At 38.1% G+C, this 65,367-nt stretch overlaps 5 protein-coding genes across 5 annotated transcripts; 2 read left to right on the forward strand and 3 right to left on the reverse strand.

The window, feature by feature from the left end:
- Nucleotides 1-381: 381 nt before the first annotated feature.
- On the reverse strand, nt 382-2,407 carry c1ql2 (complement component 1, q subcomponent-like 2). Its single transcript, XM_063005868.1, has 2 exons — nt 1,817-2,407; nt 382-644 (listed from the first exon to the last, which is right to left on the reverse strand). Exons 1-2 carry the CDS (start codon nt 2,405-2,407, stop codon nt 465-467), a joined length of 771 nt encoding a protein of 256 aa, XP_062861938.1. The 3' UTR covers nt 382-464.
- Nucleotides 2,408-10,829: 8,422 nt separating this feature from the next.
- steap3 (STEAP family member 3, metalloreductase) lies at nt 10,830-19,075 on the forward strand. The gene is made up of 5 exons (XM_063005949.1): nt 10,830-10,854; nt 12,403-12,903; nt 16,575-17,102; nt 17,836-18,000; nt 18,711-19,075. The coding sequence occupies exons 2-5, from the start codon at nt 12,418-12,420 to the stop codon at nt 18,987-18,989; spliced, it is 1,458 nt and encodes a 485-aa protein (XP_062862019.1). The 5' UTR covers nt 10,830-10,854; nt 12,403-12,417; the 3' UTR covers nt 18,990-19,075.
- A 2,647-nt stretch (nt 19,076-21,722) lies between these two features.
- Nucleotides 21,723-25,501, reverse strand: c12h2orf76 (chromosome 12 C2orf76 homolog). Its single transcript, XM_063006363.1, has 5 exons — nt 25,203-25,501; nt 22,840-22,890; nt 22,726-22,763; nt 22,382-22,463; nt 21,723-22,249 (listed from the first exon to the last, which is right to left on the reverse strand). Exons 1-5 carry the CDS (start codon nt 25,330-25,332, stop codon nt 22,173-22,175), a joined length of 378 nt encoding a protein of 125 aa, XP_062862433.1. The 5' UTR covers nt 25,333-25,501; the 3' UTR covers nt 21,723-22,172.
- A 3,344-nt stretch (nt 25,502-28,845) lies between these two features.
- On the forward strand, nt 28,846-36,422 carry dbi (diazepam binding inhibitor (GABA receptor modulator, acyl-CoA binding protein)). Its single transcript, XM_063005539.1, has 4 exons — nt 28,846-28,954; nt 33,120-33,237; nt 33,352-33,414; nt 36,112-36,422. The coding sequence occupies exons 1-4, from the start codon at nt 28,946-28,948 to the stop codon at nt 36,183-36,185; spliced, it is 264 nt and encodes an 87-aa protein (XP_062861609.1). The 5' UTR covers nt 28,846-28,945; the 3' UTR covers nt 36,186-36,422.
- Nucleotides 36,423-38,027: 1,605 nt separating this feature from the next.
- On the reverse strand, nt 38,028-54,377 carry sctr (secretin receptor). Its single transcript, XM_063006377.1, has 13 exons — nt 54,318-54,377; nt 50,355-50,463; nt 47,621-47,716; nt 46,754-46,863; nt 45,900-46,009; nt 45,683-45,815; nt 43,491-43,644; nt 42,086-42,146; nt 41,368-41,437; nt 40,060-40,151; nt 39,761-39,899; nt 39,319-39,360; nt 38,028-38,856 (listed from the first exon to the last, which is right to left on the reverse strand). Exons 1-13 carry the CDS (start codon nt 54,375-54,377, stop codon nt 38,713-38,715), a joined length of 1,320 nt encoding a protein of 439 aa, XP_062862447.1. The 3' UTR covers nt 38,028-38,712.
- Nucleotides 54,378-65,367: the final 10,990 nt, after the last annotated feature.

A 65,367-nucleotide genomic window follows, 5' to 3' on the forward strand; every position in this document is an offset into this window, starting at 1 on the left:
CTGTCCCATCATTTACCATGACATGAAATAAGAAAGCTTCACAAAACAAAACAAAAAACAAAAACTGACATGGTTACTAATGTGGGCACTAAAGAGTTTGGTGCAAATGTAAGATTAAAACCTTTAAAATAATAATTTTACATACACTTACATTTGCTCCTGCTAGATGTGACGGGAACCTGGCTTGTTTGCACCAAAAATGTCAAGAACTCACTATGGACTTTATCACAGACAAATAATGAAGAATTCCAATTATTTTTTGATAGTTTTAACTTTTAGTTTAATTTAATTAGCACAATTGTTATATAATCTACATTAGAGATTTATACAAACTTATAGTGTCTGGTCGTAGTAGATGGTCATCTGAGACACAGCCACAGAAATGAAGCACTATAATTATATATTGCATTGTATACCAAAACAAAAAGTAAAAGTCCATTCAGAGAAAAATTGTGTGTCCCATCTTAGTCAGGGTAAAGTATAAATCCAGAAAACGTGCTGTATTTGTTGTTGTTTCCGCCGTGTGCCTTACCACCATCAAGTTTAATGTATATCTCATCACCTGAATCCAAATGCAGCACCACACTATTGCTGGCATAGTCGTAGTTCTGGTCAGCATCCTGGGCAATGGCACTTGCACGTACCTGTTCACCAGCAAGGACAAAATCAAATCCAGATAGAGACAGAAAATTAAAACCAAGAAATTTAAATGTATTTTTACCTAATAGTTTGATCTGTCAAGACCAGCATTCAAAGTTTATGATGTAGAATTGAAAGGTAAAAGATACTTCTGGACTACTTGAGATTATTTATATATATTATTTTTACATTACTTATTATTTTATTTATAATATAATTTAATGTTTTAAAATAATTCATTTCTAATAACTACACTTGTAACATAGAATTTTCTAATGTGCCTAAGATTAAAAGTGAATGTCTCTCTAAAAAACAACATAATAATGATTTTTTTTTAAAAAGTCATGCTAAAGTTGTCATATACAGTATAATGATATAAATTAGTGCTGGGTCTGATTCACTGGACGGAAGGCAGGAAACACTCCAGACAGGTCGCCAGTCCATCACAGGTAATTCATTCCAATTGGCCTGACTGCATGTCTTTGGACTTGTGGGAGGAAACCGGAGCTCCCAGAGAAAACCCACACTGACACAGGGAGAACATTAAAACTGTAAATGTAAAAACTCCACACAGAAAAGACCCTGGCCACCCGGCCAGAGAATGAACCCAGACCCTTTCTTGCTGTGAGTTGACAGCACTAACCTCTACTCACTGCATTAAGTGTTTATAATAGTCTTTTTTGTTTGTTTGGATTTTAACGTCATGTTTTACACTTTGGTTACATTCATGACAGACACTGTAGTCACTCCTTAACAAGATTAATCAATTCACAAGGTTATATCAAACACAGTCATGGAAAATTTTGTATCTCCAATTCACCTCACTTGCAGGTCTTTGTGGGAGGAAAGCTCCCAAAGAAAACCCACACTCCACACAGAAAGGACCCAGACCGCCCCACCTGGGGATCGAACCCAGGACCTTCTTGCTGTGGGGCGACAGTGCTACCCACTAAAATATATGACATCAACAGTCATTCAATTTATATAATTTGACAACAAATCATTGTGTTGATGAATTATATTTTTAAATTCATGTTTAGATTCATCTGTAGCTTCGATTTTCGATTAGTCTATCAATTATGTGCGCATTAAAATAACTGTAGTAACTTTTTTATTTTAGTTGTAGTTAAAAAAAACCCATAAACTGTCCAGGCCACTAAAATAAAAAAGTATGTACCTGTCCGTTTTTGCAGAGGTCTGCCCACATGCTGGTACCATCTCCCCCTCGCATCAGTACATGATATGTGAAGAAGTAGATTCCAGACACTTGGCAGGTGAACTTGCCGGTGGAGGGATCATAGTGGTTCCCTAAATTTGTTACGACATCATCAAAGCGCAGAACTTCATAACCCTCATGAGGGTTCTTAAGCCCGACATAAAACGCAATCTTGACGCTCCCAAAAGCAGAGCCAAGTTCTCCAGTGTCAGTCCGAGCTGTTCCCTGTGGACCTCCGGTGAAGCCGATTTTGGCGGAGTCCCCGCGCTCTCCGGGCGGCCCCCTCGGTCCGGGTGGTCCCGGTTCTCCGGGAGGACCCCTCGGTCCGGGCTTTCCTGGGCGGCCCGGCTCCCCTTTGGTCCCGCGGGAAAAAGATGGGGGAGGCGGTGGAGGCAAAGCACCGATATCCTGAATGACTTCGAGAGCTGTGGCGCTCGTTTTGGGGCTGTACGGGTCGCAGATCATGCGGCAGGTTCCCATCATCTCGTAGTGCGCGGAGATCGTGGAGCTTTGGAGCAGCAGCGGGATCGCGACCAGCACTGCCACCACCATGATGATAAAAGCCAGAACAGCCCCGACCAGTCGCTTCCTCTGCAGCACCCGAGAAACTCGCGTAAAAACGCCGGCGTGGTTTTTGGGTGCAATGATGGACCTTCAAAGTGCGACTGAAAAAATAATAAAAGCAGAGACGCCCGAGCACCAGGAGGTACCACTCTCTTCTGAGATGTAAAAAAAATGGAAATGACCCTAGGCTTGGTGCACCGGAGGGGAATTTGTGCGATGCCACTCTTACTTATGGTTCACAGAGTTGACAGTGCGACTGTCTGTGTTGGCACTGCCGTGATGCCCTGCCAGCTCCAGACCCAGCTGAGGAGAGATCAAAGACGCGCTGACGTAACCAACTCGGGGCAAAGTGCCCGCTGCAATTTGGATTAGTGCTTCGGTGATCGCATTTACCAACCAAACGACAAATCCAAACAACAATACTCACTTATTCTGGAGATTATATGGATTAGAGAGAATTAGGAATGCATCCATTTGCTCATTGAGACACAGACAGTAATTATAAATCTGATCTTTTATTTTGACTTTGTCTCGCTATTTGGCCCCCCGTGGTGCCAGTTAAATGCCTCTGAATTTCCTGATACTGGAAAAATTCACATCAATTTTCAGTACGAACTGGAGCTGTTCTTTCAGCACGTGACCAGCCAATCAAGAGCACAACCTTTTTAATTCAAACTTCTGAACAGGCTTTCGAATAAAAAGAAATCATGCAATAAGCCATATAGTAAAAAATGAGGTAAAGGTAGTAGTAAGAGCTAGTAAAGAATGATACATTTGTATTCAATTTCCTATTAGTGTTTTAGTGCGTGTTTCTTTCCACCCACCCACTTGTACACAAAGATTATTGTTCAAAACATATCTCAAACACAGATCTGTGTGATCTGCACTACACACTATCAGCATGTCCTCTATTTTTTCTTCATAATTCATCATTTTACCTGAGAACGTCACTATATGTATTCAATTGCTAGAGCAGCTTGTTTGTTTACATTACTTTATCTTTTCAGTGCAAAATTATCTGTTTATAAATGTAGAAATCTGAATATTGTTGGTAAGATTGGAGCCACAATTTGGTGTCATTATTTGAACATTAAATTATTTTTTTCTCTTTTTTGTTCAGTTCAGTTACATTTTTTAAGTTATATAAGTTATTTAATTTGAATTACATTAAATGGCACTGACACTTCAGACAAAACTGATTATTAGAAAGTAGTAAAACAAAAATAATGATTTTGATCAAAGATAGTGCCAAAATAAACATATTGTAGGCTTTATAATATGTATTTATGTATTTGTAAATCATGTTAGTGGATTTTAGCAGTGACCAGTGGATTTTAATACCATATTTATAAGTTTATTTTTTGAAACAGTAAAATAATATTTAAAAAATGTAAAAAAATGTCATGCATTTTCTCCCTTTTTCTCCCAATCTTTAGCGCATCATGCTTCCTCTCTTCTGGTGCTGACCCCCACCCCAATTGAGGAGAGCAAACTGACACACACCCCCTCCGACACGTGAGCAGTAGCCGACTGCATCTTTTCACCTGCACGAGGTGAGTTCATATGTCGACCAGCCTTGCGCACAGAGAGCCACACCCTGATTAACATTATTTTTCTCTCTGTGCAGACGCCATCAGCCAACAGAGGTCGTAATTGCATCAGTTATGAGGTCCCTATCTGGCTCCCTTCCCTGGATGAACAACAGCCAAATGTTGTTCATATAGCCACAGAGCTGAGATTCAATACTATGTATTCGAAATCCCAGCTCTGGTGTGCTAGCGTATTTTACCGAAATGTAACATTAAACTACATCTATTCTATATAGAATAAAGCAGTACTTTACCTAAAATCTTTATGACATAAGAATCTCATAAACAAGTTTCCGTATATGCCATAATTACATCATAATTAAAGTAGGATGACAGCAATACATTACTAATAACTCCTACGTCAGCGTTCATAAACACATCTTTAGATGCTTTTATTACTGCTGGGGTAAAACATCAGACAGACAAGGACACACATGCTTTATCTTCACCCTTTCTGAACACAAATGCTCAGTACAGTACATCAGATAGTGACAGTAATATTCAGGGCATGTATGTGTAAATGTCAGCCTGCCCTAGGCACTACATGGCCCTACTCTAGTTCAGTATAAATTAACATTGCTGGAGGTCAGACAAGTCAGGAACTTATTATGTACAAAAGGAATAATATGTAGGTATTAATGTTTATTAATGAAATTTTAATTATTCATAAAGCTTGAATAAGTAAGATATTTCAGTTATCTTTGCCACATGGGTGGGTCACTGTAGGTAAAGTAGACCTGAATTTACTGTACACAAATGTGTGTTTTTGATTGTACACTGAACGTATTTATTGCTTTGTATCTGTGTGTGTGTGTGTGTGTGTGAGTGTGTGTGTGTGTGTGTGTGTGTGTGTGTGCTGAGAGGGTATGGATTTGTGAAAGGGTGATATGTAGCTCAGAGAGTGTAGGAACTACACACACACACACAAAAAAGAGAAAGAGAATATGTCTTCACAACACATACATTTACTGCAAATTACACACAAGATTTATTACATTTCGTAAAAAAATGCATTCATCAAAAAATGAAAACTGTAGCCTTTTGGATTTTTTGACATAAAAGCTTAAACTTGTGAGTCAATTATTTGCGTATTTAAAATAGTTCAAATTAAGTGTATTAGATTTACACTGTATTAAAATATGCTGATGTATAAGGATGCAATGTTATTGAAACTGGTCCAGGCTCTGGTATTTGTGTATAAAATAGGTCACATTGTAGTGCAGTGATGATTCTGGCATAGCTGGACTGTGTGTTTTTATACATGTGAACTTCTGTGGACTTGAGGCGATGTGTAGCTGGTCTGTTTTCCGACACACTCCAGATGACTTTGCCTTGGGAACTGTGGTGAGGACAGTGGGACTGAGGGAGCTGTGAGTACTGCAGCTTGAACTACTGGAACGCATTGATACTGACATTTTTTTCTTTACTGGATAAATAAAATAAATAAAAAGAAATAGAATGTCTTGGCATAATAGATTTAATGGCGCTAAAAGTGTTTTGTGTAGTTTTTAAGGATCTCTGCAATGCAAAATTTGGGGGCTGATTTCTAGTATCTATCTTATGTTTTTCAAGTTGATGATACATGTTTCACACCCCCAAAATTTCATATAAAGTTCATTTATTTAAATCGTCCTTTTTCTGGAGACATGTAATGATTTTTAAATAATGTTGACATCTCAGACAAATGTATTGACGAAATAAACTCTTTATTCATTTGTTTCTCTTCAAACAGCCTTAACAAACTACCAGCAGTTTCAAGATTTTAATACTGGTTGGTTTAAAATGTTAGTTTACACAAAAAATAAATTGGACAGCAGTTATATGTTCTTATTTATTTAAGACCACCAAAAACTGCAAAATAGAAGCTAAAATTAGTAATGGTCAGTTGCCACTAATGCTAGAATCAGGGCTTCCACAGAAAGATGTTTATTTGTCGGTTTGCTGATGGCCAAGACAGGTAAATTTAATAAAATGACCAGTATATACACACTGCAAAAGTTAAAACATTTATGGGATTTAAGTGATAGACGAGTTTATGGGTCCAGTTTCAGTCTAGTTGAGGAGTACTGTGTGCATACACGATCACTGCTGGACTCTGTAAAGCTGGGTGATGAAGACAGACCACTGCCTATAGAAGAAAAAACACACAGACAGGGCGTTCATTAGTCTGTTTTTTTTTTTTTCTTGATCTGAATAATATAACTGAATGGTGAGCAGCTACACAACATCGGGGCAATATCACAGGTGGATAAATAAATAAAATAAAGAAAAATAGAAAGAAAAATAGAAGAAATAAATACAAATATTGTCATTAAACTCCACCTGATGACTTCTCAATGCCCACATAAATAGGGCTAGTTGCACTCCACTCATTAAAAAGTACAAGAAAAAACTTACATTTTCACCCTGTCAGATAGTCAGATATAACCCATAATGGATGGCACTGTCCACAGTCAAGCATTTTATATCACCATGGAATCATGGAGGCTGCCATTTGTTTGTCCATGTGATCAGCAACAAACTTCAGTCAAGTTTTAAGATGCCAATTTAGGAACACAGGTTTCTGTGTTGCACGACAGCTTCTACAACTATGGCAATCGAAAGTTCATTTACAGAAAAAGTAAGGACATCAAACTCACCTCTCACAAGATTGTACAGAATTTTATAGTTGGTTCCTGAATCAAATATGGCATACCAGCTACGGGACTTAGAGTGACCCTGCAGCACATTTTAAAAGAGGAAAAGAGATGGAGAGCAGAGACAGGGAAGTAAGATCCATGAGCTTGTAATTTCTGAGTCATATTATACAAGCCAAAAAGGTAAAGATAGGTTAATGTCTATAAAAAGTCAAGAAAATGTATTCTTCTCAATGTCACTGATATAGTTACTATTTATATACTTCTTATAGAACGATTATACTAAATAGAAATCTACTTTTGAAAAATGCAATACCAATACACACCTTGATCTCACAGCCTTCTGTGTTTGTACTGCTGAAGTTAAAGGTGATGTCATCCACAAACCTCATAACAGGAGAAGTGTGAGTGGCAATAATATCATCCCCAATTACATCCACCAACTGTAGTAAACAATATTTTATGAATTAACACTATTAAACTTTATTAAGCTTTAATTGTCATATTCAAATGTATTGAAACATAATTTAAAGCTTTTATAATATCCTTATGGTGCTTTTCCTTTATTTAATACTCACAGAGTACAGACACTTTTGGCTATTTGGAGGACAGCTTTCAGTTGCCCATTCTTTCAACTGGTTTACCAAGAGGGAAGATGCATCAAAGCATGAAATGTTTATGTTCCTGTGAAGAAATAACATTAGGATTACATTACCCACAGCACCGTATTATGCTGGTATAACTATAAATCAGAGAACTGAATCTAATTACAAGGGATCTATTAAACAATGTTTGATAATAGACTCTCTACTTAGTTTAATGTTAGATCTGGCCATGTGCACCTGGTATTGGTAATAAAGTAAAAATAAACATGTATGCAATAATTACTAATCATTTTGTAAGCACAAATAATTATTATGTTATTATTATTATGACTATTGTAACACTATAGTGTTAGTGCTTGGCCTCTTGTTCTTAGGAACCCCCTTTCTTGCAAGTAAGAAACAGTGCCTTCTAGTTGACTTTGGAGTTTTTGGGAATTATTTTATTAAATTAAACTGTTTAAAACCATCATTTTAACTCCATCATCCCACATTTGTTGCTTCCTGGTCTTCCACTTACTCACTTTCTAAACCGCTAACTTTAATCAGGGTTGTGGGGTGTTCTAGAGCCGGTCCCAGCTCTCAATGGGCGCAAGACACACAGAAACACCCTGGACAGGGCACCAGTCCATCGCAGGGCATCATTGGTCTTTATGCATAGTAATAAATTTAATACATTTGGTGACTTTGACAGGAAAAGGTTAAAGAATACCTGGTCTACATGACAAAATTAAATACTTCAGTGCTGGACAACACGTACTAAAAGTTACATCAACCTTTTTGTACTTTTTATTGGTGTTTTGGTTCCCTTTCACCTACCAGAAACTTGCAGGTTAATTGGCTGTTCAAAATTGCTACTATGTCTGAGTGAGACAGTAATGACACACATCATGACCCTGATCAGTCCGCATTTTCCAGTGAATAGAATTTTTTTCCGCAATACTATGAATGTTTACAAACTACATTAACATATATCAAAAAATAATGGATTAAACTAAAAAAAGTTGAATAGATTTTAGACAGCTGTACAAACAGGCCTTAATAAACCCGTAGCCTTGTGGTTAAGGTACTGGACTAGTAATCAGAAGATCACTGGTTCCAGGGGCACACAGAAACACCCTGGACAGGGCACCATCACAGGGCATCATTGGTCTTTATGCACAGTAATAAATGTAATACTTTTTGTGGCTTTGATAGGAAAAGGTTAAAAGATACCTGGTCTACATGATAAAATTAAATACTTCAGTGCTGGACAACACATACTAAAAGCTACATCAGCCCCAGGGAGCTGGGTTTCATCCTGACTTCTGACAACTGTCTGAAAATGTTGCATGTTCTCCTTTTGTACTTTTTTATGGGTGTTTTGGTTCCCTTCCACCTCCCACAACTTGCAGGTTGATTGGCTGCGGTAAATTGCTACTATGTCTGAGTGAGACAGTAAAGACATACCCACCACGACCCTGACCAGTCTGAATTTTCCAGTGAAAATGATTTTTTTTCTTAATACTATGTATGTTTACAAAATAAATTACCATGTATTAAAAAATAATGGATTAAACTAAAAAAGCTGAATAGACTTTAGACAGCTGTGCAGGCTTTGATAAAGATGTAGCCTAGTGGTTAAGGTACTGGACTAGTAATCAGAAGGTTCAAGTCCCACCACTGCCAGGTTGCTGCTGTTGGGCCCTTGAGCAAGGCTCTTACCCTCAGTTACTCAGACTGTATACTGTAATGTAAGTCGCTTTGGATAAAAGCGTCTCCTAAACACAAAAGTATATTTTGACGGAAATTCGTTAAAAGCATTATTATTAATAACTCCACCGCCCCACCTGGTGGTAGAAATACGCAACGACACCAATTACATTTCATATACACAGTTTATCTCCATAGAAAACAGTACAATACCCTGTGTTGATGTGTATTATATCACATTATATTTAATCGCATTGTAGTAATGTTATACTGTAAAATTATTAAGAAGATTACTTCAGTGATTTGCGCCGCTGTACTGTAATGATAATAATGATGCGGCTGTGTGAAGCAGATTTGATCTGGTACCCACCATGTTACACAGCAATGCGCATGTCCCGAAATCAGAGCTGACAACACCACACCGATGCCGAGCACTAACACCACCAACACGGATAAATAGTCTGATTTAGGATTAGACTCCCGGACTGGTTCAGCATCGTCGTTTAACAGGTCTTTAGATTCACTCTTCATCCCTAAAAGCCTCGTAGCGTTCCAGCGCAGGCAGTCTCACAGCTTCCTCCGTCCTTATGGAACACCAAGCGTGTCACACTCCAGACAACTGGGACACGCATGTTCACCACTGTGTTCCATCACCGTCCCTATCAAGTACACCATTTATTGTTTGGGAACTAAACTACTAACTGATACTAACTGTTGCAGTTTTCCAAGTGGCATTCATGTTTGATACAAGACTTCAGCTGGCCATTAGTCCATGGTCGGACTGTCTGATTCTCCTTTTCATGATGAACCACACATTTTCATTAGGAGACAAATCTGGACAGTAGGCAGGCCAGTCAAGCACAAGCACTCTGTGTCTATGAAGTCAGGCTGTTGTGGTGCATACAGTACAAGGTCTGGCATTGTCTTGCTGAAATATCTATTGACTTTCTGAGAAAATACGTTACCTTTATACAAATAGAAGTGTGTCAAAAATATGGCTCCACATAAGTGATGTTATTGTATTTAAGACAAAAAAATACTAAATTAATTTAAAAAATAACAATAAATATAAATTAATAATAATAGTAGTAATAATGCAGTCTAATATGTTAGCTAATGACTAGAAAGAGCTTGAGCTCTAGAGTTCTAATCTCAGCAGTGCTACTGACCTGGTCAGGTGTCCAACAAATACAGTTAGCTTTGTCTGAGGAAGTGATTGTCAGATGGGTTAAGGTCTCCTGGTTAAGATGCTGTCAGGTGTTGTAGAAAAATTACATGAAGCATCTCACTTAATTCTACCAAAGACCGAATTAGAGGATTATGAAATTATAAACTTTGTAAAAACTACATTTTTAACATCTTTTTAGCATCTGTTCATTTAATCTGTCTAAGCCATTCAAATGGGATGGAGGTCCCTGTTGAGTCTGGTTCCTCACAAGGATTCCCCATTTAACATTTAGAATGTTTTTGCCAATGTTGTCCCCGACTTGCTTATTAGGAGTTTTTGGACCTCTGAACTGTAAAGTTGCTTTGATGTCCATTGTAAAAAAAATGCTATACAGATAAATTTGAGACTGGAGACAGACATAGTCCATATGCTATGGTATTTGAAATACCCTATCACTGCTTATTTCTTAATTTGCCTAATGTACTGTATTATTGATCATTTTATTGATTTAGTTTTGTATTATTAGACCTAATATTATTATTGTTGTTGTTGTATTTCTTTTTTAAATTTTTTCTGCTTCTCTTGCTGAACAAGTAAAACCTTTTGTCTCTGTAGGGCTCTTGATAGAATTTAATCTGATAAAAAGGCCAATATCTGCATCCCACAGACTGCTAATGGGCGGTACTTATGTCACACACACACATACACACAGGCAGTGCAGCTCTACGACAGAAGGTAAACTGACGGAGTGAGTTAAATATTACAAACTTTTTTTACACCAACAGTCACATTAACTATAAGCATGATGGTTTAGGAACGTGTGTTTATGTGTTAGTGTTGTGTGTAATATGATCACATCAGTGATGTCAGTGCTTTCTGTTTCCCGTTAGAGCTGAAATGAAACTTAACTGTGATTCTGGATTTTAGTAGATGACTTAAATCCAAACTAAATTAATAAACTAAATAAATGACTGTAATATAGAATATTCTTTATTGTTTTTTCTTTTTTCTTATCCTTCCTTTATAATAAAAGAAAACACATTCAATCTAAGAACCCAGGCTCAAAGTACAGTGTTGGCACTATCTCATTCCAGAGGTTAGGCATGTACAGAAGGAAAGTTATGTTATAAAAATGTTATTATAAGGAGAGGTGACTTAACACATTGTAAACATGCCTAATGGAATATGTTACAGTCATTTAGAATAAATGTATACACTGATCAGCCACCTCCGTGTTTCTACAATCACTGTCATTTTATCAGCTCCACTTACCATATAGAAGCACTTTATAGTTCTTCAATTACTGACTGTAGTCCATCTGTTTCTCTGCATGCTTTGTTAGCCCCCTTTCATGCTGTTCTTCAATGGTCAGGACCCCCACAGGACCACCACAGAGCAGGTATTATTTAGGTGGTGGATTATTCTCAGCACTGCAGTGACACTGACATTATGGTGGTGTGTTAGTGTGTGTTGTGCTGGTATGAGTGGATCAGACACAGCGCTGATGGAGTTTTTAAATACCGTGTCCACTCACTGTCCACTCTATTAGACACTCCTACCTAGTTGGTCCATCTTGTTGATGTAAAGTCAGAGACGGTCGCTCATCTATTGCTGCTGTTTGAGTTGGTCATCTTCTAGACCTTCATCAGTGGTCACAGGGCGCTGCCCACGGGGCATTGTTGGCTGGATATTTTTGGTTGGTGGACTATTCTCAGTCCAGCAGTGACAGTGAGGTGTTTAAAAACGTCATCGGCGCTGCAGCACAACACACACTAACCCACCACCACCATGTCAGTGTCACTGCAGTGCTGAGAATGATCCACCACCTAAATAATATCTGCTCTGTGGTGGTCCTGTGGTGGTCCTGACCATTGAAGTACAGCATGAAAGGGGGCTAACAAAGCATGTAGAGAAACAGATGGACTACAGTCAGTAATTGTAGAACTACAAAATGCTTCTATATGGTAAGTGGAGCTGATAAAATGACAGTGATTGTAGAAACAAGGAGGTGGTTTTAATGTTATTGCTGATCGGTGTAAATGTAGGTTGCTTTGGATAAAAGCGTCTGCTAAATGCGGTAAATGTAAATATCCGTTTTGTGTGTGTGTGTGTGTGTGTGGGGGGGGGGGGGACTAAGACTTTCTTAGTCTGTACCCAAAACAGTTTGTTATTATAGTGCAGTATTGCATTGAGCTCTGAAGACATCTACAAGCCACTTTGTATTTATATGATGATTTATATTAAATAGATGATTAAATAGGTGCATCAATTATATTTGAAAATATTTTTTCTCCAGCTAGGAGCAGTGGCGATGTCAGATGAAACGAGAGCCCCTTTGCTCTCAAACACAGACTGCACAGATGATGCTTTACTTGTAGCTCCTGACAGGACCACAGTGGCCATAGTGGGTTCTGGTGACTTCTCACGCTCCCTGGCTGTCCGGTTGGTGGCGTGTGGTTTCAATGTGGTTGTAGGAAGTCGCTGTGTGAAGCGCATTTCTCCTGGTCTGTTTCCTGACACGGTGGAGCTGCACAACCAAGAGGGGGCGGTAAAAAGGGCCAAGAGAATTGTCTTCCTGGCCCTTTATCCTGAGTACTACTCATCTCTGCTGGGTCTCAGGGCAGCATTGACTGGGAAAATCCTTGTGGATGTGAGTAATGGAGTAGAAATGAACAGCGAGAGGCAGTCTAATGCGGAGCAGCTAGCCGTAATGTTCCCAGAAAGCACGATAGTTAAGGGGTTCAACACAATCTCAGCATGGACACTGCAGACTGGCTCACAAGATGGCACCAGACAGGTCAGTAAGGCTCTTGCAGGTCTGGCTTGTGTAAGGGCCAGGCCTTTTAGATGAAAGAATAAGCAAACTAATATGCTGAATGGTGACTTTAGTTTACACTATATGGACAAATGTATGAGAAGTATCGACAGCTCTTTTAATTATTGAGTGTGTATACAATCAATTATGTAAAATAAATCATATAGTTTTAACTTTTTTTGTATGACTGCACCATGTGTACAAATTGCAAATATCCATAATAACATGGTTTCACAAATTTGGTGAAATGGAACTCCAGTGGTATGCACAGAGCCCTAACTCAAGTCAAGTCAAGTCAAGTTTATTTATATAGCGCTTTTTACAATAGGCATTGTCTGTATCTTTAACACCCAGTTAACACCCTTGGAATTAATTGTAATGCTGATTGTAAGGCCAGGCCTCCTCCTTCAATATCTGTGCTCAACTACAATTCAGAATTTTGTAATGAGCCTTCCCAGTTTGTGTTAGGACCTTCAAAACCTCTGTAAGCAAAACTGGCTCATGCACACTGAGGGTGAGACTGTAGAGATCTGTAGTAGAGATGGAACGATCGATCGGCTATGAATCGGTATCGGCCGATTTTTAATCAAAATATGCTATCGGTGATCGGCCGATATTTCCTAAATGTAGCCGATCCGATCGTGTGATATATAAAAGATCACGTTAAGTTAACAGCTCAGTGGATTGATCCAGACTTTGAGCTACAAAGCGCCAACCATAACATCAAAATTCGTCAACAATCGTACAGAAACCATCGTGAAAGCTCTTCATGACCTAAAATAACATCATTAACGTTGTGCATCATACATACGATGTAATTTTGCTGATTTAAATATTTACTTTAAAAAGATAATTCAACCCGGTCACATCTGAGTCGATTCTATCAGCACGTTATATAAACTCCTGGTTCACTTTGGTAAATCGTAAGCGGTTCTTGCTTGTGATGTAGATGAGAACAGAAAATGTTACAGAGCCAATCAGAGGCAAAAGTTTATTCATTACCAAATTCGTTAGTTCAGGATCATCTGCTGAACTTTTAGGATCATCAGAAAACTTTTAGCTCCTTAGACGGAACGAGTCTGACTCAGTTACAGATCTGTGGTAATAGCAGTTTAATGAAGCTTTTTAATGTAAGAGAGTCACACAAAATGTTCTGTATTAGTTGGTGTTTATTTAAAACCACGACATTAATTAATAACAGTAAACACGGAGAGATAACTGAGAAGAGAAACTTACGCTTCGCGAAAAATGAATCGACTCGTGAATCACTTTAAGCGATACAGTGAACAGATCATTTCTCTTAAAGGCACACACACACTGTCTCTTAAAGCCCCCCCCTGAAAGGAGATCGGAGATCGGAGCCAAAAACCCCGATCGGTACATCTCTAATCTGTAGCTCTGCTAACCAGTGAGTTCTATGGCTAGTTTATACAGCAAATGAAGACTTACCCATGGAGTGTGATCTGAAATAAACTATATGGCCAAAAGTATTAGGACACCTTGTTAGATATCCCATTTGATAAGCAATTTGTATTTAAATAGGCTCAAGAAAGCCTAAATTGATCTTGCAGTTCATTCCAAAGCTGATCAGTAGTGCTGAGGTCAGGGCTCTGTGCAGGTCACTAGAGTTTCTTTAAACTGAGCTTTTCTTCATGTCTTCATAGACTTTGCTTTGTGCACAGAGGTACAGTCATGCTGGAATAGGAAAGAGCCTTCCTTAAACTGTTGCTGCAAACTTTTCTTTATACTAATTTCATAATTTTCTTTATATAAATTAATTCATTACACCTGTTAGCAAATGTTGTTGCTACAACACATGAATTCAATAATTAGAAGAGCTGTTCCAATACTTTTATCCATATACTATACTATATTATGTACAGTGTATCACAAAAGTGAGTACACCCCTCACATTTCTGCAGATATTTAAGTATATCTTTTCATGGGACAACACTGACAAAATGACACTTTGACACAATGAAAAGTAGTCTGTGTGCAGCTTATATAACAGTGTAAATTTATTCTTCCCTCAAAATAACTCAATATACAGCCATTAATGTCTAAACCACCAGCAACAAAAGTGAGTACACCCCTTAGTGAAAGTTCCTGAAGTGTCAATATTTTGTGTGGCCACCATTATTTCCCAGAACTGCCTTAACTCTCCTGGGCATGGAGTTTACCAGAGCTTCACAGGTTGCCACTGGAATGCTTTTCCACTCCTCCATGACGACATCACGGAGCTGGCGAATATTCGAGACTTTGCACTCCTCCACCTTCCGCTTGAGGATGCCCCAAAGATGTTCTATTGGGTTTAGGTCTGGAGACATGCTTGGCCAGTCCATCACCTTTACCCTCAGCCTCTTCAATAAAGCAGTGGTCGTCTTAGAGGTGTGTTTGGGGTCATTATCATGCTGGAACACTGCCCTGCGACCTAGTTTCCGGAGGGAGGGGATCATGCTCTGCTTCAGTATTTCACAGTACATATTGGAGTTCATGTGTCCCTCAATGAAATGTAACTCCCCAACACCTGCTGCACCCATGCAGCCCCAGACCATGGCATTCCCACCACCATGCTTGACTGTAGGCATGACACACTTATCTTTGTACTCCTCACCTGATTGCCGCCACACATGCTTGAGACCATCTGAACCAAACAAATTAATCTTGGTCTCATCAGACCATAGGACATGGTTCCAGTAATCCATGTCCTTTGTTGACATGTCTTCAGCAAACTGTTTGCGGGCTTTCTTGTGTAGAGACTTCAGAAGAGGCTTCCTTCTGGGGTGACAGCCATGCAGACCAATTTGATGTAGTGTGCGGCGTATGGTCTGAGCACTGACAGGCTGACCCCCCACCTTTTCAATCTCTGCAGCAATGCTGACAGCACTCCTGCGCCTATCTTTCAAAGACAGCAGTTGGATGTGACGCTGAGCACGTGCACTCAGCTTCTTTGGACGACCAACACGAGGTCTGTTCTGAGTGGACCCTGCTCTTTTAAAACGCTGGATGATCTTGGCCACTGTGCTGCAGCTCAGTTTCAGGGTGTTGGCAATTTTCTTGTAGCCTTGGCCATCTTCATGTAGCGCAACAATTCGTCTTTTAAGATCCTCAGAGAGTTCTTTGCCATGAGGTGCCATGTTGGAACTTTCAGTGACCAGTATGAGAGAGTGTGAGAGCTGTACTACTAAATTGAACACACCTGCTCCCTATGCACACCTGAGACCTAGTAACACTAACAAATCACATGACATTTTGGAGGGAAAATGACAAGCAGTGCTCAATTTGGACATTTAGGGGTGTAGTCTCTTAGGGGTGTACTCACTTTTGTTGCCGGTGGTTTAGACATTAATGGCTGTATATTGAGTTATTTTGAGGGAAGAATAAATTTACACTGTTATATAAGCTGCACACAGACTACTTTTCATTGTGTCAAAGTGTCATTTTGTCAGTGTTGTCCCATGAAAAGATATACTTAAATATCTGCAGAAATGTGAGGGGTATACTCACTTTTGTGATACACTGTATATTATACTATTTATATATACTATACTATATTTTGTTCTTATACTATATCTGTTGTGCTGGACTTAGTTCTGCTGCAATAAAACTAGAGTTCTGTAAGTTCCTTGATTTTGACCTAAGTCCTGCTTTAGGTGCCGCTATGCAGTGACAGTGCTGAAGCAAATGATGAAGTTGCCCAACTCGCCCGTCGCATGGGCTTTTACCCAACGGACATGGGAGGCCTGTGTCAAGCAAGAGATCTTGAAAAGGCAACACTGCGTTTTTTCCCATTATGGCGCAGCCCTGTCATCATCATCTTCCTCCTCTTTCTTTTCTTCTATGGGTATGGATTCCTTCGTGGGATCCTTCTGCCCTACCTGGCCAATGGGCAGAACTCTTTCTATCGCTTAAGCCTCGACCTAGTGAATGAGAGCCTTTCGGCTGTGGCACTGGTCAGTCTGGCACTGGTTTATCTACCGGGACTGTTTGCTGCATGGTTACAGCTGTGGAGAGGCACCAAATATCGGCGTTTTCCTCGCTGCCTGGATGCCTGGCTGCTGCGGAGGAAACAGCTTGGTCTTCTGAGCTTCCTGTGCGCTGCCCTGCATGGAGTGTATATCCTCTGCCATCCGCTGCGCACTGCCACACAACACAGGCTCATCAATGCTGCTTACTCACAGGTATTGGCTTGTTATTATCCTTTATATGGTAATGATTAGCACTTGCCCATCAAGGTGGGACAGTGGTGCATTTATTACAGTGGGTGTCCCACAGCACTAGGTTCCTAATAACTTTAATTCAAGCCCTGCCTCCAGTTAGTGTATATATATAAAAATATGTACAGTATATCAAAGCCTGCTCACTTTGACCCAGTGTTTCAGTGTAACGTCAAACCCACTGCAAACATGATGAATGTAAAATTCCAGTAAACATTCATTATTAAACACCTAAATGTCCTGAGACAAACATTTAAATTGGCAATATGTTGTGATATTTACACTATTTGGCCAAAAGTATGCGAACTCTCCTAATTATTGAGTTTCTGTTTCAGCCATTGCCAACAGGTGTATTTCTTTTAAATAATCAGTAAATTTTCAACTCTGTGGTAACAGTTTGGGGAAGGTCCTTGTCTGAGGTCTATAAATTCATGGTTTGACAAGAGGTGTAAAAAAAAAACAGTGTCCAGCGTAGTATTCTACAGTAACTACTAGACCCAATGTACAGCCACAAAACTGACTATGCCTGTTTTGTCAGCCATATATTCAAGCTGCATGTTGAAAAACAATTCTTAGTTATGTTCAGTTAAATTATTAAAAATTCAAATAGTCATGTTGACAGCATAATTGTGGATTTTATGGCCCTATATTACGTGTTCTGTTTTATCTTCTGTATTCGTATGTGTGTATATTTCAGATGAAAGCTGGTATGGAGAAACCGTGGGATGAGGCAGGGGTTTGGCGTTCTGACCTGTATCTGTCTTGTGGTGTCTTGGGGTTGGGAGCACTTGCCCTGTTAGCCATCACATCATTTCCCTCAGTTAGTAATGCCCTCACATGGAGAGAGTTCACCTTTGTTCAAGTAAGCACTATATATATAAGCTACCAATTTATTTATTTTATTTTATTTATTTATTAGGATTTTAACGTCATGTTTTACACACTTTGGTTACATTCATGACAGGAACGGTAGTTACTCGTTACACTTAATCAGTTCACAAGTTTAATGTCAAACACAGTCATGGACAATTTTGTATCTCCAATTTACCTCACTTGCACGTCTTTGGACTGTGGGAGGAAACCGGAGCTCCGGGAGGAAACCCACGCAGACACAGGGAGAACATGCAAACTCCACACAGAAGGGACCCAGACCACCCAGCTACCGATTTAAGAAAATAATCTCTTACTCATGGGCAGTGCAATGGGGTCGTAAAACATCATTATTAGTTGTAGCAGTAATATTTTTATTGATTAAACAGGTAAAATTGATTAGGAGGGTGTTTTTTCGGACTGGTGCCAATAAGATCAGAGTTACTACTGCTTTCGAGCTTAGTGCACAGTTGATAGGAACTGGCAATAGAAATGAATTAATGTATATTAAAAAAATTATAATTATGAATTTTATTAGTGCTTGTGGTATGATACCAGTTAACACAGTAGGTGAACGATGAAAATGTTGCAGTTTATTTAAAAATGTATACAAGTATGTAATGAATGAGAGCAGTAAGACATGTATATTTACATGTTATTTATTATAGCAGTACTTCTCACACTTATGTTTTTCTCTTTCAGTCTGGGCTGGGCTACGTGGCCCTGACTCTCTCAGTCATGCATGCATTGCTGTTTGGCTGGGATTTCTTTTTGTCTCCCCAAGTGTATCCCTTCTACATGCCTCCTACCTACATGCTAGCTGTGGCTCTGCCATGTGCTGTGCTGGTGTGCCGCTGTTTCCTGTTGTTGCCATGTGTCTCTACCAGGTTGGCACGAATACGCCGAGGCTGGGAGAGAACACGCAAATGCCCTGTACAGCACCATCTAGTGGTGGACGACAGGACACATCCACAAGTTTAACAGAGACGAGAGTTATTACAGTAAGAAAGCTTAAACAGACAGTACAATCCATCTTATCTTCAACAGGCACAGCTGTATGGACTGGAATTCCAGTAAAGTAATACTTTTTATATTTTTGAACAATCAGAAAACCTAAGGTCTCACTGCCAGTGGTTACAAATAAAACTGGCACCAAACACCTTCCACTACTGCCAGTGTCTGGTGGTTGTGATAACACAATGCAATTAGAAATATTCAACATCCTAAGGAAAATATAAAGCTAATAAACAAAGAATGATGAATGTATTTTAAAATAGTAAGATCTTTTTTTAACCTCTACATAAAATTGCTAATCCTAAAACTACTGCTAGTCTGTATGACCTAAAGTTGGGTTATAACATGATTAAAACATTGAGAACTCAATATAGACATTCATGAGTCATGATGTGTTACATGAACACCACCCAATGATATGTTCAAGGAGTGTTGCAACCTTGGTGTAAACAAAAGAGCTGTCACAAAAGCTAAGAGAGGATTTATTTTTACTGCATCAAAAGGGCAATGAGTCCCAAGACCTTGAACTTTCCTAGAGAAGCCATGAGCTTATTAAAGTTTATCAATGCAAAAGAATGTTCCACAAAGTACTGAGGCCGGGGGTTGAATAACAGTGCACATGGACTTTTGTCAGAAGTTTTTAAACTCAAAATCATGTCGACTTTTTTACAGTATTATCTATGGTAGACGAAATATTGTTATTAATTCACCTCTCTTGTTGAAACAGTGTAACTTGAATATTCAGTAAACTTTTCTTGAGTGTGTTGCAGGCATCAAATTCAAAATGCTTAACATTAACAAATGCAGTTGTTAGTCAGTAAAACCATTATAAATTATTTATTTGTACTTTTGTGAGTTTAATAAATGTTTTGACAAATGAACTAACAAATCACAGATCCTAGTTTTTATTCTAACTAATGTAATAGTCTAAAAGTAAGATTTATTCAGTTCTTCATATTGTGCAAATGAAATAAATCTTGAAAAAACTGTACTTTTTTATATTGTTAGAAATTCATTAAAATTCAGGAGCCAGGAGACCGCCAGTCTTCAGGAGTAGAGTCGTTTATTAACACATACAGATAGATGTATGGGCACAGCTTGGAAGACCGACAAAAAATCTAACTAGACATAGTTTTGGGGAGCCTTTTCTACACTCGAAGTGAGGGGAGGAATTAGGGAGAGGAGGAGGAGGTTAAGGGGGACGGAAATGACAATGAAGAGGGGGAACAAAGGTTGGGCTAGTGTAATAAAAGGGTGTTGGTTTTATAGTGCACAATGGAGGGGGTCAGGATCAAAAGATGTGAGGAGACACGATTAGGTGTGTAGGAGACAGGGAGTGGGGGTAATACAGGATGGGGGATCAAACAGGAGGGCTCACTCAATATACAAAATGTAAGAAAAGGGGGATAATTTCTCTTAATATAAATGTCAATCGTAATGGGAACCAAGAACATAATGTTGATATAATTTTGTTGATCCATGTTTCATTATACTACCTGTTTACACTCTGATCTGTAATCCCTAGAAATCATTTTAACAACCAGTAAATGCTGTGTACACTTGTGTTCTGCAAGCAGTGCTAGTCAGATAATAGCACTAATTAATGAGATTCTAAGGATCTGTTTCTAACACATTATGAAGTCTTTAACCTGTTCAAGTACTGTTATATGTGTAACTACAAACTACAATTACAGTATGTATACAGTGTTATGTATACATTATTTTGCACTTTTTTTTAGTTTTTCACGTTTGTTTATTTGCTAAACTTAACATACTGGAAAATATAAAAAAAATAATAAAAGCTTTTGCTCATAGCACAGTTTGTGTTATTTTTCCCAAATATCTTATTTTCAACTAATAAAAAGTAACTGTGCGTTAACATGTGCAGATGTTTGTTAACTAGGAAGGATTTACATATGTTTACATATTAAATCAACCAACCAGTATCTGACCATGGATGTTTAAAGCTTTCCATAAGACAGTATTGTTCCTTTTTCAAATAGTGTTCAAAAATGTCTTTTATGTGTTTTTACGCATTTCTTTTTTTTTATTAAACTGACAAATTTCAATGAATATTACCTGTTATGTTGTTGTGAAGCTGGGAATAAGGCTGCACTATGCTAAATAATTTACTTGAGTCTGGTTAACCGTGACAGCTATTATTACTGTAGTTGATTCAGGAGCCTTTGGAAGAGCTTTGTCTATTTAAATTAAGCTCTTAAGATGCCAATGCTGAATGCAACAATAAACCACTTGGCCCTCAATGTACTTTCTTAAATCTAAATCAATCTGTTTGTGTCATGTGCAAATGTATAATAGCATATGTGTACTTGCTTGGCGGTACCCAGCACAAGGCTAACTGTTACAGAGGAACTTTTGGGTAAAACCTAAAAGGGCAGCAGATAATTACATCCATAAAAACATTATCTTGAATGTTCTTTAAAGGTGTTTCGACTTGCCACTCATAATCATTATGTGATTTTGTGCAAACCTGACCTGCAAAATGTAATAAGTGTAATAACAGACTCCTCACAGAGAGCTTTTAAATTACACCAGGAACACTTCCTTCAAATTTACCACATTAAACACACAATTAAACTGGACTTTTTGAGAGCTGCTCAGTAAAAATAAATTATAAAATGATGTATAATTAATGATCGTAGAATGCTGTACAAAAAATTAAGCTGTTATTTGGGGTCAGACTTTAATAAATAAACACAACCTCAGGTACATGGCAACTGTAATCGGCAAATAAAAAAACAGAAAAAGTAAAAGTATCCCTCCATTGTCATATATTTTTTTTTTTAAATAAGGTTTTTGTAGTCTTAGATTATACAGTTTAAAAAACAACAACAACGAAAAAAAAAAAGAAGAAAAACAGTTTTGGCTTAACAGTTCAGTTGCTGGACTGTTGCTTGAAAGTTCAAGCGTTTAAGCCTCACAACCACCAAGCTTCCACTGTTGGGCCCTTGAGCTAGGCCCTAAACACTCTGCATGAACTGTATCCTGTCTCAATTGTAATTGTAACTGTAAAATGAAATTAAAAAGCCAGATTTGGTCTGAGGTAAACCCCAAGATCAGCATCACTTCCTTTAAATAAAAACACATCAGGATTTCATCTCACTCAACAGGTCATTTTCTTTTCCCTTTTTACCACACAGTCTGGGGATTGGCCTTGTACTTTTCATAGTCAGACATCTTAAAGAAGGCTAGCTCTGTCTCATTGGCTGAAAAAGGAGAAGAAACGTTAAAACATGGTCAATCTTTTTGGTTAGGCACAGTAAGACAGGGGTCATTTCATTAACCATTGTTATTAAATACTGTTTTACTAAGGAATTAATCTCATGGAGAGCACTTACCTATGCCACATGACCGTAGATCGAGGCCATTGCGTAGAATCAGCATTTCATCATCCTCTAAACTCATCACTAGTTCATTAGTCTGTAAGCAGACACTTCATGATCAGTACTTAAAGCATCAGTATACTCAAAAGACATTGGCTAACATTTACTTGAGAGAATTTTAAGGTAGTTCCTCCCCACTTACAACCTGTTTCAACTGCAGTACTAGCAGAGGTGAACAAAATTCTTTCTTTATTTATATTCGTTTGCTGATTTTGCACTTTAAGATAAAAAATACTGTACTATATAATACAGTCATACTCCCAAGCCCTGGTGCAGTGTGATTTAAATCAAGCTCCTACCTTTGCTCCATGTGCTTGATGAATAATCTTCATGGTGTCTGTAAAAAGGGAATGATTAATGCACTCCACCACATAACAAATAATAATCAAAAACCATACGCAGATTTGACTTACCATAATCATACTTCTTAAAAGGTGTAGGCAAGCCAGCTCTTGTAGATATGTCTTAAATGTCAGAAAAGCAGATGTGTTGTACATTAGATCAGATAAACAGTACAATAAAAAGTACAGTTACTTTTTTCAAGCAGCTTTAAATTTGCATTTTTGTCCACAAAACCATTTATAAAAACTGGACCAATTATGCCACCGAGTCTGTATCAAGTAGAAAATTTCCTAAGCTGTGTTTTCTTTACTGTATAAAATCATGCACCTCCTAGGAATGTTAATATTCGTTTCATTGTTTACCAAAAAATATGTTTGCTCAGTCAATGTTTTGTGGCGAAAAAAAAATAATTGAAATTTATTTCCAACACACAGTTATTGTTATTTTGTGGTTCTCAAAGTGGGGGTCGGTTTAGTGGTGTTAGGTGGCACATAATTTATTTTACAGAACTAAAATAAATGGTTAAATAAGCCAACAGACAACATATGTAAGATACTAGGCAGAACACACATCACTTGATAGTACTTAAGTGCAAAGTCTGTCATTTATCTGCCTTTTCTAACAAGCCAGGTTAGCAAACTTAAAATACACAGACATACACTAACAGACTTATTTCTTTTAATACTACAAGAAAATTATTTTAAAACAAAAACACTGATACCATTCTGTTACTTGCCATTATTTTAAACGTACAGGAAAAAGTATACTAATAACTCCTGGTCACTTTAATTGTTGGAATAATAATGCATATGAAAGTTTAAAAGCTTAAGGGCGGCATGGAGGCTCAGTGGGTAAAACTGTCGCCTCACAGAAAGAAGGTCCTGGGTTTGATCCCCAGGTGGGGCGGTCCGGGTCCTTTCTGTGTGGAGCTTCGGTTTCCTCCCACAGTCCAAAGACATGCAGTCAGGTTAATTGGAGATACAAAATTGTCCATGTTTGATATTAAACTCATGGACTGATGAATCTTGTTGTAATGAGTAACTACCGTTTCTGTCATGACTGTAACCAAAGTGTAAAACATGATGATAAAATCCTAATAAAAAAGCTTGAAAATAAGTACACTTTCATCTATCTATGTGAAGTACTGTACTTTAAACTGCTAACGCCCCCTTGTGAAGAAACTTCCCCCTGCTTAACATGACTGACTGACTACTAAAATTATGAAGTAATAAAAGTAGTATAAATTGTTTTTATTTTTATTTGTACACCTTAACAAACACTGCTTTAGACTGAAAGCCTGCATGCGTGGGTTGGTGATTTGCCCACGAGAATGTTGTGTCAAAATTTGCCCCCTGCCATCAGATGAACCCCTCTAACCCTCAGTGATTTTAAGTCGAACAAATAAAGAAAAACTTTCAACAAATTTAAACGAATGTTACAATTTAAAAATAAATTCTTTCTCACCAAGTATGATAAGTTAGTAAGCTACGTTGTTTTCAGTATAAGAGTAGAACAAGTGAACGACTATACTATTTAATAACCTTATAGTCCCAACTTTTAATTAGCTATTACGTCGCCCTTACCCCTCAATTGCTGAGATTTTTTTTTCCCATTTCTCCCACTTTAGCACATCCAATTTCTGCCCGTCAATCATTCTCTCACTAATGCTGGTCCCTGCTCCTGATTGGGGAGGACAAGGCTGCTCCACACCCCCTCCGACACGTGCACAGCAATCGAACATCTTATCACCTACACTTGACGAGTGCAGTGCAGTACAGCGCTGTGTACGGAGAGCCACACCCTCTACCGCACTCCTTTCCCATCTCCGTGCAGGCGCCACCAACCAGCCAGCAAAGGTCGTAATCGCACTAGTCTGAGAGAGAGTCCCCATCCGGCTTAATCTCGCCCCTATCTGAACGACAGGCCGATCGTTGTTCATGTGGCCGCTCAGCCTCAGCCGGCAGGCAGAGCCGAGATGTCAGCTCTGGTGAACAGCGTGTGTTTTTACCGCTGCACCACCCGAGCGGCCAATTGCTTAGATTATACGCTGTCACAACTGTAAGTCGTTTTGGATAAAAGCTGCTAAATGCCATTAATGTAAGTAATTTGCAGTATATGTCCGTTGCACATTAGCAACCATTTATTTATTTATGTATTAAGATTTTCATGTCATGTTTTACACACTTTGGTTACATTCATGACAGGAATGGTAGTTACACATTACCTGACTGCATGTCTTTGGACTGTGGGAGGAAACCGGAGCTCCCGGAGGAAACCCACACAGACTCGGGGAGAACATGCAAACTCCACACAGAAAGGACCCAGACCGCCCCACCTGGGTCTGTGAGGTAACCACCGTGCCGCCCCAATAGCGACCATAACTTTATTAAAGTTACGGTTTTTACAAATTAACTGGTGAAACAGCCACACTTACCATTCTTTACAAAACTGATAAACTCCTCCACTGTCTGATCTAGATTCACTCCTCTGTAAACTACAGGTTTAAAATTGCGATGCTCAAAAGATCGGACCAGCCGCACAGTAAGAACCGCTTCAGAGGACATCGCTGCTTTAACACTAACTACAACCCTTAAGCTAACTATGCTACTGCTAACGGTTAACCCCGACTTATAAGTTTAATGTATAAACATCATTCGCTAAGTAAATTCTACCTGTGTTGTTTAGTTTGTGATCATAACAACGTGTTTACGGACTATGCATTAAAATGCGAGTTACGCTGCCGTAGAATGAGGCTGTGTCCCAAACCCCATATAACTTACTATAAAGTATGTCAAACTAGCACACTGATTCCACTGTATGTTATACACTATTTAGTTAATATTGAGTGGATTTAAACGCAGCCTTTGTGGTAGTTCAGGCTAAACCAGCTGCAGTGAGTTCCTGATTCGACAGACTAAAGCAATGGCACAACAACACAATCGATTCACTCCAATACTTCACACTAGTGTTGGTGGTTTTGTGGAAAATGGTTAGTGTAAGTACAGGGGTTGGACAAAATAACTGAAACACCTGGTTTTAGACCACAATAATTTATTAGTATGGTGTAGGGCCTCCTTTTGCGGCCAATACAGCGTCAATTGGTCTTGGAAATGACATATACAAGTCCTGCACAGTGGTCAGAGGGATTTTAAGCCATTCTTCTTGCAGGATAGTGGCCAGGTCACTACGTGATGCTGGTGGAGGAAAACGTTTCCTGACTCGCTTCTCCAAAACACCCCAAAGTGGCTCAATAATATTTAGATCTGGTGACTGTGCAGGCCATGGGAGATGTTCAACTTCACTTTCATGTTCATCAAACCAATCTTTCACCAGTCTTGCTGTGTGTATTGGTGCATTGTCATCCTGATACACGGCACCGCCATTGGATGCACATGGTCCTCCAGAATGGTTCGGTAGTCCTTGGCAGTGACGCGCCCATCTAGCACAAGTATTGGGCCAAGGGAATGCCATGATATGGCAGCCCAAACCATCACTGATCCACCCCCATGCTTCACTCTGGGCATGCAACAGTCTGGGTGGTACGCTTCTTTGGGGCTTCTCCACACCGTAACTCTCCCGGATGTGGGGAAAACAGTAAAGGTGGACTCATCAGAGAACAATACATGTTTCACATTGTCCACAGCCCAAGATTTGCGCTCCTTGCACCATTGAAACCGACGTTTGGCATTGGCACGAGTGACCAAAGGTTTGGCTATAGCAGCCCGGCCGTGTATATTGACCCTGTGGAGCTCCCGACGGACAGTTCTGGTGGAAACAGGAGAGTCGAGGTGCACATTTAATTCTGCCGTGATTTGGGCAGCCGTGGTTGTATGTTTTTTGGATACAATCCGGGTTAGCACCCGAACATCCCTTTCAGACAGCTTCCTCTTGCGTCCACAGTTAATCCTGTTGGATGTGGTTTGTCCTTCTTGGTGGTATGCTGACATTACCCTGGATACCGTGGCTCTTGATACATCACAAAGACTTGCTGTCTTGGTCACAGATGCGCCAGCAAGACGTGCACCAACAATTTGTCCTCTTTTGAACTCTGGTATGTCACCCATAATGTTGTGTGCATTGCAATATTTTGAGCAAAACTGTGCTCTTACCCTGCTAATTGCACCTTCACACTCTGCTGTTACTGGTGCAATGTGCAATTAATGAAGATTGGCCACCAGACTTGTCCAATTTAGCCATGAAACCTCCCACACTAAAATGACAGGTGTTTCAGTTATTTTGTCCAACCCCTGTATATTTGAATTCAGATATGTATGTGACACAAAACAAAGCTATTATGACAACGTTTTCATTTTTTGCTGTGTTGGGTGGCACAGTGGCTCGGTGGGTAGCACTGTTGCCTCACAGCAAGAAGGTCCTGGGTTTGATCCCCAGGTGGGGCGGTCCAGGTCCTTTCTGTGTGGAGTTTGCATGTTCTCCCCATGTCTGTGTGGGTTTCCTCCGGGTGCTCCGATTTCCTCCCACAGTCCAAAGACATGCAAGTGGGGTAAACTAGAGATACACAATTGTCCATGACTGTTTGACATTATGTGTCCTGTGTCCTGTCATGAATGTAACCAAAGTGTGTAAAACTTGGCGTTAAAATTCTAATAAATCAATAAATAAATACATTTTGCTGTGTTACTTTGTCTTCCTTAACATCTTTATAATAGCCAGTCTATGGTATGGTATCACACTCACTCACATTTACTTATTTACTCTCTTACACATACAGGCAAATAAAATTAGTCAGTACAACTAGTACCACATTTTGGAAAGCATAACAGAACCAAAAGACGGGAGTAGAAATCAATGTGAACACAAGGAGAACATTCCAAAGTTTACATTAAAAGATGGCATTTTCCTTACCGGTGAATGCCCCACAGTTTACATATCACCAGTCTACAGAACAATGCAATTAAACAAACAAAATATAATACACAAGTAAGTTGCCATTTACAGTGACTTCTCAAACTGGTTTTTGACAGCTGGACCATTGGTCATCATAGTCAAACAATTCAGCAACTGAATTGGGCAAAACAAATCTCAAGATATAAAAAGCACTTCGTTGCAGTTTTTGCTGCTAAAGGTGGCACAGCCTCTTATAAAGTTTAGTCTGGCAGTTAATTTGATATGGTTGATATACGTGTTGCACCACGATTTTTAAAAGATTACCTTGTGCTTTCCTTATCTTGTATAACATTTGACATTTTGGGCGAGGATCTAAAACAGTCCTGTGTGACAGAATGTGAGATATGTGACAGAAAGATGACTGCTTGATTTTGAAGGTTCAAGAAGAAATCCAGCATGTCTAAGCTTTATTATATAAACTATTACATATATTTATAATCTATATTTATTTGTACCATACACTGTATGCTTGGAAGCACTGCACCTCCCTGCACTTTCATTCAATCAATATTCCCACAGTTTTTCCTCATTAATAATAACTGCACTGTAGTTATGCAGTGTATGTACAATTCAGGTTACTTTCAATCTTGGTTGTTATGTTTGTGCAGTTTTTTTGTTTTGAATTTACATTGTAAAAATTTTTTAGTGAGTACCTTCATTGATGTATAAAGCTACTGGGACTTTAATTTATTTTGGGATCAATAAAGTATTTGTATGTATGTCTGTATGTCTGTCTGTCTGTCTGTCTGTTTATCTATCTATCTGTCTGTCTGTCTATATCCATCCATCCATCCATCCATCTTGCAACCTGGTTGATTAAGCAATTACTTTTACACAAGAGTGATGTGTTGAAATACTTTGTTCCTTAGACGACTTTCTTGTTTACAGTATGTTGTCTTGTTCTTCTGTTACTTTTGATTAAATCATGTTTAATTTCATAGTCCGTATGTAATAATTTAATGCAGGGACTCATTATGATTCACTCTATCTGGCCTGAATGAAGCTGCCCTATGCCCTAGTTAGCACTCTTCCAAAGCGTGGTGAGCTAATGCCACTCACACTCACACAGGTCTACGCTTTGTCCAGCCTGTAAAATGATTGGTTCATTTCGATCGCTACATGTTATAACGTCCAATAGGATAGAAGGGGCGGGGTTAACTCTGCCCTCTGAAACATGCATTGTTAGGGTTGAGAGTTCAGTGAGTGTGAACGGTTCCTGTGGGTCATTTGTCTGATATTTCTGGTGGTCAGTACTCAAATACTGAAATCATGTCTGAGGTTAGTACATGCACTGACATTGCTGCAGGAATTAATGTTAACACATCGCATGTCAGCTACTTGCATAACACATATTGCATATTGCTACCTTTAAACTGTAGCTGGATAACTGTATAGCTTGATCATTTAGATATCTGTGTAAATAGATAAAACTGTTTATTTAAAACTACCACTGTACATTTGTCAGTATTTTATGCTAAATTTGGGGAGCATTTTGCATTGTTAAGATCAGTAAATCTAAGTAGATAGCTAAAAATACATGATCAAGCTAACTACTGTACACTGAACTGATCAAATGAGGCCTTTTGGAAATCAAGAGCAGTAAATGGGTTAATGTTTATATCATTGCATGTGTAAATATAACCACATGCAGTATAATTAATAAATGTAAGTGTTTTGCATTGTGCAGATTTCAAAACGGGGTCATGCTATACATGTACCTATCACATGTAGTCATGCAATATGCATATCTTCAGTTTATAACAGTATACAATCATACAATCAATTAGTCCAGGTTTAATCAATCTAATTTAGGTCTTATTTAATCCTAAATTATATAAATGGCCTGATAGTTTGGACACAGATCACGTACACGTGTATGTGAGGTTCATTTGAGGGTGGTGCAGTATGAACCTTTGTTTCTTCATGATTTGAAATCATGTCTGATGGAAAAGTCCAATGTCCAAACGCCATGCAGGGTGATAAGGAGAAAGCTAAGCACTTCACAGAATAAAAGAATATATATATGTTTTATATTATATCGGATTTTATATAATTTGACATTTAAACCATTTACAGTTATGCTGAATTTACATGCTGGCGCTGTACTGGCAGCGGTACAGTATCAATGCGCCTGACAGAACATAGTCCTATAAAAAGGTCAAGATTGTAATAATGTAAAGGATTAAAGGGGAAAAAAACCGAACACCAGGTTCTAACATCAGTTTGATTTTCATTAGAGAAGCATAAGCCTGTGAGGAATACAAGTCAACAGATTTGCATTGAACAATCAAAAATTACACCTGCACCAGTGGCTCTTTATTGTGTAGTGCACATTACACCAGATTACAACCATTGTTAGAACTATTAAAGTAAAAATAAAATGTATTATTTCTGTAAACATACAAATACATTAGGCTTTGTCTCTGTTAGGAATTGATGCATTTACATGTAACTAATTAAGAACACAACAGAATTGCTGTTACGTTAAACTACAAAATACCAGTAATAATAATAATAGTAAAGAAAATGAAATACTTGACACACAGAACTTGGTGTGCAAACTTGACTCAAGTACAGCCAGTAGCAGCATTAGTTCAGTAGTGCATGTACAGGGGTTGGACAAAATAACTGAAACACATGGTTTTAGACCACAATAATTTATTAGTATGGTGTAGGGCCTCCTTTTGCGGCCAATACAGCGTCAATTCGTCTTGGAAATGACATATACAAGTCCTGCACAGTGGTCAGAGGGATTTTAAGCCATTCTTCTTGCAGGATAGTGGCCAGGTCACTACGTGATGCTGGTGGAGGAAAACGTTTCCTGACTCGCTTCTCCAAAACACCCCAAAGTGGCTCAATAATATTTAGATCTGGTGACTGTGCAGGCCATGGGAGATGTTCAACTTCACTTTCATGTTCATCAAACCAATCTTTCACCAGTCTTGCTGTGTGTATTGGTGCATTGTCATCCTGATACACGGCACCGCCATTGGATGCACATGGTCCTCCAGAATGGTTCGGTAGTCCTTGGCAGTGACGCGCCCATCTAGCACAAGTATTGGGCCAAGGGAATGCCATGATATGGCAGCCCAAACCATCACTGATCCACCCCCATGCTTCACTCTGGGCATGCAACAGTCTGGGTGGTACGCTTCTTTGGGGCTTCTCCACACCGTAACTCTCCCGGATGTGGGGAAAACAGTAAAAGTGGACTCATCAGAGAACAATACATGTTTCACATTGTCCACAGCCCAAGATTTGCGCTCCTTGCACCATTGAAACCGACGTTTGGCATTGGCACGAGTGACCAAAGGTTTGGCTATAGCAGCCCGGCCGTGTATATTGACCCTGTGGAGCTCCCGACGGACAGTTCTGGTGGAAACAGGAGAGTTGAGGTGCACATTTAATTCTGCCGTGATTTGGGCAGCCGTGGTTTTATGTTTTTTGGATACAATCCGGGTTAGCATCCGAACATCCCTTTCAGACAGCTTCCTCTTGCGTCCACAGTTAATCCTGTTGGATGTGGTTTGTCCTTCTTGGTGGTATGCTGACATTACCCAGGATACCGTGGCTCTTGATACATCACAAAGACTTGCTGTCTTGGTCACAGATGCGCCAGCAAGACGTGCACCAACAATTTGTCCTCTTTTGAACTCTGGTATGTCACCCATAATGTTGTGTGCATTGCAATATTTTGAGCAAAACTGTGCTCTTACCCTGCTAATTGAACCTTCACACTCTGCTCTTACTGGTGCAATGTGCAATTAATGAAGATTGGCCACCAGACTGGTCCAATTTAGCCATGAAACCTCCCACACTAAAATGACAGGTGTTTCAGTTATTTTGTCCAACCCCTGTATATATACTGTACATCCAGTCAGAAGCAGCATTTTTGTGTTTAAGGTGCTGCTGCCTTCATTCATTCATTCATTCAGTTTTATCACTGTTTTATCATGGTTAGTGTCATGGTGGGTCTGATTTACCAGGTGAAAGGCATGAAATACCCCAGACAGGTCATCAGTCTATCACTGGGTGCACACACACTCACATTTAGGGCAATTTTAGTACAGTAGTTCCAATTATCCTGACTGCATGTCTATGGACTTAAAGTCCAAGCTTATCTAAAGGTCCTGGTCGAAGTAGATCAGATATTCACAATACAGTTTGAGTTGTGTTAATAACTGTATGTGTAATGTAAGGTTTGGTTTAGAAGGATGATGGTCGTATGGAAAAAGCAGTTTCTCAGCCTAGAGTTTTGTAACGCCGCCCAAATGGAAGGATAAAGAACTGTAACAGGGCTGGCAGGAATCTTTGCATATGTTAAAGGTCTTGGTGTCTAAATCTGGCAACTGGAGATATTCTGTGTTTTACTGATGATCCTCTGTAGCTATTTGGAGAAATCATTCAATAAAAAACATAATCTGTAATAAATCTGTTTCTTTTTACCACAATTTTCCACTTTTATTTTATATTAAACAATGGACTACTCTGCTTGCATATTTAGTAATGTGGTCAAAGTGTTATGTAATTCATGGCAATATTCTGTAAATATTCATTTGGATTAAACTAGTTAGTAAGTTACATGTTATTTTAGTGAGGGTTCACTAAGGCATTCACTGATATTATTTTACAGCTGGTCACGGTCATTTATGATCTCGAGATATGATTTACATTGATTCACATTTTTGTGGGCTTGTGCAAAAAGTTTCAACTGACCTTGTGATCAGGGATTTCTTAATTCTGTGGCTTCTGTGGATTTGTGTGCATGCTTTTGCGTAATGTTGCACAATCAAATCCTTTAACTCACGATCTTTACTTACAACCAAGAGAAACTCTCCCTTCTGCCATACTCTGAAATCTTGAAAGTATTCCCATTGGTTCTGGATTCTGGAAATTAATTCCCCTGCCCCCTGTAGTGTTAGACTAGGTTGGCAACACATTTACTCACATACACTTGGGCTTTAAGGTTGCACTTCATCTTGTCGTTTATCTTACTTGCTGCTCTCTTAGGCTGACAGTTGCAATAAAAAAACAATTCAATTATTTATCACAAGTTCCTACTTCATACTAATCAGGGTTGCATTGGATACAGAGCCCACATGGAAACATTGGTTGCAAGGCAGAATACTCCTGAAACAAGGTTATATTCCATCTCAGGACATATGTAAATAAGATGGTTGCATCAGGAACAGCATCCAGCATAAATTGTGCCTGATCAGGTATGCGGACCAGAATGATCTGCTGTGGTGACTCCTAATACGGGAGCAGTCGGGGGAAAAAAAAACAAAAAAAAAAAACGTTTTTTTCTAAGTGTATCTAAACTTAGTGTTGTAAATGCAGAATTACATTTTGAGTTATATTTCCTGGTATATATTGTATAAATTATGAATTATATGCCTAGGCTAAAACAGTTTCACAGATTAACATTTTCTCTTATACACAGGAGGCATTTCAGAAGGCAGCGGAAGAGGTGAAGCAGCTGAAAGCGAAGCCAACTGATGCTGAGATGCTGGAGATCTACAGTCTGTATAAACAATCCACAGTGGGAGACGTCAACACCGGTATGTTTTTACTCTGTTCTGTTCTACTATATGTTAAAGTATACTGTAAACCTTTAAAGCATGTTGTGTGTGGTTGTGGTTGAGTCTGATGTAATTTAAGTTTTCTCCTTGTAGCTCGACCTGGCATGCTAGACTTCACTGGAAAAGCTAAGTGGGATGGCTGGGATTCGAAGAAAGGTCAGTTTTCTTTTGCCCAGCACTAAATTTAACTATAGGCCTAAAAATACTCTTATTAAGAACACTGCTTTATGTTTACATCCTACCATGTTTAGTAGCATGTTTGGTTAGTTGGAAAAGGCAATGTGTTTTTTTGCAATATATGTTACATTGGGTCTGAAAAAGTGCCTTATGTTATATAGTGTCTGATGTTATACAGTGTTTGGGCTGCAGACGTTCTTAGCATTCACCTTAAATGCATTGCTGGTATGTTTTCAGTAAGAACAATGTACTGTATAACAGAACTCTGTAACAATGCATGCACTGCTTTGTCATCCGTTACACTTGGAATATCAGTTCTGATGCTGGTCGGGCATCACAGACGACTGGCTATGTCTGAGAAAATGGGAAGGCCTAATCCCTGCGATGGGTTGGCGCTCTGTCCAGGGTATTCCTGCCTTGCACAAAAGCATACACAACAGAAGCCTGGCAAAATGAAGGGGAAACTTATACCACCAATAAACTCTACAAGATCCACCCAACCATAAAAACAAGCAAAACTCCATCCCTCAAAAACTATAATAATAGTTTTATATAATTTATGCAAGATGCCCCATAGGACACACTAAACTCACTCATCCGTACCTGCCTGCAAAAGGGAGACCAGGCCCCCACTTGCCCCCTCTGTGGATCAAAAACCTCTGTCAAACATATTATCTACACATGCCAAAAGATGAACAACAAATTTTCACCTCAGTCCACCCCAAAAACTTCTTAAAATCTTAGAAGCACTAGGACTTCTAAGAGAAGCTTTTATCCAAACTCCATTACGCTCATGAACAATTGAACACTACTGTACTGTTAATACTCGGGACACTTGCACATCAAAAACTACCTATTTCATTTATGTATTTATGTACATACATGTATTTATGTATTAGGGCCAGTAATAGCTCAGTGGTTAAGGTACTGGACTAGTAAACAGAAGGTTGCCGGTTCAAGCCCCGCCACCACCAAGTTGCCACTGTTGGGTCCTTGAGCAAGGCCCTTAACCCTCAATTGCTCATTGTGTAAGTCGCTTTGGATAAAAGCGTCTGCTAAATGCTGAAAATGTAAATGTAATGGCATACACAGGATTTTCACCTTTACTTGCATTTCATATTTATATATTTTTATATTTTCTATAGTTTTTATATTGCACAAAACTGCACCTTTTTAAAATTACAATGTAAATTGCACATGCTAAATGTTTACAATGTTTTCTATGTTTACAGGTATGAATGTGTGTGTTAGAGAGAGAGTGAGCTGTGTGAATAAGATTGTCTGTATTGTATTTTTCGTGCACTGCAAGCATCTGTGTAACCAAAAACAAATTCCTTGTATGTGTGAGCATACTTGGCCAATAAAGCCCGATTCTGATTCTGATTCTGATTCTGACTTAAAACCGCCACATAAGATATGAAAAATCAGTTGAACTCTACACCCTCCCAGTCACACAAGCACCCTAATCCCTATGTACACAAGTAAAGAAAGAAATCGACCCCCTACTTTGACAGAACCTGTTATTCAGCCATGATAACATCCATATCAGCTGACATAGCATTAAGAAAGAAACAAACAAACAATTCCTGCCATGCACACAGTGTTTTGGGGTGGAACCGGCCCTGCCACGAACCTGACCAATATAAAGCAGTTGAGAAAGTGAAATAAAACATTTTAGGAAGGAAAAAGAAGCCACAGGAGTGGGCTCTTACACTAACCCCCCTTTCCAGTGCTAAAAATCTGTTTTTTTCCTGTACAACATACACCAAACAGGTTCAGATGCACCCTGTGAATTTTTATTTTTTAATTTTTTAATTTTATTTATTTTTTTATTTTATAAACCCAATTCCAAAAAGTTTGTATAGTTGGTAAAATTAGTTTTATATTGATTTGTGAATTGACAGGGATTTAATGCTTCACTTTATTAACTTTTTTTTATACCAAAAATATTTTAAAAACCATAAATGCTGGGATGGGACAAAGTAGGATTAGAAAGTAAATACTAGAAAGATTAAAAACAGCTAATTTGCCGCTCAGGTGGCGCAGCGGTAAAAACAAGCACACCAGAGCTGGGATCTCGAATAGATCATATTGAATATCAGCTCTGCCATCTGGCTGGGCAGCCACATGAACATCTGTTGTTCACAGGATGGGTAAGCCGGACCAGGGTTCCTCATAATAAGTGCAATTACGACCTCTGCTGGCTGAGTGATGGCGCCTGCGCAGAGTTGGGGAATAATGCTGATCAGGGTGTGGTTTTCCATGCACAAGGCTGATCTGCATATGAACTCGCCTCATGCAGGTGAAAAGAGGCAGTCGGTACTGAGCATGTGTTGGAGGGAACGTGTGTCAGTTGCGAAGCTCCTCAGTCAGCAGTGGAGGGTTGTATCGGTAAAGGTGAAGCGTAACGCAATCGGGGTAATTGGATCCGACTAGATTAGGGGAGAAAATTTTGAGGAAAAAAACAGCTGATTTGGAACTTTTCACAGGTAACCTTGAGCAAGAATTGAGGTCGAGGTTTGTGTTGGATTGGTACTTTTATTCACTGTGTATTTTTGACTAGCATCTAGTGTTTTCAGGTGGTTCTAGACCCAGGCAGCACTGATTAGGATTCAGCGTATATTGAAGATTAATTAACAAATACTCACTTTGCTTTATTTATTTTCTGTTTTTCAGGTATGAGCAAGGAAGACGCAATGAAGGCTTACATCAGCAAAGTGGAGGAGCTGAAAAAAAAATATGGAATTTAAACGGTTTCTGATTGTGCTGTTTATTGGTGCCACTTGTTTTATCATTGTTAAGCCTTAATCTTGTTATTGTGTGACCATGTGCTCTTTCATGTACTACAGATATCAGTAACATAAAACCTTTCAGTGGGAACAGGACATGAAACATGCCTGTTCGACCTACAGAAACCGTCCACCAACATCTGAGTATTGAAACTCTTTTGTACAGACCACAAATGAAATAAATCTTATTGATCTTAATGAGTTGTTTTTTTTCTTTAATTTGTCTTTGTTATAATGTTTATTTAATAACAGTAAAACATTATAATTTGTAACTTGTAAATAATCAAAATGTTAAAATTGATAGTATTTAAGTTCAACATTATATTACATGTAGGTTAATAATGTTCTGATAAGTTAAATCATTTAGACGTCTCAATAAAGATATTTTATTTTGCTCTATTGCAGCTGAAATTACATAGACACTATTATTATAACTCTATTATTATAGCTATTGCACTAAACAGCAGCAAAAACATACAAAACAGTAGCAAATAAGAAACATTAATATGATAATAAATATCAATTTTTGTGTTACATGATGACACAACATAAAAGTTACTTGACTAACAGGTAAATATGGGCTTCATTTACCTCGGAGACTTATATTAAGCAAATTCTCGTTTACAAGCATTTAATCAAACATGTACATTTAAAATAAAACAACAAACTGTAAACAACAACACAAGTACACTTAAAGTAATTAGATCTATGAAATGTAATGTAGCAGACAGTCATACAATCTGAATAGAAACACTAAGGGCTGTAATGTGTGTGGTACTAAAGATATACTCTTATAAGTATGTGGCACTGTGATTGCATTCTTTTATGAAAGAAATTGATAAAAATAGTTAAATTCCTGCTCTGTAGGACCTGCATCAGTTAATTACTGTTGTGAAGTAAAAATTCTATTAGTGGCAACAGCTCAGTCATAAAGTGGTAGAGATAGAGAGCTCAGTCCTGAGAGAGATTCACATGAACAGAACATAGATCTTGACATGCAGTGAATGTGGTCAGATTTCTAATTTCTAAGCTAAGCAAGCACATAGATGCTTGACATCACTTTGTACAATGCCAAGCATTAAATGAAGTTGTGATGTGAAGCACAGGGCAATTTGAACCTGAAGCTGCCAGCATTTTTAAATAATAATCTGTTAGTCTAACTGACCAATCTAAGTTTGGTACATGCCAAAAGAATGCTATCTGCCTGGATGCATGTGCCAGCTGCTAACATGGTAAAGAAAAAGTAATGACTTGGGTTGTTTTGATAGTTTGGACTGGTGCTCTTATTTCCAGTGAAGTAAAATATAAAGAACTGTGTTCAGCATTCCCATGTGTAGAGGCATTTGGATTGTTTAAGTGGGAAGTGTCCTTAAAACTTCCAAGGTAGTGTAATAATAATTCATTAAGTTATAAGCTATAAATATGTAAATAACACTTCAAAAATAACATTAAACTTACTTAATCTTTGAAGTTTAAAGCCACATCACAAGTATACTGTTTTATACAAACGTTTGGAGACCCTGATCACTTCTTTTTTGTTTTTCTTTCCTCTACAGGAAATAATAAAACAGTTAATATGTATTTGTATGTCATTAATATGTATATATATATATATATATATAAATGTGGGTTCCGCATTTTTTTAACTCTTTTTATTAAGAATTTCAAAAACAAATCACATCACTTTTCTAAATAATCACCTTCCGATGCATTTTTTTCAGTGTCGTACAAACTTTTTAATGCCATCAGCAAAAAATGTCATCACATGAAAATCTTCTTTCCCTTAAAGCTTCTTTGCGCATCCAAAAAGTGGAAATCAGATGGTGCTAAATCTGGATTATAAAAGTCTCTCAGTCTCTTAAACACGACCAATTACTACTCCTCCCACCCTCACCGTTTCCAACCAAAATATAAAAGTGCCAAAACATTTTGAAGATCCCACGACTATGTATGTGATACTGATCCCTATGAGAACCCACCTAGTGCAGGTGAAAAGAAGCAGGTGGCAAGTGCACATGTTGAAGGGGGAGTGTGTTAGGTACAGCCCTCCTCAACCAAGGTGGGGATCTGCAGCAGTGGAGGAGATATATAACCAGGGTAATTGGATACGACTGGATTGGGAGAAAAAGGGAAAATGCATAATAATAATAATAATCATAATAATAATAATAAAAATGTGCCACAGTTATTGGCATCTTCTCAGATTCTCTTTTCTCCTAGGTCCTCTTTTGTGGATTCTCCTCTTAAGTTTACCTTACAGGTTTTTATAGTGTGAGGTTAGGGGATTAAGGTGACCATGACAAATGCTTGATTCTGTGTTTGATGGCATATTTAATTCAATGATCCAGTAGCATCTAGCAAATACAGATTTAAATATATTATTTCTGGTGCTGGTTCAATCTGGTGAACAGTAGGTTATATTGAATGATGCACTGAGATTTAGTGCAATCTTATTTGATTGCACTGATATGTAGAAAGTGCACATGTGTTATATGTTATTTCTGGCTAACAGTGAGATCTGGGTGAGCGGTAGGCCACTGTGGCTCAGGGAACTATGACGCAGTCTAGAGTCGCCATGAATGTGCTGCTTCAGACGCCACCGTCGCCATCGCCTCTTAATCTCATGCTGAACCTGCCAAAGGTCAGATTAAAAAGTCAGAACGGTTGAAGTCTGCAGTCGAAAAACACAGTCATTCTGTAATAAGTGACTGTCACATTAATTCATTCCAAATGCATTCTTAGATGATTTAAGAGGTACTAATGTTTGAAATACTCAGTTAACTGTCTTAAAACTGTTTCGAACCAGTATTATAGGCACTCTTGTTAAAAAAAGGAATTGAATTTTAAAGCGCTTTAAAGAGAATGAAAGATGTTTTTGTGGTTAATTAGCTTTATCTCATACTAATATTTTAGATATAAATATATTAATTTGTTTTCATTTTATATTCCGTGTGTGATAAGCTAGAAACGACAGGCCACCCAACAAAAGTTTCTAATATAAAAACAGCATTTTTAAATGAATCTGTTTTAATGTGGACCAGCTCTAAATGAAGCCTGAAGATGATGACGAAGTATGAGAGAGACAATCACTTACCTCTCCATTTAGGAAGCAGTAGAGGAGTGCAACTATAAAACCCTGTAGAAAAGAACACATTTTAATTATGCCTGAGCTAAACTAGTTTGGAAATCTATCAAACCAACTCTGAAGTGCATTTGTTGTATATTAAAGTTTCTATAAACTCCACATAAATAGTTAACAATCATTAAAAACAAATGTTTGTACAGCCTCATTATTCCTTATTTTCAATGACTATTTGGGCATCTGCAAAGACATGACTGGCTACTGTTCGTGCTGCCAAAACAGCCTAGCCATTGGGAGATGCAGTTGTCAGTGCAGTCTCAGTGCTGGTCCCAAACCCAGATAAAAATTAAAACTTGCACACTTCCAAGTTTTTTAAGCTTGTATATCTGGTTGTACATTTTTATGTGAGTGAATAAGTGTATGTTGACAAATTGTGTTCTCTGTACTTCATCACCTGTGTGGAGGCCAGAGCAAGCTCAATAGTGTTCCAGATCTGGAAGGTGAGGATGCTGACTTTATCCGGGAAAAAAGCAACGAGTGCATACTGCACGCCGAACAGAGACACTAGCAGGAGTGTGGACTTGGCCAGCTTCCTTCACACACAAAGCAGACGAACAGCATCTCAGAAGTAATTTAAACCAAAAACAGAATCCCTGTATCTGTTCTTTATCTTGTAAACATGCAGTGTTTCACCAGAACTATTCTATTTCTGTAAAACCTTTTATATGGTCATCTGTTGTGTGTTAAACTTACCTGTGCTGTTTAAACTCATTTCCTATCATGTCTGGAGCTCTCATCTTGCTCACTAACGTCAGTATAATTCTCAGGAAGAACACCATGTTCACCTGTATTATGAGGCATTTAAACAATGCATTGTGAAAACAAAGACTGTAAAGGAAGAAATGACAAATAGTTAAGGCATCTAGATGCTGCACATTCTTTATTTGTTAATTCTCTTAAACATTTAATTACATGACAAAATGCTGACCAACTTGATAGTATTTTGTAAATATAAACACACTCAAAAAGTTTATGAGTGAAAAGTTGAAATTACATTGAAGACAAACATTTTAAAACATTCCACAATAAGCAGGTGAAATGGTAACCGGTAAGGGTATCATGTTGGGTTTTTTCAAGCAAAGATGGGACATGGCTCACCATTTGGTACCAAACTTCAGAAGAGAATTGTCAATCAGTAAAAAACAAGTATCTTTCAACTCAAGTAATTTTGGTCTGTCAACTTTCTTCTGTACAATATATTATGAAAAGATTCAGGCAATCCAGAGAAACCTCAGTCCTAACAGGGCAAGTTTGGATATTACCCCTGCTGAATATACATGTCATTCAAGCCTTCAGCTAGCATTACATGAGAAACCATCATGCTTCTATAATAAATATAGCAAATGTGCAACATACTGCAGCTGGAACCAAAGTTTTATAAGTGGATTTCAGCTCAATGCATGTCACACAACCAAGCCAGTAATTGGTACCATTATCATTTTGAGGTTTCCCAAGTCTTGGTTAATATATGTTATAGTGAAAAAGAGAAAAAAAGATGAATAAAGAAAATATGGAACACTTTTCAGCTGTGGTAAGCTGGTGGAATAAGCAGCTGATTTATACATCAAATTGCTGTTGTGTTTTCTTTTGGCTGGTAAGCTAAATTGGCAGGGTTTTTCCTCACCATCTCACTACAGATAGACTCAGCCAACCAACAGCATTCTCTGAGCCTCTACAAGACTCTAGGGAAGGTTGTTTTTTATCCAAAACACAACACAATAAACTGTGCAAAAAGTGAAGGATCTGAACACTTTCTAAATTCATTGTATTGGAAGTAACTCCTCTTTCAAAGTCACTCAGTTCTTTTCCTACTGTCATCTTCATACAAAATTAAAGTAAGCTAGACCTGCAGTAGATATGTTTAAGAGGATCATCTATTCTTCTCTACTTATTTATTCAGGATGTACTTATTTATTTTTATCACATATCTTTTTTAATAATAATGTACTATAAAATCATGACTGTTGCAATTTATATTATAATGTACTGTATCTGTCTTACTATAATAAAAAAGATGACAGGAGCTCTTAGGATCCACCAGATCCAACCACTGCCTCTTGTTTCCCAACATCTGCGGACAAACACACACACATACCCACACATATTGGTGTCCATATTAACACACATGGTTTTGGAATTGATTGTCCAGCAAGCTCATGGATACGCATCAACATACTATTGTCTATATAGTTTATTTACAGGCTGTCTTAAATCAAACCCGGCTGTGATTAAGTATTTAAATTGGCTTATCAATTTAATTTAGTTGACTGACTGATGCAAGTTACTGTTGTATGACATATTCAGTAACAGAGGCAGTTGGGTGGTGTTTAAACCTCTGTAGGTTAGTTAATTTAAAGGTGTAAATACAACCTCAGCTTATAGATGCCTATTTGGACTATTTACTTCTATTTACATACATTTAAACTGATTTGTAATTATAATGAATTATAGATTAACAAAGTGTCTTGACTGGATGTGCTTCAACTTAAAGACAATACATTAAGATTATGTGACAGTTTATTATTAATATCCACTAAATTATGTAATACATAAAACCATGTTGCACAGAGATAACAGGACAAGATGAACAAGTTAAAATGTGTGTCCTAATAGTCTCGTGTATTGGATGTTTTTTCTGTACTTGTAGAAATGAAATGTTGACAGATGTACTGAAGCATGTGGGAGTTTTTCAGAGACGTGTGTGAACATATGAACGTACCCCTCATCTTCCTGCAGGTATTTGGCCACACCCCACAAAACGATGATCAATATAGGTGTGCCTAGGTGGACAAAAACAGGGACAGAGGTTAATTCAGATTTCTTTAGTTAAAACCTGATACATAGTATACTAAATGTATTTAGCACTTGCCAGCACAAACTTCAAGTGGTTTGAACTATAGATAAAGTAATAACACTTTTTAGTGGGTTAGCTACATACGGCCTTCATTTTACTTGTATAGGCATTACACACATTCTTATACAGATTTGTGATGGCATCATGACAAAACATGAAGTAAAGTCAGAGGTTTGAAACAGCATTTAACAAAATTGGTTAATTAGTAAACTGAGCGCACAGAGTATTGGCATCCTCAAGTACATTTACATAAATTATATGGCAAACTCTCTCTATTAAATATACAGCTGTTACATTTCACATATTTCAGAAGCCTAATGCATCAGCTGAATGAATTACTTTGATACAATCAAACTGAAGAGATACATTCTTTTTAACACAGTTTCCATGTAATATCAGCTAATATAAATGTTTTAATGCCCTTACACCACAGTTACAAAAAAAGCCCCAACAGTTTCTCTAAAATTCTAGCTAATAACAAAGAGAAAAGGCAGGAGAAGGTTGTTGCATCTAAAGCAGATGTTTACTTAACTGTAAACAGTGTCACTTGTGTTCTAATTCATGACAAAACTGTTTAGGACTATATCTGACCATCTGGACAAAGACCACTGTTCAGTGGACTGTGTAACTGCTACAGTCAAACTACAACATTTACAGTGACTAACAGATGCTTTTATCCAAAGTGACTTACAATTGTGATTCAATACAATGCAAGCATGAGGGTTGGCAAGAAGCCAACAGTAGCAACTTTGCAGAGAAGGGGCTTTAACAAGCAACCATCTGATGAATTAAACGGTATCCTAAACACTGAGCTACCACTGCTTTTATTTACAGTATATGGCCAACAGAGAGGTCATCTGTTTCAGTTAATCATAATTACTAACAAAAAATAGAAGGCATGCTACAACCTTAATTGACATTATAGAACTCGCTACATCATCAAATTGATGTATGTTTATTTTAACAAAGTAGATATATTTTCAGAAAATAAACTTAAAAAGGAAATCAGATTATCTTTTTTGTCAAAGAAGTTTCAATAATTCAGTAACAGTAAAAAAACAGGTGCAAAAATTCCTAAGATCGTACAGTACATGTCCCTGACTAGTGTATGTAGACAGACTTCAAATATTCATCTATTGCTTGTGTCACATGTCACAATATTTTATATTTTTACAAAAGTGTATTGTGACCAATAACAATATCAGTATAATGCCATTATTTCACCCACCCCAAGGATGTAATTGTCTGTGTGTGCGTGTAAAAGATGTACCCCAGCCGAGGGTGATGTACCAGTGCAGACGTTTTCTTGGGGAGTGCAGGGACAGGTGGATGAGGCTATGCAGGTAATGACCCTCCACCAACAGCCAGCTGTAGTTAGCCAGGATGGCATAGTTAGAGACCAACAAAGCTACCTTGCAGCCAGGCTGACAACACAACAAACAGAAACATCCATATATTAAACTAATATTTCATTTCACACTGCCATTGACAAACATTTCCAGTAGCACTACACTGAATGCTTGTTTCTTTTTTGTAACTTTTTAGGTCAAAACAATATCTTCAACCTGTCATGAATATTGTCAGAAGGAAATCAGTTCTACCCTCAGGCTTTTCATTCATTTTAAATAAAATGGAATGGAATTGTGCACCATGTGATATTCAGCCATGTGATTATCTACATTAACTGCTTATTGTAAACCCTTACTAAATGGGTAAGTCCATGCGAGTATTAACCTTTCTTTGGACCAATAAAGTTAGAAAAAAGGATTTTGTTTCTTTTAATGATCTATAATGCCTTTTGCATAGAAGCAGCAAATCATGATGCTTCCATCTCCATACAGTGTACAGTAAGCACTAAGTCTCAAAAAAAGGCTCTGTACATAACCTGGCTAATACAATTCCTACAGTGAAACATGTTGGCAGTATCATGCTACGGGGGTGCTTCTCAGTGGCATGGACAGGGAGACAATGACCCAAATCATACAGCCAAAACAACACTGAAGTGGCATCAGGGCAACTCTAAATGCCCCTGAGTGTCCCTGCCAAGGCCAAGACTTAAACTTAATTGAACATGTAAAGAGAGACTTGACAATGGCAGTTCATAGATGCACATCATCCAATCTGACAGAGCTTAGGAGTAACTACTATAAAGAATTGGATAAACTGCCCAAATCCAGGTGTGCAAAGCTTGTGAAGACATAGCCAGCATGCAGCTGTAATAGCTACCAAAGGGCCTTCTAGAAAGAATTGGATAAATCAAATTTTTTTATTTATTATTTTAATTTAATTTATGTTTTCACTTAATCATTATAGGTGATAAGGTGAGTAATTGATGGGTACATATTAGGGCTGGGCGATATATCGAGATTTTATAAAATATCTATATATTTTCATACGCGATATAAGAAGACAATATCGCTTATATCGATATAGATGTTGCGTTCCAATTAGATCCGACGGTTCATCTTTCTCTTCTCCCAGTTTGTCTCTGCACATGTTCACCTGCCCCGCCCCTCTCCCTCACTGAACACAACTCGCCCCTCCCCCACCGCCAATTCTTTCTGCCCTCAGAACACATTTCTGTAAGTAAAACTCTAATGATAGCATGGAGACGGTTGAGGAGCTGGTTAGTAAAAAGAATAATAATGGCTCAATTATTTGGAGATGGTTCGGATTCAATGGTGGAGAAGTGTCAGATGAGCAGCAGAATAATGTATTCTGTAGAGAATGCTGAAAACAAGTCCAGACAAAAGGTTCGACCCGGTCCGTGTACCTTTGGTAATTCGTTGTTCGTTTATTGAAATATAAACACTAGGATTAACCTTGGAGCTAAATGTTGCAAATGGTGAATAAAAATATCACACCAGTACTTTAAATGCTTTGAATCAACTGGATCAACTGGTTAGTCCATTTCTGAAATATTTATTTAAGAGATTTACATAGGATGTTAACTTAAGTTTGAGAAATCGTTGTGCTGGGTTCAGTGTTACACTGGAATGTTTTAGAAAGAAAAACAGATAATAAAGAAAAATGTTTATTGAATCAATTATATAAAATAAACTATATGCTTCCAACTTTGTGCAAACAATTTGAGAAAGGCTATTTCCTGTTTTAGCAAGTTTGACAAGTGTGGTGTGAAGGAATTCCAGTGGCCTGCACAGAGCCTTGACCACTTGACCGTACTGAACATCTTTGGAATTAATTAAAATGTTTATTGCAAGCCAGGCATTCTCATCACTATCAGTGCCTAACCTCACAACTGCTCTTGTCACTGAATGGGTACAAATTTTCATAAACACCTTCCAAAATCTTGGACTGAAGGCTGTTATAGCTGCAAAGAAAAAGGGGCCAACTCCATACTAATGTGTTAATGTCAGGTTTACATTAAGTTCATGGTCAAACGGTCATTTACTTTTGGTCATACAGTGTATGTGCATGGTTGCTGTGTGTGTTTATGTATACCGGGTGAGAGTCACAGTGGTAATAATCCTGTGAATTATGCAACACTGCATCTCTGATGAAGATGAAGGCAGCCCGTAGGATGAAGGAGAGGAAAAGCTGCATATGTATAACATTTCGGGTGCAGTGAAGTTTTCTGACAAAAAAAGAAAGCACATACTGAGTTTATACAGCATTTAATGCTGCTAGGTTAGTGAATAGCAGTTTTACAAGATTGTACCTGAACACACAGAGCAGAATAAGAGCAACAGCAAGGAACATCAGGGAGACGCTGTACCCCACTGAATACATGATCTGTACCCACATAAAATACTCATGTGACACCAGCATCTACGAACACAGAGGGGACTGAATGTCATACATTTCCAGTAGGGATTTACTCAAATCAATAACTTAAATCAAATCACTTTTATTGTCACGTCACATTAACACAAATGTAAAGGTACGTGTAAATCTTATGTGCGTAGTCCCTCACAGTAAGTAAATACACATTAAATGCACAATTAAATGGAAAATTATATAAACAAACACATGTACTTTAAATATATGTATGCAGACTATTACACAAAAGTACAATAAATAAAAGATGTATACACATAATATACATACAGACTATAACCCAAAATATGCAGATATGGATACAAGCTGTGCAAGACATATTCACTGCTCAAGGTGGGTCGGTCCGGGTACTTTCTGTGTGGAGTTTAAATGTTCTCCCCGTGTCTGCGTGGGTTTCCTCTGGGTGCTCCGGTTTCCTCCCACAGTCATGCAAGTTAGGTGAACTGGAGACACTAAATTGTCCAAGGCTGTGTGTAATGAGTAACTACCGTTTCTGTCATGAATGTAACCAAAGTGTAAAAAATGACGTTAAAATCCTAATAAACAAACAAACAAACATAATCCCTGTATATATGTGCAGGTGCAAATTTACAAGCTGAATGTAATAATTCACCTGTTTTGCATCATTTAACTAAGTTTCATTCTTTATGTACATAGATAAAGTTCTTGCCTATAAAAAGTGTGAGGCTGGTGATATATTAGGCTGTATTGTAAGTGAGACTAAATGAATTATACTGTATCTAAGGGAAGGTAGAGTGAATCATTCAGGATGTGTCCACAAGCCTGCTCGTATGGTGGGTACGTCTCCGTCCATCCATCCTCAGTACAGTTTCTGCTTACAATCCCTGGGGAAATAAAAATTAAATTAAAAGGAGGAGATAAACACTTGCATTGTGTACTGGTACAGCATATTATTTCAATAAGCTTAAATACACCATATGCCTAAACGTATTCAAAAACCCTTTATTCTACTCCATTAACTCAAAATTGGACCCTGATACTTCAGACCAAACCGAGGATGGAGAGATGTAAATACATGCTGTGACGAAATTTAAAGAAAATGTAGTAAAGTGCAGCACAATACAAGTTTGGAAGAGTTGGGTGTAAGAGTGGATATCAACAGATATTCCAAATTCTGGTTTGCATAATAATAATGATACCTGAGAATCGACTGGTTTGTTAAATGTATGATATGTTCACATTAAACAAAATATGACATGAAAAGATAAAGATTCACACTAATGTTATTATTTCTAATGCATATTAGAAAATGCTTAAATTGCAGATATGTTTATAAAGTATTTTAGATGAGTATATGCAACCCACTGCATTGTCAGGACAGTGCAAAGTCATCCAGTCTGATGAAGCTTGAGAGGATCTGCCATGACAAAAGGGGCTTAACTGCCTAAACACAGTGTGCAAAGAGGACTTGCAGCTGTAATTGCTAGTGTCTCAATGATTCTGTAAATAAGAGATTTAGGCTCTGATTTTAACATCATTTTTTTAAAACCTCTATTACACAGTGTACAAAAGTCAAGTCATCTTCAATAGAGTGTGGGTGTTTAAACAGAGTTTTGGTAAATAGTTTAATGTGAAGCTGACCTTTGACCATGAGGACTGTGGGGCAAGGTTTCTCGACTGTCTCTCCCACCTGTGTAAGTGGCCAGCAGCTCAGATGATCCCATAATGTACTGCAGCCTGCAGATGCAATAACAGAAGCAAATAGTGGTGTTATATAATAATGTCTCCTCTAGCATGATTTCCTCAGGGATCTACATATTATGCTGATAAATTTGCTTTTCTTTGAACTCTAAGTATTGAGGTTAAGGATGAGAAACATGATGTTTATGATTGTAATGTTTACAGGAAGTGATACATCAAAAATATCCTATAATTGTGACTCTGTTGTTCCCTTCTGTACTTATCTTTAAATGTCAATAATGGACAATAATGTAATACCAGATAATGTGAAATAAATGCTCTTGTTCTTGCAGTATGTGTAAATGAGTGAGCCAGAGCTCTGTCAGGACAAATCAGGAGCTGTGTATATATACAATATCAGCCAGAAGCTGCTCACATATATGATAAATGCTTTCCGCCTGAAGACAGCGGACACCACAGAGTCCACATCGCTCTCACGCTCTGTCTTGGTTTTGCTGATGAATGACAGGAAACCAGGTTGTCTTGTTATTGTAAATCTCTTTCACAAAGGTCGAAACTAATCTGGCTTTCTGTATCCAATGAAGTCTGTGTTGATGGGGCATGCTGCAGAGAAGAAAGAGCTCCGAGTTCCATACTGACATCAATTCTGCAAGTCTCTAGAAATGTACTGAACAAATGAAACACCCTTTATTAAAATTATATTACTTCAATATTTGGGCTTAATTGGGCTATGATCTAGTGAGTGCAAAAGCCAAAGCATGTTTGTACTTTTTTAAACAATCAGTGACCTTGTGGATGGAGGCAGTAACATCCTGGAAGAGTTACCTTAAAGAGTATGACTAGAGTAGACCTCCCACCAAATATGCCGTGAATAAAGAATCTACCCTACTCAAACATGAACTCCACAGGATGGCAATATCTGGTATCAGGACAGCAGGTCCTTCAATTCCAAATCTTATAATGTGGGTCATCCTACATGTCATCCTGGTGCCATCTTATTTCAAGGAAAATTTTCCCAGTCCAGGTGTTTTAGGAGAAAAAATTTCTTTACTGGCTCAAATGACCTCCTTTTATTGATTCAATTTTCAGTTCTGACGCTTGCAGGTACTTTAGCATGGACGCTCTGACTGGCCTTTAACTACACAGCAACATCCACAGAATGTTCAATGCATGTGTGTGTTGTGAAATATTTTCTCTATTAGCAGTTTTAAAGTTTCAGTTGCAATCAAAATGATTCAAACCCCAGATAAAAATGGTCTTGCCTTAATCACATCATACTAACTAACTCACAGAAAGCACAGCTTTATAAGCAGCTCACAGGATGTGGAACTGATGAGTGTCATTGATGAGGAACTAAACGAGGTAGAGGAGGTTTCATAATCTGATAAGTGTCATACTGCATCGTCATATGGTGGCTATTTATCATACTTCCTATCATATCAGTTTGGATTTTATGAGGCAACCAAGATAAACCCTAAACAACATATTTACACACTCATGCACAGTTCTATAAAGTCCTGTGTGTGTGTGTGTGTGTGTGTGTGTGTGTGTGTGTGTGTGTTATTGATAGCTGAGAGATATTACTACAGTAAAAATAAATTATAGGACCGTCGCCCCCAAGTCAAATTTCAAAAAGATGGTCCAATTTGTGGTCTTAAAAACAAAGAATGCATATTTGCTTATTATATATTAATGCTGAACGATTATGCTCAAAATATATTAATCCTAAGCTCAAAATAAAAAGGTTGTTAACTAGTCAGTTTGTTTGCTCCTATGTTTGTTTTTGTTCTAGTAAGTAACTGGTTGGTTGTTTGCATCAAGTTGCTAGCTAGTTAATTAAAAGTGTCATAAGAGGTTAGTCATGCCACTACTTTAAATTTCTATCCGTCACTGATTTACCATGGTAGGCACAGTGGTGCAGCAAATACTGTGTCTTTGTTTTTACTTTGGAATTTGGTTTTTACCAACCTACCAAATACATGCACAAAGAACGATGTAGTTAGAAGTAGATGTAGTAAGTAGATGTAGTTAAGTAAATAGGTTAGTTTGTGGTGCTCTTTGATACAGTGGCACCCTCACTATGATCCTGATCATGATGAAGAATTCATTCATTCATTCATTCATTCATTGTCTGATGAACTGCTTGACTGCTTTATCTAATTCAGGGTCGCAATGGGTACATTTCATGAACAACCCTGGACAAGTCACCACACACACACCCATACACGCACACGCACGCACGCACGCACACACACACACACACACACACACACTTAGGGCAATTAAGTATCTCCAGTTAACCTGACTGCATGGCTTTGGACTGAAGCAACCAAAGGAAACCCATGTGGGGAGAACATGGAAACTCCACACATAAAGGACCTGGACCGCTCCACCTGGGAATTGAACCCAGGACCTTCTTGCTGTGAGGCAACAGTGCCACCCACTAAGCCACCGTGCTGACCAATGATGAAGCAGCTACTGAAAATGAATAAACAAATTTAACATTCAGTTGAATGCAAACAGCAGATGTGATCTTCTGTTCTTAGCTAGCTTAGTGAAAAGTAAACGACCCTTGTGTAGGGTGATGCATAGGTTCCCCAGCTGTTAAGAAACAACTGGGAGAGGAAGTGTGCCTGTGCATGATTGAGTGAGTGTGAGTGTGTGAAAGTCTCACCTGTGGAGTAAGTGTTTATAAGGTTTTCTTGGTGGATGGTGTTGTTGCATTTTTCCTCCTCTATCATCCACAGCAGCTCTGGATCACACTCAGTAGGAATCGTTTTTACCTACATAAACACAACAATTGTGCTATTGTTGTTTTGTTTTATGGCGTAGTTACACTAACCATGCACTTTATTAAGTACACTTGGTTACATAATGTAAGTGCATCTTCCATACTGATGAAATTTGTGGGTATGCAATCACATGCTCATTACAATCCTGTTACAATCCTGTACCCTTTTGATTGAAAGGGACCATCGTAGGACCTCCACTGACCAGATTTTATTTATGAAGTAGACCAATGACAATAGCATGATAATAACATGCCAGTATTTGTTCTTTTGGTACTGTATGAGTGAAGTAGGTACAACAGTGATGTTGGGATTTTTAAACAACTCATTGTCAGTGCTAGGAGAAAAACAGTGTTCCAATCAAAAATATAAAGCCAGTGGTGTTTCGTGATCAGAGAGTGTCGGCTATGTATATGGTAAACACACTGTGCAGGAAAAAAAACCACTATAGTCAGTAATTGTATACTCACAAACTTCATCTGTAAGGTGTGGTTTATAAAATAATCAAAAATCAGTAAATATACATTACAAATAGGTGCACAAAGTACAGTGCTTGGTTAGTGTACGGCTGAATAAAGATTAAGACCATACAGTTATTAGCTTGTTCATTTTTATTACAATAAAGGCAAGCAAACAGAAACATTGTTTTATAGTGTTTGAAGGATGTTCTCTAAACAGGCCCATTTTAATAACACTTAACAGATTCAACAGGTAGTTATAATTTATTTTTAGATATCAGTTACAATGTGTGGCAATATAACAACATTATTCTACTATATTGTCTTAACCCTTTAATAAAGTTGTTCATTATCCTTTTAGACGTCCTTTATGCTCAAAAATTTTATTACTTTATTTTCTGTTGAGCTGGATTATGTATCATTTGAATTGAACAGCAAATAAACAAAGAATTATGTAATAATTTATAGTAGCAGATTTAGTTAATAATGACATGTTGCAGTATTTAACCCCTACCATAATATTGCCAAAATCTAACATAATCCTGCAGGAGGAGAGTCCTCAAGTGTGGACATCAGAATGTGATCTAGATAGAGATTGTAAGGAGGAATGGGCTTAGATTTCTTTCAATGCGTCCCCCAGATTTATTAAGCATTGTAAAAAAAGATATGTGAAATATACACCGATCAGCCATAACATTAAAACCACCTTCTGGTTTCTACACTCACTGTCCATTTTATCAGCTCCACTTACCATATAGAAGCACTTTGTGGTTCTACAATTACTGATTGTGGTCCATCTGTTTCTCTGCATGCTTTGTTAGCCCCCTTTCATGCTGTTTTCCAATGGTCAGGACTCTCCCAGGACCACTACAGAGTAGGTATTATTTAGGTGGTGGATCATTCTCAGCACTGCAGTGACACTGACATGGTGGTGGTGTGTTAGTGTGTGTTGTGCTGGTATGAGTAGATAAGACACAGCAATGCTGATGGATTTTTTTATAAACACCTCACTGTCACTGCTGGACTGAGAATAGTCCACCAACCAAAAACATCCAGTCAACAGCGACCTGTGGGCAGCATCCAGTGACCACTGATGAAGGTCTAGAAGATGACCAACTCAACAGCAGCAATAGATGAGCGATCGTCTCTGACTTTACATCTACAAGGTGGACCGACTAGGTAGGAGTGTTTAATAGAGTGGACACGGTAATAGTAGGTAGGCACTCCAGCAGCGCTGCTGTGTCTGATCCACTCATACCAGCACAACACACAAACACCCCAACACCATGTCATTGTCACTGCAGTGCTGACAATGATCCAATGGGGGTCCTGACCATTGAAGAACAGGGTGAAAGTAGGTTAAAAAAAGTATGTAAAGTATGTAGAGAAACAGATGGACTACAGTCAGTAATTGTGGAACTACAAAGTGCTTCTATATGGTAAGTGGAGCTGATGAAATGGACAGTGAGTATAGAAACAAGGAGGTGGTTTTAATGTTATGGCTGTATTTTTCTTACAACCATTGTATTTTGTATAATTAGGGAGCTTTTTGAGAACTAATTTAAATGAAAGATTCAAAGCACAAGTAACAAAGACGTTTTACTATCCATTCTGTTTGTGTTTTCCAGAATCGCCAATATTTGTGGATTTAATCTTATTTTTAAAATGATATAGTCATTAATGGCTTCAACCTGGTCAGGGCTGCACTGTGTCTGGCACCCCCAGGAAACTCAGTGCAAGGCAGGAAAAAATACTCATTAAAAACACAGGGAACCTGTTGTAGCTACTTTTCATGTTTGTCAGACAGTCGTCATCCTAAATATTCCACTCATTTAAAACTGGACTTTGGTCTGGCTTTTAGATGATTGCCTGCATAATGCTGAATTCTTATATTTTTTATGGGCTATTAAGTTTATAACTCTATATTTTGCACCTGTATTCATCTCATTAACCTTTATGTTGCTGTTTGTCCCAACCCAAGCTTGAATTTTTAGAACAGATATTCATTTTCACAGAAAAAGACAAAGAATAATATTATATTTAGGGCAAAAAAATATATATTTAAAAACAAAATGTAGTTTCCAAAAGTGAGAGGTCAACAATTTAAGACACATATCCTTGTTTACTACTTGCTTAACATTACCTTAAAGGGTTAATTCATGTTACCTTGACTTCTCCAACCTAGAGTCAAAGTGATGAGCTAATAATCCTTAAATAAATCAAAAGAAGCTAATCCTCAAATTTGTGTTAATTCAGTGAATAGAGCAAGTTGCCATAATTGTATATAATAATAATTATTATATTTTTAGAGATAGAAATGTGAGACAATTGCGAGAGGTTTAAATACTCTTTTAAATCTCATCTCTTTTTGGAAGTACAGTGGCACAGCTGAGACTACATGGAGCACCAGAGTAGCCCTGCTTTGGGCTGGCACACTATTCAGAGTCTGTTCCTGCCTAGTGCCCAGTGTTTCCAGGCAATGGCGAACCAACCATCCATCATAAAGAGGTTAATAAAAATGAATGCATGTTAAAAGGTTGGCACATTGTCACAGGAGTCCTTGGTAACCTCCGGTCAGTCTCTGTAAAGTTCTTACATTGTCCAAGTGTTGTTGTTTTGGGTCACCCAGGTGGATTGGCTGCAATGTACCAACATAACTGGTTGTAAATTGATAAGTGAATGAATAAGTGGCTAAAGGCTGTGACAGTATTCACACTGTTTTACACTATCTGTTACAATGATCTACTTTACAGATCAGCTGGGTGCTGCGAAACTGTAGTTTACAAATCACACTGGGTCACTGCATGTGAGGAGTTTGGCATGTTTTCCAAGCATCTGGTTTCCTCCAGGCTTGCCACGTTTTATCCCAACTCCCAAAAACATGGAATTTTTAATTGCTTATAGAAATATGAATAAATTGGTGATGCTTGTGATCGGTGCCCTAGGTTCACATCTTGGCTCTGTAGCTACAGCAACCCAGATCAGGATTTTATCAATAATTAAAGCTGATTAGATGCCGTACGTTATTATTGTTTTTATCTAAAATATATTTTATTTTAAGTTTTGGAGAATGATTTTTGAGGCTGTAAAATGTGCAACGGCGCCGGAGCTGGTCAGATGAGTGCCAGCAACATGTGTCTGTTACTGTCCGTGATGTTTTGCATGTTCTCCCTGTAGCTTTTCCTTATACCTACCCGAAAAACTGACAGTATTGTGTGGAAGGTGATTGTGTGAGTGTGTGTTGTCCTGCGATGGATGGTGACCTGTCCATGGTGTGTTCCTGCCTTTCGCCCTGTGTTTTCAGGCGGAACCGAACCCACCGCGACTCTGACTCGAATGCAGGAGGTAGTGAAATTAAATACACGAATGAAAAAAACCTCGATAACTCACGTGTGTGCAGAAAGTAAGAAGCACCGCCACTGCGGCTCTGCGGAACCCAGAAATCTTCATCAGATCGAGGTGATTCTTCTACCTGCTGCTGAACCGAATCGAACTTCTGCTAAAAGCTCCAGGTTCTTCTTTTTAATCCACGTACACAGTTCCCGGTGTATAAACTGCATGGCTGTTCGTCCTCAACATCAGAGCATGAAGATACTGAATAAATCACAACTTTTCCTGAAGCAGTGCGTAAAGTGCGTAAACATCCCTCTGACAGCTGATCACATGTTTAACCAATAATTCGATTGCGTCCGTTAAACGGATCTCAAGAAGCGCATCGGAAATCCAGTACCTGATTGATTCAGAGGATAACGTTTCACACACAGTTCACTGTATGTAGTCCGAGTCACTGCTTTCAATCTTTGTGCCCTTGGGAACACTCTTTACCCCTCCCCCACCCATCTCTGCTAAACGTCATTAAGGAGGAACGACTTTTGGCTCATTTTAAAAATCAGAAAAGCCTGTTAAATCTTTAAATAAAATTGTCCTGTTTATTAATAGTGTTATTATTGTAACTCAGTTACATGAGTATAACTCAGTTGGCACAGTGGGTAGCGTTTTTGCCTCACAGCAAGAAGGCCCTGGGTTTGATTTCCCAGAGTCCTTTCTGTGTGCATGTTCTCCCTGTGTCCGTGTGGATTTCCTCTGGATGTTCCGGTTTCCTCAAACAAGTCCAAAGACTAAAAGGTTAACTTGAGCTATAAAATTACCATGTGTGTGCATATCTCTCTCTCTCTCTCTCTCTCTCTCTCTCTCTCTCTCTCTGTGTGTGTGTGTGTGCTGTGATTTATACAGGCAGACAGACAGACAGATATGTAGGTGTGTATGCATATACAATTTTAAATAAATATTTAATTGTCCAGAGAAAAGGGGGATGTGATCAGACAAACAAGTGGCTGCATGAGTTAAAAAACGTATAGTTAAAAGAATGCGTTTTCACACAGTGAAGCTCTAAGGAAAATTAATACAATTAGCAGAGCAAATAAACGATATGATATTGCTATAATGTTTTGTGTTTCATTTTTTACCTCTTGTGATCTCACACATAGTTAAATACAGTAGACCCTTGAGTTACGAACGGTTTACCATACGAACAAATTTCAAATTACGAACAGAAATTCGCGAAACACGTGATGTCACGAACAAGTTGACTCCAACCATCTCTCTCTATATATACTGTATATATACAGTGAGCGAACATTCAGACAGCGGGCAGTGTTTTTTCGGTGTTGTCTTTGTATTTTGTAAAATTCAATATTAAAATGTCCCCAAAGAAGGTGCAGAGAAAGCTTAGTGGTGAGAAAATGAAAAAAAAAAAATCACTATTTGTTGTGTTGTATAATTACTCCTGCCAGTAGCTGTCACTGTGTACCAGACAGCGGGGACAGTGATTGAGAGAGAAGAGGGAATTCGGCTCAGTCTTTCTTTCACGCAATTACACCTACAAAATACAACACTATTGAAATAAAGAAGGAAATAATAGAGAAATATGAGAGTTATTGTTGTTTCTGTTAGATACATTTTTATAAAAAAAATTTATTCAATTCATTATTATTCATTTAACTTATAAGACCTAAAATACGTAACTTTCCTCCTGGTTACTTTTACACACTGTATACAGTATACAGGAACAGCACAGAAACTCTCTTTCTGTCTTTATTCTCTGTCCCTCTGTAAACAGCAGAAAAGATAACATTGCTGTTATAGCCCCTCGCCAATATCAAACACAAACACTGGCACCTGATTACATGTATATAAATATTAGATAGCAGGGATGTGTCAAAGAGAGAGACTGATAATGTGCTTCATCAAATAAATTATCTATAGTTTATTTATAACCCATCTGACACAATCCCAGGTATGATGTAAAGCTAATATTTTAAATGTAAATATCATGGTTCGATCTATAGGGAGGATTGTGGAGCCTCCTAATTAATATAATATACAGTACTTGGATACCCAAAAAGGAGGTAAAAACAACAGTTTGGGTGAAAAAGGTACAGAAAGTTAATCTAGAAATATGTTTACTAAATTACATTTTGTTTTAGTTTAGAGTTTGTTAGAATAGACAGTTGTCTTAAACAGGTTTAAAGAGATCCATTAAAAAAAAAAAAAACCTAATTAACAATGTTTTGGCAAAAGTGACTGTGGAAAACTCTCTAAATGTTATGATTAAGAAACCATGAGAGAAACTGGGTGCAAACAGGAAGGCCAGGATGTGTCAGGGACCGAGAGTGATTAGGTGCTTTATTAGATCATTTTCTTTCTTTTACAACCCATTTGACGCAAGTCCGAACATGGTGTAGCTGGGGCAGCTGTAGCCTAGTGATTAAGGTATTGGACCAGTAATCAGAAGGTTGCCGGTTTAAGCCCCACCACTGTCAGGTTGCCATAGTTGGGCCCTTGAGCAATCAGAAGGTTTGCTCCTTGAGCAATCAGAAGGTTTTGCTCCTTAACTCTCAATAGCTTAGATTGTATACTGTCACAAATTCAATACGTGCCTGCAAATTTCCACAAATCTTACCAAATCTTGCTTTAGTATTCAGCCTTGGAAATTCATCAAACTACTAAAATGTCTGTGCTAAATGTGTAAGAAGTGCTTTTACTATATTTATGTTTGGGATGCTTTTAAATCATAACTAATTTAAAGAAGAAATATGACACTTGCATATCCACAGTTAATGGTTTACACCGATGAGGCATAACATTATGACCACCTTGTTTCTACACTTACTACACTTAGGGTTAGATACATTGAGTTTTGACTATGGACATAAAATGCTTATCTTGTTTACAATTTATAATGTATTAAAATAGTTTTTTTTGTGTCATGTGTCACATGTATATCTGATTTTTATGTATTCATTCATTTGTTTATTTATCTGAACCAAACTTTGCTACATTTAAAACATTTAGGAATCATATAAAGAAATAGTAGACTCACAATCATACACCATCACATGACTGCTATTAATCCTGTAGGGTAGCACATGCTTTCTCTTAAGAAGTCATATGCAATTTCATTGGGCAGATAAGCATGCTTATAAGAGGTTGTTAACTGTCTTGGTCTTTACACATAAGCCCACAGCGTTCAGAGATTGGCTGGTATAGCATGATTGATAGGGAAGATTGGAATGTTTCTTTTTTTTCCAGAGAGAAAAGCCAATCAGATTTCAGCTTCTAGCCACTGATGGCTTTGGGCATTTTTTTGCACTCAAATCCTCCAGAAGAAAGAATGGGTGAACTCAGATATTCACACATCAAATTTTGAAGGGATAAACTAACTAAAAAACAGTAACTAACTAAACGACTGCAGGATATTGATGAGTGATTACTCTTGAATATAAAACTGTAACACAGAAAGTAAACACGGCATCATAGTGCAATGTAATGATTATCATTTATCACTGTAAACTGAGATCTGCATCCAGAGTGCGTATACCTAGATGTGTAATCTTTACCTATCTGATCCACATGCCTTTCTGTGATTGATGATACTATTTTACTGACTTGGTGTTTACCAGGTTCAGGGTTTGTTGACACTACTCAGTAAGAGAAGTGATTTCTCATAATGGGAAGTAAGTTCTTATTTGCTGTATCAGGACAGACTGCTTTCATTTGTTTCCTAATGTCCGTGGAGGTGTGACTGTTGGCTTGTGGACAGTAAAAACTGCACTGTTTATAGTTGGGACAGTGGAACTAAGGGTACTTACTGCCCAAACTGGTCTGTCTTATAATAGTAACATTATGTGCTTTATAGACTATAGACACAATAAATGTTTATAGTTTTAAATTTCACACTGCCTTACTGCAGTCTTTCATTTACAAGAGCAGAAGAAAATGCAAGTAAATTCATAAAGTCATAACACATTTTCCCGAAATAGTTTGGGGATCAAACAAGTGCCCTGCCCTCTGGCTTACCTTTAGGACAACTTCTGGCTTTTCTGGAATTTTCCTAGTTTATGGCTTTTTAGTGTTTATGTAAAAATGTAATCAATGATGATGAGGGGCTGGCTAAAGTAATCTTGGATAATAAGATTGGGACAGCACATTTAGAGATTTAGTTTATATTCTGTGTTCTGAGCAAAGTTTAACAAAACAAAAGAATGGGTGCTGTCTGCAGGAGGAAGAACAATACATCATCTGCATGCACGCACACATTCATAGGCTTTGTTTGTCTTCAAGGAATACATTTACACTTTATTCTTTCTTAGCTTTGAAACACATGATAGCTGTAATGAGATCTGCATTAATTTAATTTAAATTCCATATAAAAACATCAATGCACATTAATACACCAATCAACCATAACATTAAAACCACCTCCTTGTTTCTACACTCACTGTCTATTTTATCAGCTTCACTTACCATATAGAAGCATTTTGTAGTTCTACAATTACTGACTGTAGTCCATCTGTTTCTCTGCATAGTGGTGGTGTGTTAGTGTGTGTTGTGCTGGTATGAGTGGAGCAGACACAGCAGCGGTGATGGAGTTTTTAAACACCTCACTGTCACTGCTGGACTGAGAATAGTCCCCCAACCAAAAATATCCAGCCAACAGCGCCCCGTGGGCAGCGTCCTGTGACCACTGATGAAGATCTCAAAGATGACCAACTTAAACAGCAGCAATAGATGAGCGATCGTCTCTGACTTTACATCTACAAGGTGGACCAACTAGGTAGGAGTGTCTGATAGAGTGGACAGTGAGTATTTAGACACGGTATTTAAAAACTCCAGTAGCGCTGCTGTGTCTGATCCACTCATACCAGCACAACACACACTAACACATCACCATCATGTCAGTGTCACTGCAGTGCTGAGAATGATCCACCACTCAAATAATACCTGCTTTGTGGTGGTCCTGGGAGATTCCTGAACAGCATGAACGGGGGCTAACAAAGCATGCAGGGAAACAGATGGACTACAGTCAGTAATTGTAGAACTACAAAGTGCTTCTGTATGATAAGTGGAGCTGATAAAATGGACAGTAGTGTAGGTGGAATGAGTGTAGAAACCAGGAGGTGGTTTTAATGTTATGGTTGATTGGTGTATATGCACACTTATACAAGTATTGTTGACTCAAACATCCATTCACTGTCATTCTCTCACATTCCGGTGTTTTGTCAATCAGGTTAAAAACACACAACATAATATAAATAAAATACAGTTACATCTCTCTGTACCACCCTTTAAAGACCAAAGACTAAAACATGCAATATTTAATTCTTTTATCAGAAAGCTGAGCTGGCACATTTTGTGTTCATGGCAAAATCTTGCAGTTTTCTTACATGTTTTACAGTTAAATTTCTCTCTAGCAGCAGTTTAAAACTGTTTCCTTAACTGAGCCCCAAGCTCCACATGGTTTATGGTTTATCTGTGTATTCCTAACATCTCCTATTTCACTGAATACAAATTCTATCTTAGGCATTAATTATCTTAAACAGAACCAGTGACTCTGTATGTTAGGACATTTGCTTACAGACATTTAGTCTGTGCGAAGTATTGTTGGTATATAGTGATACACATCGTTTATTGTACTGTCATACAAAGCCTGTGCACTGGGCTATGTGCAGCCCTGAGTCCAGCAAAACAAGTGCAGCTGTAATTGAGACTAACTGATCTGTCATGATAACTCAGGATGACTGTACTGGCCGAGTATGAATATTGTTTACTATTTTCTATAAATGACTGATGAACTAGATGGTTAATTACATGATCTGTTGTTTGCTTTTTATTATTCAGACTAAATGTCAGCTCTTGGAGTAAAGCACAATCTTCTGTGTGAAGTAAGAGGCCTTGTTTTATCCATGGAAAAATAATGCAAATTAAACATGCTGTTTATATTTGGAATGAGCTTTTCACCCTAAAAATCAGAAGAAAAAAAATAAAACATACATAACTATTTTTATTTAAATGCTAAACTGGATGTTTGTATTATATGAGAATAGTAATTTGTACTAAACTTCTTATTGTGCTTTGTTGTGTGCTATCCCAACAACCCCCATTGTTTGCATTCCTTTTTTTGTAAGTTTGAAGCTTCTTGATTAAAAAAAAAATTATCTGTACAGTGTTGTCAAAAGTATATGGACACCTGATCTTGGGCTTTTTGGACAACCCATTTCAAAACCACGGGCATTAAGTATGGTGAAAGCCTTCACTGTTCTGTCTGTGGGAATCATGTAAATCAGCTTTACTTGACCAGGCAAAAGCTTTTTCCTATCTTTTACTAGATGAAGGTTGCAGTGTGTCGTTTATTTTTACATAACTGATTATGTCTGTGTTAGCAATGAGTGTGACTAAAACTGGCATCTGACATTATGGTATAGTGATTTATGGATGATAAATTGTATTGGAAATTTTAGACAATAATAAAAGCAATTATTGTTTTTTATAGTAAGAAAATTACAATCCAGTAAAACATAGTGGTGATGTGAGAGTCTGTATAACTTGCCATTAGTGCGTGGATAAAGAACTCCATTCTTTATCAGAAAATTTAAAGACCCTGTCAAAGCTAATGTGTAAATGTGTTATACATGGAACCTGGGTTTCCCTTTGAGTATTCCACTTTTTCTCACCTGCCAAAAATATGCAGAAGATGGTGTGGCAACTAAATTGTCCCTAGGTGTAAGTAAGAATGGAGTGCTTTCGTGAACGATTAAACGTGTGGGTGTGTACGTCTGGGATGGATAAGTGCCATGTCCGGAGTGTGTTCCGGCCAATCCTAGCTGATTGTAGGATTTTCTGTACCAGAATTTGTAACTGAAGCCAGCCAAGATCAAAATGACTGGACCATACTACAAGCAGTCCAGTTACTATCATAGAACAATATGTAGAATAATGTGTTTAAAGACGCGTTTATACTGGAGAAATGTATAACACACAGTAGTATTTATATTAATTTGACACACAATCATTAATCACTTTACCTTATCAGGTGGGTGACACCTGAAAGGCCTGACCAGCCTGGGAAAAGCTTGTTTTATTTCCTCATTCCATTACTACTGGTTCCACACTCTGGTTACTTATTCATAGACTACATTAGAAACTACAGTCATTTATATGGATACTTGACCATGAGTTTGTTAGCCATCCAATTCCAAAACTATGTCTTTAATATGAAGTCACCCACCTTTTTGCAGTATTCTTCTGAAATACTTTCTAAAATACTTGCTTCTAAATTACATGCAGTCTTTCTGTGAAAATATATGACTTTGTAGTTAGTGTTTGTCAAGAATACTAGGCTCACAGTTGATGTCCCAAAGTTGTTTAATGAGGATAATGTTAGGGCTGAGGGCCTTTTGAGTTGTCTGGAAAATCCTTCCTGAGTGTTTTGTAATCTGGGTATATTGACAAAAGTTTGGTATTAAATAAGTGTTTTGTTTAATAAAAGTGCAGTCATACAGCACAAAATCTGTTTCTTTCTTATTACATTATTCTATCAGGCAGTTGCATTCACCATATACACCGATTAGCCATAACATTAAAACCACCTCCTTGTTTCTACACACATTGTCCATTTTATCAGCTCCACTTACCATATAGAAGCACTTTGTAGCTCTACAATTACTGACTGTAGTCCATCTGTTTCTCTGCATGCTTTTTAGCCCCCTTTCATGCTGTTCTTCAATGATCAGGACTTTCCCAGAACCACTACAGAGTAGGTATTATTTGGGTGGTGGGTCATTCTCAGCAGGCAGCATTCGTAGGCAGCGTCTTGTGACCACTGATGATGGTCTAGAAGATGACCAACTCGAACAGCTGCACTAGATGAGCGACCGTCTCTGACTTTACATCTACAAGATGGACCAACTAGGTAGGAGTGTCTAACAGAGTGGACAGTGAGTGGACACAGTGGACAAAACTCCAGCAGCACTGCTGTGTCTGATCCACTCATACAAGCACAACACACACTAACACACCACCACCACCAAATAATACCTACTCTGTGGTGGTCCTGTGGGGCTCCTGACCATTGAAAAATGTATGTATAATTATCTTTTGTCTTACTGTAAACACATTTCATTAATGACCTAACAGTCCAATTAATTTGCAGGTGATGTTCTTACCTGCAGGAAACAGGGGATGCTCCCTGGCTGCAAATCTGGCAAGAGGGGCAACTTGTGCAAATGTGAGAAGAGACCCATTTAGGCCCAGTTATTCCCCTTAGCCAGCACCACACAGCCCCAGGGACATTCAGAGTCCACTTCATGGGTCAGGCAACGGCTTCTGTGTTGGTTCAGGGACTTTGTGGAGGAAAGAGGCAAAGAGGACGCGATCAGTGATATGGTAGGATGTGTAGCATCAGTGTGATGACATTGCACATAAAATGGACCAAATAGTTTTGTTTTTTTTAAATGATTGGTTCAAAGGTTCATGGGTGTTGTATGTTTCTGTTATCTATCGCCTGTGTGTATTGTGTTAGATTTGATTAGGCTAGCCATGTGCTGTAAATGTGTTATGGCTCGTTTTGGCCTGAATTGAATTGTGTAACTGCCTCATTTTCTCCTATGAGCCTCTGTGCAATAAAAGCTTATTATATTGAATTCAGACCTTGACTCAAACATTTGTACAGACTTTAATCTTATTTATGCAACCTGGTACATCTGTGCGTTGCTTTTCACATAGGTAACTGGACATGATCAAACAATGATGGAAGGAATACACAGAAGAAATCTACAAACAAGACATCAATCAGACATCTGGAAAACCACTCACTCAAATTATAATATAATAATAATATCACATAAGGTCACTGTATTAAATAAATGATTGACTGATTCCACATAATTTAGTGCAAGCATAAAGTGATATGAAATTTTACCAGCTAGCCTGATGGTCTTAGATCACTGGTAATATTTAACCTGCATTTCAATTTCTGATTTGTTTAATTCTGAGCAGTCAAATTTGACATAAAATCAAATACACTGGGAGTAACAGGGTTATACACAGCTGCAGTTAATCCCCACTTATTTACTGTGCTTTTGCCTTTCTTTCTTTTTTTGTAAAATAATTGCTCTTTCAGTATTTGCTGACATTAGATGGTCTGAGGAGCATTAATCCATGTTTGAATGGAGAAGAACAAACAAGCAGTGGTGCCCTTCGGTTGATTTTTGCCTCGTTCAGGTTGTATTCCAGCAGTGTGCCCAGTGTTTTACGGTAGAGTCTGATCCACCTTAATTTTGACTGAAACGATGAAGTTGGTAAATTAGTAAAATAAATAATTACTTTTCTAAAGTGGTTGTACAATGTTGTACAATGTTGTGAGTAGTTCTGTCCTGTTGACCATCAGAATCAATCAGAATCAGAATCAGAATCAGCTTTATTCGCCAAGTATGTTTACACACACAAGGAATTTGTTTCCGGCTGTTGTTAGCTCTCTACAATTTACAACAATACAATATACAGACAAGACTATGTAGACTCTTTACAATTTACAAACAATACAATATACAGACAAGACTATGTAGACAATGTACACATTTATATACATATGAACTTACAGCAATCCAAAAATACCTTTACCTTTCAAGACTTACAATGATTTTTAAACAGTCTTCAGAAGTAAAGAGTCTAGAACAAACGATAGTGTGAACCTGGGAAAGGAAATGAGTTTTTGTGCTACAGATGTGTGCTACAACATCTGCGCCACAAGATGATGCTGTTAGGTCAGAGATTTAGCAGGGCTTCAACAAGAAGCTAAACTGATGATACTGTACTTCTAAAGGTAATAATAGATTTTAGGTGATATTAAAAAAAGAAAACATGGACCATTGTGTTTAAGTAAATATGTTAATTACTAATACTTGCTACAAAAAAGTTAGGTTGGTTGTGACATGGGGCAGCAGGGTGGTGCAGAGGGGCCTTGCTTGTTCTCCCACTGTCTGCATGGGTTTCCTCCGGGTGCTCTGGTTTCCATCCACAAGTCTAAATACATGCAGCCAGGCTAATTGGAGCTACTAAAAATTACTAAGTGTGAGTGTTTGTGATGGACTGGTCACACAGGGGTGTTTTCTACATTTCACCCCATAAATCAGACCACCGTGACCCTGACAATAATAAAACGGTGGTAAACGGATAATAAATGAATGAACGATTGTCATTATATTATATCTGCTTCATATCATCCAGTGGAGAAAACATATAGGTGTACTGTATATCCTACAGGTGCAGGCATCAACCAAACTTCATCCTCACAACCTTGTCTTTATTTTGAGTTGCTTTTTGTAATATATGTAATATAAAATATATTCATATTATTCTGCTGTTATATACACTTTATTCTTGAATTATTAACTGGTCTGTACTGTTGTTGTGACCAAAACACAATGCATGCTGGTAAGTAACTAGAACAGACCAACATAAACATATTTAAAACACTGTGACCAGCAAAACAGCCAAAATTGGTTTTACCTGACCTACTGGTTTGTGCTGTTTTTCTTTTCTTTTCTGTAGCTCTAAATGGAGATATTTTTGTTGCAGCCAACAGAGGGCAAAACACAGGCACAGCAACATGAGCCCTGGGAAGCGGGAATCCTTACTGTAGGTTTGTCTGTGTGAAGTTTGGCATGTTCTTCTAGGGTCTGCTTGAGTTCCTTCTCAATTGACTGCTCTAAAATTTGTGAATGAATGACTGAGTGAGTGAATGAGTATGTGAATGTCTAAGTGAGTAAATGAGCGAGATAGAGCTATTTTTGTTGCAGCCAACAGAGGGCAAAACAGTGGCACAGCAACATGAGCCCTGGGGAGCAGGAATCCTCACTTTTGGTTTGTCTGTGTGAAGTTTGGCATGTTCTCCTACTGTCTGCATGAGTTCCTACCTCCAAAAGCTTGCATAAGCCAATTGGCTGCTTTAAAATCTGTGAGTGAATGACTGAGTGAGTGAATGTGTGAGTGAGTGACTGACTGACAGAGTGAATGTGTGTAACAGTGAGTAAATGAGTGAGTGAGTAAGTGAGTAAATGAGTGAGATAGAGCTATTTTTGTTGCAGCCAACAGAGGGCAA

Source organism: Trichomycterus rosablanca, chromosome 12, assembly GCF_030014385.1.
Source record: "Trichomycterus rosablanca isolate fTriRos1 chromosome 12, fTriRos1.hap1, whole genome shotgun sequence".
Taxonomy (NCBI): Eukaryota; Metazoa; Chordata; class Actinopteri; order Siluriformes; family Trichomycteridae; genus Trichomycterus; species Trichomycterus rosablanca.

Excerpts from the sequence above, each read along its gene's own strand:
- c1ql2 (XM_063005868.1), bottom strand. The coding sequence starts at position 2,407 with ATGGTGGTGGCAGTGCTGGTCGCGATCCCGCTGCTGCTCCAAAGCTCC. Across the intron at positions 645-1,816 it reads ACCTCTGCAAAAACGGACAG|GTACGTGCAAGTGCCATTGC; the intron begins GTACATACTTTT and ends GCTGGTGAACAG.
- steap3 (XM_063005949.1), top strand. The coding sequence starts at position 12,418 with ATGTCAGATGAAACGAGAGCCCCTTTGCTCTCAAACACAGACTGCACA. Across the intron at positions 17,103-17,835 it reads TCAATGCTGCTTACTCACAG|ATGAAAGCTGGTATGGAGAA; the intron begins GTATTGGCTTGT and ends TGTATATTTCAG. Across the intron at positions 18,001-18,710 it reads GAGAGTTCACCTTTGTTCAA|TCTGGGCTGGGCTACGTGGC; the intron begins GTAAGCACTATA and ends TTTCTCTTTCAG.
- c12h2orf76 (XM_063006363.1), bottom strand. The coding sequence starts at position 25,332 with ATGTCCTCTGAAGCGGTTCTTACTGTGCGGCTGGTCCGATCTTTTGAG. Across the intron at positions 22,891-25,202 it reads TATCAGTTTTGTAAAGAATG|ACATATCTACAAGAGCTGGC; the intron begins GTAAGTGTGGCT and ends CTGACATTTAAG. Across the intron at positions 22,764-22,839 it reads TTTTAAGAAGTATGATTATG|ACACCATGAAGATTATTCAT; the intron begins GTAAGTCAAATC and ends CCCTTTTTACAG.
- dbi (XM_063005539.1), top strand. Across the intron at positions 33,238-33,351 it reads AGTGGGAGACGTCAACACCG|CTCGACCTGGCATGCTAGAC; the intron begins GTATGTTTTTAC and ends TTCTCCTTGTAG. Across the intron at positions 33,415-36,111 it reads TGGCTGGGATTCGAAGAAAG|GTATGAGCAAGGAAGACGCA; the intron begins GTCAGTTTTCTT and ends TCTGTTTTTCAG.
- sctr (XM_063006377.1), bottom strand. The coding sequence starts at position 54,377 with ATGAAGATTTCTGGGTTCCGCAGAGCCGCAGTGGCGGTGCTTCTTACT. Across the intron at positions 47,717-50,354 it reads TATAAACACTTACTCCACAG|GCTGCAGTACATTATGGGAT; the intron begins GTGAGACTTTCA and ends TTGCATCTGCAG. Across the intron at positions 42,147-43,490 it reads GTACATCACCCTCGGCTGGG|GCACACCTATATTGATCATC; the intron begins GTACATCTTTTA and ends TTGTCCACCTAG.